At 37.9% G+C, this 60,948-nt stretch overlaps 7 protein-coding genes, 1 long non-coding RNA gene, 1 other non-coding gene and 1 pseudogene across 15 annotated transcripts in view; 1 reads left to right on the top strand and 9 right to left on the bottom strand.

The window, feature by feature from the left end:
- Window positions 1-482: 482 nt before the first annotated feature.
- Window positions 483-3,572, bottom strand: AT-HSFA5 (winged-helix DNA-binding transcription factor family protein). 2 transcript variants are annotated; one of them, XM_086661902.1, is made up of 3 exons: window positions 3,330-3,572; window positions 2,974-3,234; window positions 483-1,983 (listed from the first exon to the last, which is right to left on the bottom strand). In XM_086661902.1, exons 2-3 carry the CDS (start codon window positions 3,217-3,219, stop codon window positions 763-765), a joined length of 1,467 nt encoding a protein of 488 aa, XP_086518028.1. In that variant the 5' UTR covers window positions 3,220-3,234; window positions 3,330-3,572; the 3' UTR covers window positions 483-762. The 2 variants fall into 2 exon arrangements, with proteins under 2 accessions (XP_086518028.1, XP_086518029.1); XM_086661903.1 differs by having other exon boundaries at window positions 2,974-3,340.
- A 4,297-nt stretch (window positions 3,573-7,869) lies between these two features.
- LOC147559941 (uncharacterized) lies at window positions 7,870-8,782 on the top strand. The gene is made up of 3 exons (XR_015234686.1): window positions 7,870-8,010; window positions 8,155-8,229; window positions 8,568-8,782. It is a non-coding gene; the product is annotated as an uncharacterized LOC147559941 (long non-coding RNA).
- Window positions 8,783-12,700: 3,918 nt separating this feature from the next.
- TRNAT-AGU (transfer RNA threonine (anticodon AGU)) lies at window positions 12,701-12,774 on the bottom strand. Its single transcript has one exon. It is a non-coding gene; the product is annotated as a tRNA-Thr (tRNA).
- Window positions 12,775-13,010: 236 nt separating this feature from the next.
- LOC147559939 (Pentatricopeptide repeat (PPR) superfamily protein) lies at window positions 13,011-15,690 on the bottom strand. The gene has a single exon (XM_086661901.1). It carries the CDS (start codon window positions 15,245-15,247, stop codon window positions 13,403-13,405), a length of 1,845 nt encoding a protein of 614 aa, XP_086518027.1. The 5' UTR covers window positions 15,248-15,690; the 3' UTR covers window positions 13,011-13,402.
- Window positions 15,691-16,226: 536 nt separating this feature from the next.
- LOC147559938 (AP-4 complex subunit epsilon-like) lies at window positions 16,227-25,801 on the bottom strand. Its single transcript, XM_086661900.1, has 11 exons — window positions 24,591-25,801; window positions 23,566-23,751; window positions 22,394-22,609; window positions 22,133-22,243; window positions 21,024-21,221; window positions 20,779-20,910; window positions 19,563-19,619; window positions 19,329-19,445; window positions 18,266-18,343; window positions 17,828-17,971; window positions 16,227-17,706 (listed from the first exon to the last, which is right to left on the bottom strand). The coding sequence occupies exons 1-11, from the start codon at window positions 25,194-25,196 to the stop codon at window positions 16,627-16,629; spliced, it is 2,925 nt and encodes a 974-aa protein (XP_086518026.1). The 5' UTR covers window positions 25,197-25,801; the 3' UTR covers window positions 16,227-16,626.
- A 2,608-nt stretch (window positions 25,802-28,409) lies between these two features.
- LOC147559937 (receptor-like kinase TMK4) lies at window positions 28,410-32,226 on the bottom strand. The gene is made up of 2 exons (XM_086661894.1): window positions 29,696-32,226; window positions 28,410-29,132 (listed from the first exon to the last, which is right to left on the bottom strand). The coding sequence occupies exons 1-2, from the start codon at window positions 31,980-31,982 to the stop codon at window positions 28,600-28,602; spliced, it is 2,820 nt and encodes a 939-aa protein (XP_086518020.1). The 5' UTR covers window positions 31,983-32,226; the 3' UTR covers window positions 28,410-28,599.
- Window positions 32,227-34,351: 2,125 nt separating this feature from the next.
- Window positions 34,352-37,520, bottom strand: LOC147559936 (uncharacterized). Of its 5 annotated transcripts, none has more exons than XM_086661895.1 (4): window positions 36,911-37,520; window positions 35,947-36,009; window positions 34,687-35,322; window positions 34,352-34,592 (listed from the first exon to the last, which is right to left on the bottom strand). In XM_086661895.1, exons 1-4 carry the CDS (start codon window positions 37,049-37,051, stop codon window positions 34,587-34,589), a joined length of 846 nt encoding a protein of 281 aa, XP_086518021.1. In that variant the 5' UTR covers window positions 37,052-37,520; the 3' UTR covers window positions 34,352-34,586. The 5 variants fall into 5 exon arrangements, with proteins under 5 accessions (XP_086518021.1, XP_086518024.1, XP_086518022.1 ...); XM_086661898.1 differs by lacking the exon at window positions 35,947-36,009 and adding an exon at window positions 36,369-36,424 and having other exon boundaries at window positions 36,911-36,969; XM_086661896.1 differs by lacking the exon at window positions 35,947-36,009 and having other exon boundaries at window positions 36,911-37,413.
- A 588-nt stretch (window positions 37,521-38,108) lies between these two features.
- Window positions 38,109-39,966, bottom strand: LOC147559935 (phloretin 4'-O-glucosyltransferase pseudogene; annotated as a pseudogene). The gene has a single exon (XR_015234685.1). The product of XR_015234685.1 is annotated as a phloretin 4'-O-glucosyltransferase pseudogene (transcript).
- Window positions 39,967-58,914: 18,948 nt separating this feature from the next.
- LOC147559934 (uncharacterized) lies at window positions 58,915-59,406 on the bottom strand. Its single transcript, XM_086659234.1, has one exon. It carries the CDS (start codon window positions 59,404-59,406, stop codon window positions 58,915-58,917), a length of 492 nt encoding a protein of 163 aa, XP_086515360.1.
- A 1,083-nt stretch (window positions 59,407-60,489) lies between these two features.
- Window positions 60,490-60,948, bottom strand: part of LOC147559933 (phloretin 4'-O-glucosyltransferase-like) — a 2,165-nt gene continuing 1,706 nt past the window's right edge. The window contains exon 1 of the mRNA XM_086661887.1: window positions 60,490-60,948. This exon is cut by the window's right edge and continues 1,706 nt beyond it. Within this exon, the coding sequence (XP_086518013.1) occupies window positions 60,743-60,948 (206 nt within the window). The 3' untranslated portion in view covers window positions 60,490-60,742.

The raw sequence follows: 60,948 nt of genomic DNA, 5'->3' as shown, positions 1-60,948 counted from the left end.
AGTTACTCAGAGTAAATCGGGGTTTGGCCCATGTCCGATAGCGAGCCAATCCCACACCTAACTGCTAAGTCACTTATCAATAACTAGTTTAGCACTCCAAAGAAAGCCTAAAGTCCTCGACTTTAGTCTACTTTGCGTGAAACAAGTACTTTACCTATATCATCAAGAGCCAAGTTAGCCAACTGTAGAAGTGCAGGCTCCATGGTGAAAACATTTTAGGTGACATCCATTTTAATTTTCTTATCATTTTTAGTACAGGAGAATAGAGAAAGTTTATTCTTTTATACAAGTATTTGGACGTAAGCATTTCTACATCTTACCTAAGGTTCTGCATCAACAAAAATCTGCTACGTTCTCTTAGAAGGACTCTGTTGAGGTCTACTGTTCCCATTTCTGGACTAAAACAACGTAAATTGGAAGCTTAAACGAGTAAATGAGCATATCAAAACTACAAAATCAGAAAAAATATGACAAAGAAGATCTAAAAAGAATATGAATAGTGAAACGGAAAAGTACATTCTAAGAAAACAAAGTTATATTCTGACATCTGACTGAAAATCCACAAATGCTATGTGTTTTCAACACTCTACAGATGAGTTACCAGTTTTTCATTAGAATGGGCACTAGAATAGATATTAGGATATATTCACATAAGAAGGCAAGGAACTAGATTATATTCTAACGGATATTACAGCTCTTTAGATGTTGAATCTTACTTGTGGTTGATGATAGATGGCCAAAAGAGAAGGCTTCATAGATTGCTCAGAGAGAGAGCTGCCCCATGTCTTTCTTGTTTTTGCATGACTTTCCATCCCCTGAACTTTTCACCTCTTGCTCATCTTTTGAGTTTGCTCTATAACTTGAGCTTGCCTCCTCAGTATCTGACGAGCCTGGTCTTTCGGTTAGAAACTGTTCCCAAAAGACATCATTAACTCGACCGTGAGATGGTCCAGGCTCATGATTATTAACTGGGGTTTCCTGTGATAATGATATGTTTGGATCATCATGCTGAAACTTTCCGTTGGTTGGAGTAACCCTAAGTTCAGCTTCTTTGTCGCTGCCGCTATATCTCACTTCTGTAGAAGTAACAATTTCTTGACCTAATTGGGTATATCTAGCTGGATAATGACTGTTATTGTTTTGCAAGGAAGATGATGAGGCAAGTGTTAGATTTAAATGGCAGGACATAAGGTCATCAGCTTTCTCGATAGAAGTAAAATCATCTCCTCTCAGTTGTTTTGACAATGTATCATCATCCTTTCTTAAAGTCAACTTGACACCCATATCTAAAGGCTCTAATAATTCAGTTTCAGAAGAAAGACCTTCCATCTTTTTACTCGCATAATTTGAATCGCCCTCAGATGTTCGTTTCTGTGGACTTCTTCCATCTTCAGTGGAGCTCTGTGTACTGAAGGAAACCATATTGCAGTCCGATATAGCCGGTGACAGCTCAAGATTCAACCTATTAGAGAAATCTTGGTTGAAAAATTGTCCAGAATCCGGCTTAGTATTATTACTATTATTATCTACAAAACTAATTTCTGCAACTTCCTGCACATTATCAGATCCGGGTAACCGTCTTTTCTTGTAAAGGAACGATAAATCCAGATCGGAACTAGCCAGTTTAATGAGTTGATCCATAAAAGTAGAGTTCTCAGCTGCCTTTACCAAGAAAGTCCTCATCCTTGATTGCCTTTGCTCCATTTCTTGTATTTTGTTTGTTAACTCCTCCAACTGAAGCCTTGCTCTGGATTTCTCCTGCTCAGATTTCAAAAGTTTGGCCTGAAGAGCAGCTTTTTCTTGTGTATGCCTCTCAATTTCTTCTTCGAATGCCGCTCTCTCTTTATCACCTAATGACCCCTGATTCTGGGTGTGGCTATGGACAGGTTTCCTCCTGTAAATGTTCTTAAGTAGATGCTTTTGATCCTTTACAAAATCCTCATTAGCAAACTCCCATCTCTCTGGATCAACCTTCCGAAATCCCTAATTGCGTAACACCATAAGATTTGTCAGTTCCTTTCCAGATCAAAATATTTCCACCCATAAAATATAACTACTAATGCCGCAAAAACTAGCAAAACTAAAATAGGTTCAAAGGGTTACTCTCCCAAGTTACCCTTTCCACTTGCATCTTTTGACAGTAAGTCCAAATGGTTAACAATCTTAAGCCTGGGGCAAGAGTGTCAAATTGAAAGGGTTAGCTATTAAATTTCAATGCCCCAAGTACTTATCTAGTCATAGTACTTCACAACGTACTTAAGCATCCACAATTAAGTATCTCTTCAATCTACGTGAAAAGTCAGGATTTTCCATATTACGTTCATTTAACTACTTACATTTCAACCTAATATTGAGAATGATCATACGAACCGTTAGAATACCATATTTAAAGGTCATGCTAAATTCATCCCACGTGGGTTCAACGGTAGCCTAAATGATACGTGAGAAGAATCTAGGAATTCACAAGGAAAGAGCGAAAGAGTCAAAAGGACAACAAAAGAGTTCATATCTTATTGTCGTTTAGCAGATCTTTTTTCCGTTACTTAAGATTGTCATTCTCATTCGATTTGGGAGAACACATGCACGTTTTCCTTCTCACTCATGCTGAGCAATTAAGAGTATGGGTAGGTATCGAAATTATACACAAACAAAGACACTCACAGGCACACAAATATTTGATCCATACTAGCTTAGCTATCATAAATTCTTGGTTCTGCCTCCGATTAGCATCCCTAATCTAAAAAGCCCCAATTTGAGTAAGCAATCAAGTAAGACAACATAATTAGAAATCAATATCATATCAAATGTACACTAATAACTAACTAAATTACTACAGAGAGACATCAAAGGTAACTAAATTACTCCTTGAAACAACAAAATTGCAGATTAAAAACCCTAATTAAGAAGAAATCAAACCCTAATTCTTGTATTTAGAATGAAATCAATAAACTATAAAGGAAATTTTTTGCTTACATAGGTATTGAGCTGGCGAATAAAGCTGGAAAAATTATTGTGTTTGAAGTAAGCAGGTAAGAGAAGACGAGAAAATTCAGGTGAATTCCAAACAATAAAGCTTTTATTATTTGAACTCCATGAAACAATATAATCTGTCGATGAATCATCTATCATTTCATAAGTTTTTAGAAGAAACGGAGCTGGTCCTCCTCCTCCTCCTCCACCTCCGCCGCCGCCAGCAGCAGCACCACCAGAACCATCCATTTTGAGATTTTCACTCTGTAATAACAAAATCCTAGTTTAGATTTTTCTACAAATGGGTATCTTACTTAGAAAACCCTAAAAAAGATGCGTGTTTTTAGAAAAGAAGATACCAGAGAAATAGAGAGAGAGAGAGAGAGAGAGAGAGAGAGAAGAGTCAAATTGGAGAAGGCATCTTGAACGCGATTCCGCCTCTCTTTCTCTCTCTAGAAAAAATGGTTCGGAGGGAGGGAGGAAAGTCAGAGGAGGAAGGTTGAACAAGGGGGGGGGGGGGCCAATGAGTGGTGGTTGAGATAAAATCAACGAGTGACAGTTGCTCTCATGCCAACTCCTTATTTTTTGCTATAATGCGCCATATGTGCTTTCCTTATTGAGTACTACCAAATAGTGTTGCTCATCCGACCCGGACTGAATAGTGTCGGGCCGGCCCAGCAATGGCCTAAACCACACTCCAAATGACAACTCTGTCTGTCGCACAAGACTCTAAATTTTGGGGGGTAAATGAGAGCCCAATCCATTTTTGGCCAAAAATGTGAAGCAGGTCCAAATGTCAGAAAACAGTACTATTTCCTAGTTTTATTTTTTTTCCTCTCCTTCTTGCCCTTGGACGGGATATTTTCCAGTTTTCTGACACTCTGACGCGAGACAGCGAATTAATTAGTTTCCCGTACATGACGTCACAACAGAAAGACATTCAGATTTTTCGAAATTTCAAAAATGGCGCCATTTTTTACGAAATTTCGGCAATTTCTTTTTTATCCCGCCCATTGTATTCTGTTTCAATTCCTTCTTTGTTCCTATTTATACATCCAAAAATCTTCTTCATCATTCTTATTTTGCTTCACATTTTATCTTCTCCATCTTTTTTAATCTCTAAAAACATCAAAGTTTTCAGTTCTTTCTCTCTCTAAAAGTTTTATGTTCTTATTTATCTCCTCCATCTCTTTCAATCGATTTATTTATTTCTTCATCACTTTCAATCTCTAAAAACATCAAAGTTTTCAGTTCTTTCTCTCTTTAAGTTTTATCTTCTTCATCTCTTTCAATCGATTTATTTATTTCTTCATCTGTATTTTTTTTTTAATTTATTTTGTTTCCAGATCTTTCCAGATTTATACATCCAAGATCTTCTTCATCATTCTTATTTTGTTTCACATTTTGGAAATATTTGGTTTAAAGTTGACCAGTACATCCAAGATCTTCTTCATCATTCTTATTTTGTTTCACGTTTTGGAAAGATTTGTTTCACATTCTTATTTTGTTTCACATTTTGGAAAGATTTGGTTACAAGAAAAAGATTTTGGTTTAAAGTTGACCAGTACACAGAACAATTCCCGGTACACAAGAAAATTTCCACTACAAAAATGTCTAGTACAGAACCAAATTTCCAGTAAACAAAACAATTTCCAGTACACAAGAAAATTCCCTAGTATAAAAATGTCTAGTACATAACCAGATTCCCAGTAAACTGAACAATTTCCGGTACATAAGGCAATTTCCAGAAAACAAGAAAATTTCCCAGTACAAAAATGTCTAGTACATAACCAAATTCCGAGTACACAGAACAATACCTGGTACACAAGACAATTTCCATAAAACAAGAAAATTTTCCAGTACAAAAATGTCTAGTACATAACCAAATTTCCAGTAAACAAAACAATTTCCAGTAAACAAAACAATTTTCAGTACACAAGAAAATTTCCTAGTATAAAAATGTCTATTACATAACCAGATTCCCAGTAAACTGAACAATTTCCGGTACACTAGACAATTTCTAGAAAACAAGAAAATTTCCCAGTACAAAAATGTCTAGTGCATAACCAAATTCCGAGTACACAGAATATATGAAAACAAATCAATGAAAAACTATCAAAAATGAGGAAAATTTAATTTTAAAGAGATAAGAAATAAATCTGGAAAAAAGAAGGAAATTTGTTGAGATTGGAGAGAGAAATATGTGTGGGAGAAAATAAAAAAAGAAATAAATCTGAAAAAAAAAAACGAAAATGGCAAGTTGGTAACTTTGTAATGGCAATTATGTAATTTTGTGGGAAAGTATAAAGTTTGATGTCAGTGCGTCAGACTATTTTTCAAAAAACTTCGTGTTTTCCGGAAATTTTTCGGGGGCAATGTTGTAAATATGTGGGGAGTACTGTCTGACAGCCTGGTGTGTCAGCTAGTTTTTCAGAAATTTTCGCTTTTCTGGGAAACTTTTTTATGGCAATTTCGTAAATTTCGAAAAGAATAAGGACTTTCCGGACATTTCATCTCTTGGTCTGACGCATTGGACCTGCTTTACAATTTTGTCCGAGTTTGGGTTGGGCTCTTATTTTGGGCTCAATTTTGGATCTTTCATCCATTCCCTCAAAAAAAAAAAAAGATAACAAATATGTTACAAACTTACCAAAAAATTATGGAAATATAAATTACATACTTACCAAAAAAAATTATGAGATATAATCTACATTCCTTAATCCCTTAGAATTTTATGAAAAAAGAATATCTTATGGAATAAATTGTATTACTTAATCCTGATTAGGAACAACAACAAATGAAACAAGTAGGAGACTAGGCCAGACTGGCTTGCCGGGCTTAGATTGAAGTGCGGACTGGGCCTGCGATAAAACTCTGGTTGGGCCAGACCGGCCGGTAAGCATTACTACTATCAAATAAGTGTCAAAGGAGTATTTAAAATGAGGAGTTTTAAAAGTGCCCCTCTAAGTATTACAAGCGCCCCCTCTACAGACAAATTTGAAGGTAATTTTGTGGAAGAAGGTGACTTTAACACTTACGAGGACCACCTTTAAAATTTCCCTGTAAAATTGGTTGGCTCCGTGAGGAAACAAGAAAAAATTTCAGAGTACGCAATTTTCAAGAGAAATTGTTGATTTTGTCAAACTTTCTGGGGTATAAAATTTTTAAGGAAGTTTTAAGTTTAGTCAAATTTTCAGAAACAACAAGACTTCTTCCTCATCTCCGACCGCACATCTCTCGTTACCACCTCCGACCATCACCACCGTTTCTATCTTCCATGTCTCTCCTCATCCTTCTCTCTCTCATACTCCCTCTTTAGTTATTCTAAACCAAACCGGAATTCTGACATAAGGCCCCCTTTAGCTTGAACAAATAGAAAAAAAAAGGGAAAGAAAAAGAGAAAAACGATGGTGGTGACATGTGGTGTTAGCAGTAGATAAAAGAGAACGGATAAAGGTTACAAGAAATGGTTGTTTACCCCAACTGTGACACTCATTATCAGATTGGAGAAGGAATGTTTGTGGGATTACTGGAAACAAAAAAGAAAAGAGTTAATTCCTATTTGGCCCCCTATTTTCATGTAAATGGCGTAAATACCCTTCCTAATTTTAAAATAAAATATTAAAAAACATAATTATTTCCACCTCACCTCTCTCTCTCTCTCTCCACCTCATCCCTCTTTCTCTCCACCTCACCTCTCTCTCTCCACCTCACTCTGTCTTCTCCGATGAAGGTCGCCGGCCGGAAATTTTTCCGGTTCAATAGATTCCGGCGAAAGGTAACCCCTTCGCCGAAATATTTGGAGAGAAAGACAGGTGAGAGTTTTTCTTTTTGAAGGTCGCTGACTGGAAAATTTTCCGGCCGGCGACCTTCATCGGAGAAGACAGAGTGAGGTGGAGAGAGAGGTTAGGTGGAGAGAGAGAAAGAGGTAAGTGGAGAGAGAGAGAGAGAGATGAGGTGGAGAGAGAGGTGAGGTGGAAATAATTATGTTTTTTAATATTTTATTTTGAAATTAGGAAGGATATTTACGTCTATTTACATGAGAATAGGGGGCTAAATTTGAATTTATGAAAAATAGGGGGCCAAAAAGAAAGCTGGTCACAAAGTAGGACCAAATAGGAATTAACTCAAAAGAAAAAAAAAACCTAAAAGAATTTCACTCCAACTTAAATTTTGTGGAAGAATGGTGGTGGTCTGAGGTGGTGATGGGAGGAGAGAAATAAGAAGAACTGAATTTTATTTATAAGGATTGGCGGGTCGAGAAGGAGTGTTAGGTGTGGCTGGCCTTTTGTTATTGATAACTAGATTTACCAATCCAACCTTCACGAATTAGTTAAGAAATTTCTTACGGGGCCAAACCATATTTTTCTAATGTGGAATTAACCCTTCTTTCTCTTCTCTTTCATTTTCTTTAAGTTCTCCCATTATATAAATCTTGAGAAGTTTTAACAGCGCCCCATCTATTATATTAAAACAGCTCAGTCAGTTATCCAGGGGATAAGTCTGACCGTCCATTCTTTATGTAGATTTTACATCTGACGATCGAAAACATCTCAAAATTTATCCATTTTAAATGTTTGAGTAATTAGATACCCTATTCTAGGCTAAATTAGTCATTTACCCAACAAATCCTCCTACTTTTTCTCTCTTCTTCCCGAGTCAATATCGTGTCTCTCTCTCCCTCTACACGACTATTACTTCCACTTTCTCTCAACAGTTTTGGCAACTCCTTAAATTCAGTTTTGCTTTTTATCCATCCACCTCCATCTAAATCTGATTCAATATCCATCAACGCCTCCATCCAAATTTGCTCTCTCTAGCTCCATCCACATCTGATTTCAGTTACTAATTTCTATATTGTAGGAAGCCAGTTCTGTGATATGTTTCTTCTCCGTCTCTCTCTGTTATCTACCTTTCTGAAACTAAATTTTCTATTTTGATATTGTGGAAAGGCAGTTCTGTGACATACTTCTTCTTCTCCCATCTCTTTCTATTATCTACAGGTCTGAAACTCAATTTTCTTTGAGATCATAACCCAAAGTAAGTAGCAAAGTTTTTTTTTATCCTCTCAGAAACAACTAAGTTGTTTGAAAATCATAAACTGGAATCTAAAGAAAATTAATCAGAAGTTGTTCTAAACTAACAACTTGGATACTTACTTTTTTGTGTGGGTTGTTATTGCAGGGAGGTATTTGAAGAAATGCTTGAAGTTTTGTGGAATTTTGCTCAGAAAGTGTTTGAAGAAATGCTTCACTAAGTGTGAGTAATTAGATACCCTACTTCAACTTGGTCTCTATCTTCTTTTCCTGTTTTGAGTTTCATTGTCATTTTTGGACACTTAGTCTGTTTATCAAAATTTCTGATTATTTTTTTTCTTCAATTATATCTCTTATCCCATTGGTTTTAATTAGGAAATCCCTGTTTAACACTTAGTCAGTTCTCTTCAAAAGCCTCTTCAAAGTCTATGTTAAACATCTTCGCTGATTTAATGTTTGGTGATTTAATGTGTAACATCTTTGCTCTCCCTAAAATTAGTTTATCAACACACTTCTTTGACTGTAAATTCTCAACATCTTTGGTGATTTAATGTTAAACAGGGAAGACGTTGTTCGCGGTTTTGCTAGGAACGTAGCAGTGAATTTTTTTTGATGTTATCCCGAGGGAGCAAAAGGGACAAAATCACACGATTTTGCTAGGAACTTAGAATCTATGTTTCTTCTGTGTCTTCTAATTTTCCCTCAATATAATGGACATTGAATGTTAATTTAAATCTTTTTGCATTGAAATTCATTTTCCATCCATTGTATTTCAATTGTCTTCTTTTTGTTTGTAGATAGTATTTTCTCTTATCTTCTGTCTCCCTCCTCCTTATCAAGCTTTTTATTGATGTGTAGGTATCATTCTAATTAGATGTAGAAGTGTGTTGATAAATTTGATTCTTTTTACTTCAACGTACGTTTTAGTTATCACAAAACAGTAATGAATATGGTTTTCTTTATTTCTTAGGAAAAGCTTTGTTTTGTTCAGTTTTGGATTATCACAAATCTGTCAAGTAGCGGTATAAACTGTGAAAATGAGTTGAAGTTGGTTATTGTCATATGTTAATATTGTGGTTGTTAGTGTTATCTCTTTGGCTAATGCTAGGTGTTTAAAGAAATCAGTAATTGACTGACTTGGTTAATGTTATTTTGATTATTTTAGTTCAACTTTTGTGTTATTTGATGGTTATTTAATGGTCTTTTGAATTGCAGGCAGGTATTTTTTTGTGGTCTACTTCCTCTTCTTCCCTATTCCTTCCACTTTCATCTTTTGATTTAGAGTAAAATTCTTCTTCTCCTGTTAACTTTTCTTCTTCTTCTCCGCCTCATTTGATTTGATTTTGATGGTCTTTTGAATGGCAGGAAAGTATTAGTAGAAATACTTGAAGTTTTGGGGTCTACTTCTTCTCCTGTTCCTTCCATTTTAAATCAAGTTGGTCTTCTTCAATGCTGTCTAAAGTAGTGAAAATTTTCCAAATAGTGTGTAAATGATGTAATAGCATGTGATGGTAATGGACAGAGTCCAAAGGTATCCAAATAGTTGGGATCTGTTGAAAGATCTCTGCTTTCAGGTTTGTAAGGTTTATCTTATGATTTTGAGGCGTTCGATTGAGTTTTTTTTTTTTTTCTGTTTCTTTTGTATTAGTGGTTAGTTGAAATCTGCTTAAAAATCTTTGCTTTCATGTTTGTAAAGTCTAATGGTGAAATATTTTGTGTAAATTATGTGTATTCTTGATATCATGTTTATATTTTGGCCGAGAAGTCTAAATATCTATGTAGTTTTAATCACTGGTACGCGTAACAATGATACATTTTCGATTATGGGCCACTTAAATACTACTATACCATGGACTGTTTCAACAAATGCGTGAACTCTTGCCTTTTTGGTGGTTTTTGAAACATAAACTTCATCATTTAGACCATTTACGAGGATTGTTTTAGTTGAATTTTGCTACTGTGTCCATAGAGTTGAAGTTTTGAGGTGACATTTTTTTTGTGGTTGGTAGGTATAACTTTAGTTCTCCCTTTGTTGTGGTTGGTAGGTAAAACTTTTATTCTTTTTACGGTTAAATACTTGAAAACTACATTTCCACCGTGAAATACATGAAAACTAGGTTCCCACCGCGCCCTACGGGCGCGGTAGATCCCTTTTGGCTAACGCCGTTGTGGTTGATTACGTTTCCATTTTACGAGTAAAGTGCTTTCGAGCATTCTCCGACTTTGCGTGTATCGTGGGATCTATGATCACGCCGTTGACATCACATTGGGTCGAGCTTGCCCAAGAATTGCATCCACAATGATGCCATTTTCACACAATGTGGGGTCACGCGAGTACCTGTCATCCGAAATCATGTACTGATTTCGAATGAAATCACGTACTGATTTCGGATGACAGGTAAACGCATGACACCAAAAGGTGTGAAAATGGCATCACTGTGCATGCACTTCTTGGGTAAGCTCGACCCAATGTGATGTCAACGGCGTGATCATAGATCCCACGATACACGCAAAGTCGGAGAATGCTCGAAAGCACTTTACTCGTAAAATGGAAACGTAATCAACCACAACGGCGTTAGCCAAAAGGGATCTAGTGGGAACCTAGTTATTGGTAAAGACGTCTCCTTCACTCACAAATTTTCTCTCAAATTATGTTTTGAAGGAGGTGCATATAACACTCACAGGAGACTTCTTTAAAAGTTTCTTAATTTTCATCTTTACTCTATTTTCTCTACATCATAATCTTGTTTCTCTCTTTGTTTTATCCGAATTATTTTCTCTTTCTTTTACATTGAGAACCTCCGTCATGGGAAGAAGAAGGTAATAGTTCGGAGGATAAAACATAGCAACGATGAAGAGAGATGTGCCAAAATTTTGTCTTTTTTTTTATCGATTGATTATGTTTCAGAACTAGCTTGATTGGTCTACGTCCACTAGGTACAACTACACCCGGGCCAACTGAGATATAAAACTCTATACGAAAATCCATCAAGGTGCAGTGCCAAAAGCGGCCAAAAATTGACTCCACTTATTAGTTATTTTAAGCATTTGCATCCAATTAACTCCCTAATTATAGTGGGCATGCCACTAAGACAACTTTTAAATTGATGTGGTTGGCAAGTAAATGAAGTTTCTTTTTTTCATAAATAGTCATATAAAACCAATCTCTTATTAGCAATAAATAAAATATATTATTATATCTTTATATTCAATTCATATATTATATATTAGGTAGCTATTGTTCAAAATTGAATATTAGCAATAAAATATATTATTACATATTTGTATCCAATTCATATATTATATATTAGGTAGCTATTATTCACAATTGGAAAGGTCATGATCTGTTGTAACAATTGCTCAATTATCTCCTAAATTAGTGTTGTAAATTAGTTTAAATACCCATTGAGGTTAATGAGAACATTGCCTTTCAATCAATTAGTTTTGTATCTTCATATCTCTAACCTCAGCCAATATACTTTATAATTTGTAGCTTTTGAGTATATATATATATTATCACATACTTATATTTACATTTGGGACATATACATAATACATTTATGACTTGGAAGCTAACCATTTTGTGGTAACGACTAACACGATGTTGTTTTTCTTTTTCGGGTTTGGTGGTGGCAAGTTCTTCATTACACAATAAACACTTCATTTTCGAATTCTGGATCCGCCACACACATTATCAGTTGGAATTTCTCATAACATATATTGGAATCATTACCCCATTGATATTCTAACAATAGGATTTGTACATGAATTTTGTACTACCCAAGCAATCAAAGTTACAATTTTTATATAGAAAAAATAAAGTGAATACAAAGTGGGTTTGCCACTAAAACAACTTGATAAAATATTGAAGCTAGGCAAGAAATTGAGGTTCTATTTATAAGCGAATGTTTGAAAGAAAGGCAGACAGACAGACAGACAGACAGAGAGAGAGAGAGAGAGAGAGAGATTTAATAGATGGATTTGAAGAGATGGAAATTGAGCAAAAGTATCTTATTCTTCCTATTTCTTGTCCATCTAGTTGTATGGATTGGACATGAAACCCATGCAAAAGTACAAATGATTAGTGTTGAAAATGAAAAATCATGCAAGATTAATGGAAGCATAGGAGAATGCATGGAAGAGAGAGAAGAAGAGATATTGATGGAGTCAGAGATAAGTAGAAGGTTCATGGCTGAGCAAAGGGAATTCATATCAAAGAAAGTATTTTTGGCTGATGCTGCTACCTGTAGTAATGGAAATCATAAGGGTTATAACAATTGCCTTGGTAAACCTTCTAATCCTCCTTGCCCCGGAACTTACAAGCAGTGTCACAAGTCATAAATCTAGTCGTACTCGTCAATGTTTTCCAGCCATGTATCACCACTGTCGTCTTTTGTATATATTAAATAAAATAATGTATAATTGTATTATCTCTTCATGATATATCAATGTCTTGTAATGATTGTCGTAGTCAATTAAAAAAAATGAAAAGTGAATATAATGTATAGTAATTTTTTATGATTTTACAATTTCATATTTAGGAAGCTAGGAGGTAAAAGTATATCATTCTCATTCTGACGATACTTAAAAAAAAAAAAGATACATTTTTGTCGTCGAAATATTAGCGGTTTTCTCATTATAAGCTTCAAGAGACCATGCTTTTTGGGACAAAATTTGTAAAAAAAAAAAAAAAATGCTTTCAATGAGAGTTGAACTCATGACCTCCCGCTTACTAAACGGGTGCTCTAACCAACTGAGCTATGAAAGCTTTGATGCTGATTAAATTATATTTTACTTTTAAATAAGGTTGAAACAAGGGGAATTTGTTATTTATTATCATATTATCCAATTTCTCTTTTCATCTATTTCTACTGGACCTATAATCTTTCTTGCACATTTCTGCCATCTTTCATCAGGAGCTCTCTTCTCTCTCTAAATACAGGTTGTTCTATGTAACCTAAATATGGAAAATGATTATCTGTGAGCAGCATAATACTAACAAAATTTACTTCAAGTTCCTCTTATTTTAAACTATCATATAGTAATTGTTTTGAAATTTCTAAAAAAAAGTGAGTCTTAACCAAAATTTGAATCTGGTAATTGTCACAAGTTTTGGTAGATAATGCATCTTCGATCACATTCAGACGTAACAAAAAGGATGCAGTTATTGCGTACTGATTCCTCTCTTAAGAAACCATTGTTCGACTTAACCTTCAATGGTCTTTCCTATGGCTTCTCGCTTCCCTGACATCCTCATAGAATCATTCGTCGATTGAAACAAAACTCGTTTTTGTGATTAGCAGAGGGAAGTGCAACTGGGTTCTTTCTCAAACCTAAAATTCTATTCACCATACCGAGTAGTTCGGTGATCAAATTTGGAGAAAACACTCTCAATATCACCAAAAATCACCACAAGAGCATTTGCCATCTTTGAAATGGTGAAAACGAGTAGCATCGCGAACAACAATTTCTCTCTCTGTAATACTACTAATCAATTTGAGAACAGTATGACAATCTCCGCAAACACGAAGATTTTTCACAACTGTTATCGTTGATCCAGGAACAGCTTTTAGCAATCCATAAGCCACAGCTAACCTCTCGCTGTGCAAGAACAATTGATCTTCCTTCTCTTGCTTTTCCATATCATGTAAAACAAAGCTAGTATCAGGAACATAACCTCTCTTCCTCATTTCCGAATTCAAATCCTTTAGTAGCCCCAAAATCTCGTCTTTCATAGAATTTGACGCTTCCCCGGCATAGAAAACTTCATTTTCCTTGCCCAAATTGACCCAACTGTAACCGGGTTCTTTCTTAACTGCCATAACTGTCATCAACTTCCTAACTTTCGAAACTTCTCCCCACATACCAGCACTTGCATAAGTATTAGATAAGAGTATGTATATTGATGGATCTTCAATTTTTGAGTTCAGTAAATGATTTGAAATCTTGATTCCCATCTCTGTGTTACCGTGTAGTTTACAAGCACTTAATAAAGCAGCCCAAGTAGGTTCATCGGGTTCAAATGGCATCATCTTAATGAGATTATAAGCTTCATCAAGACACCCGGATCGACCTAGAAGATCCAACAAACAAGTATAGTGTTGCAGAGATGGACTAATTCTGTAATCTTCAATCATCGAGTTAAAAAGTTTACGACCTTTTTCAAGTAAACCAGCATGACTACAAGCATAAATCAATCCAACAAATGTCACTTCATTTGGTTTTAAACCTTCTAAAATCATGTCATCAAATAAAGCTAATGCTTCCTTGGCTCTTCCATGTTGAGCTTCACCAACTATAATTGTAGTCCAAGAAACTACATCTTTGTTTTCAATTTGATCGAAAATTTCTTTAGAAACTAAAATATCACTACATTTTGCATACATATCAACTAATGCATTACCAACAAAAACACTTGATTCATACCCAAGAACAATAACAAGGCAATGAATTTGTTTACCCAAATCAAGTATAGCTAAATTCGCCGAAGCTCCAACTATACAAGATATGACAAAAGGATCTTCAATTTGAATTCCTTCTCTTCTCATCTCCAAAAACAGTTTCAACCCATGAATCCCATCTCCACTCTGTACAAACCCAGATATCAAAGCTGTCCAAGAAACAAGATCTTGCACAGGCATTGCCTTTAAAAGCTCAATAGCTTCGACATTTCGATTATTTCGAGCATACCCAGATAGCATAGCAGTCCAAGAAACAGAATTCTTCAAGTAAATTGTGTCGAAAACGCGACGACCATCATCGGGTAACCCACATTTTGAGTAAAAATCAACTAAAGATGATTTAATTACATCATCATTATGGAAAGGAGATGATAAAAATCTAGCATGAAGTTGTTTCCCTTGTTTCAGAGCAGTTAAACTAGTACAAGCTTTAATGAGAGTAGCAAAGATGTAATCATCAGGTATTAAGTGATCTAGAGAGAGAAAGTTGGAAAAGAGAGAGAAGGTTTTGTGTGGGAGATTGGATTGATTATGGGCAGAAAGAATTGAAGCCCAAGAGATAGGGTCTCGTTGAGGCAAATGATCGAACAGGTTGAGAGCATCTTGGAGTAGGTTGCATTTGCCGTACATATGGATGAGGGTATTGGGTAAGGGTGGGCATTGTTGGAAACCGGTTTTAATGATGAGAGCATGGAGTTGTTTGCCGTAAAATGGTGTGAGGAATTTGGCACAAGATTGGAGTTGGCGAAGAAAGTATTGGTGTTGGTTAGTGGATTGCATTCATGAAATGAAATGAAATGATTTTGAAAGCTAATCACTCTTTTGTAATTTTGTGTTAAGTCAATTTTATATACTTTGACCCACTCACATTTCAGTTGTCTTTGGTAAATTTACTTCCATTTGTCTTTGCTAAATTTACTTTGATCAGGTCAAGCTGTACTCACACTCACCACTCCGTCGATAACGACAGACCGATTAAGATAATTCCAGTCCGTTAGATACGTGGGTGGGAATCGCGTGGGTATGGCACCCACAAACAATCTTGTTCCCAGCTTGGGCGGGTTGGGCAAATCTCCTCAATGGCTAGTAAGATACTCGTGAATAAATCAGCAGGTAAATTCAAAAACCCCATTGATCAAAGCCCGCCCATGACCCGTAACTGAGGCGGATAAACCGGGTTTTGAGTCATCCACACTATGCCAACTTTCTTTTACTGCTTCTCTTGCATACCTTTTTGGCAGCAATGTGAGGCTATAGACATACTCCAGCGTGATGGTCATCTTCCGAGGTGGAAAGTGTTTACCTCCTAACGGCACCTTTTGACAAGTGCGGATATCAAGACCTCGTCGAGTTTCATGTACTGAGTATAGGCTATCAGCCCAATCCCTGACTTCTCCACCAAGTCCTGGACATAAAGAAACTCCCCCTTGATGGTTAACACACTATTTTAGGGTGTTCCGTCCCAACTTCAATTGATTAAGAGTGATCACATATCCTCTCTCAGGCTTCACCCCTCCCCCAATTAGTTTTACCTTTTTGATTTGCAAAATTTATTAGAAGAGTTAATCTCTCAGATATGATACAGATGAAGGCTTCCTCAGAAGAGGTCAAGAAGGGGAACCGGCCTGCTCGCCTGCAAGAGTACAACCTCGGGCTGCTGAGATCAGAGGACCAAGCCTCTTGTTGTTGCGAAGATAGAAGTTCAGAATGAGACAAGAGACAGACCAGAAAAACTGGAAAATAATGTTGGTCTTCTGGGGAAATCACAAACAAGTACAACATTATTAATTATTTGTGGTGATGAAACAACAAACCAATTGTAACAGAATTCTGAAGCAGAAACTCGAAATCCTGCTGCAGTTATAACTGATGAATATCGAGAAATTATGTGTATCTATAACTCTACTGAAACGATCTGAATTCAAAAGAGCACCCATGTACACCTAACCCTATATTTTAATAGACACTAAAGTATCTTTTTGAGAAAATACAAAACCCCGATACGATTCTTTAGAGGTTGCTCGAAAAGCTCTTTGTACTGACCCAATAATGACCTCTCACAAGAACCAAGTTACTCGATTGTGGAAGCGACTATTTCATGAGACATTTTGGAATGAACTACCAAGTTCATCTAGGGACCAAATAATCCTTCATGTACTTCAGCCAAGCAAGTCTCTAAACAGGTTCGGGTTCTTACCTGACGGCGTAACTCCCATTTGCCTCGCTAGTGCATCCTTCTCCAAGGAATCTCGAGAGTTTGGTCCCTTCTTTGATGGTGCAGAGTGAGTAGCAGTAGCTGCTCCTTGTCCATTTCTAGTGGTAGAATTTGATAATGCAGCTACGAGATTGACATCGCCCATGTTTGTTGGTGATGGAGTTGAAGTTGCAGGAGTATCTGCATATAGTCCCATAAGATCTGGAAGCTTAGTAGCAGAAACCACAGCAGGATACATGTTTGGAGAGATCTCTGGTGATCCAACAAGCTCCTCTAATTGCTTAAAAGGATCTACAGACTGAGGAGTTTCACTTGATATAGTTGGTTCTCCCAAATCAAGCAAATCAGGAGGCGGCGAAGATTGAACAGGATTTTTCTTTTCTGTCAGATGTGCAGCAACTGTCTCTACTTGAGGAGGATTGCCAACTCGTGAGGTCTTATGACTGGTGGATGATGATCTCTTTTCGGTTTTGGATGATGACCCACCAAATAAAGAGGCAGCAAGTTTTTGCTTTTCAGAAGAAACTTCAGTCCGTGTCCTTGAATTGTAAGAATTATCTCGTGTTTGAGAGCTTACCCTCGGTTGTTCATCATTTTGGCTAACCCCATTTACCTGTTTCTGTGAACTAGAACTAGATGGTGTAGGAGAGGAGTAAGTAGGCTTACCCCATTTTTTTTGAACCCCATCAAGGCGGAGTCTCGACTCCATTAGCCCTGCATCAGATGATGATGATGATGATGCCATAGGTTGCTGGAATTCTTTTGCATAAGCTGGTTCAGATACTGGAACAAGATCGGTTGACGATGCCAATGGCACAGCAGGAATACTTGTAGGCACCAAAGCTTTTGGAACCTCATATGCTTCAAAGCGCAGAGCATGAGTAGAACCTTCATGGTGATCTTGGGCTCTAAAACTATTAATATTTAACATGCCTGAGCGTTCGTGCTCTGGAACATAAGGCCGAGCTCCATTTTGTAAGGACTCCTGAACATAATTGTCCAAGAAAGAGAGGTTTTTGTCTACCTGAAGGGAGGATAGGAAATAAATTAGTCAATATTCTGGCCTGGTAACTATAGCAAGGAGAGATTTCAACAACGAAAGAAAAAAACTATAGCAAGGAGTATCAATCGCAACTGAGTAATACCTCAATGTCTTCACAGCTTGCATCTAATGGCAATATACTCTCAACAGAACGAGCATCCAAGCCCAAGACTGCTTGCAGCTCATATGCACGCTGTTGTAGATCCGTTGAGTGTGATGCTGATAACTCGTCGATTAGAGATTGACACTGCAACATATGAAATAAGAATACAAGTAAGAAAATGATATGAACCGAGAGCATCAAAGAGATCACTCCAATGAAGTCATATGGTTTATTTTCAGTTATCTATTGGTAAGTATTTTAATGGAAGCGGAGTTAGTTTTGTTAATAACATGCTAAATGAAAATGCATGATGAATATATCATACATTCTTCCCTAGTCCTTACCTACTAAAATGATACGGAAAAACATAAGCAATGAACTGTAAAGTCAATGAAATTTGGATTCTAAATAATAGAAAGTGTAGTTCAGAGAACCTACCTCAGGCAACATCTCAACTTTCCTCCCTGCCGCTATCTCGAAAGCATATACCTTCATGATTGCTGTCACTGCATATGCCTTCCAGAATAGCAAAGATGCAACAATTCAATAATCTTGCAGACCATATTTCCTGTTGGACAGGGTTACAGGTGCATAATGGGTTGGGTGTGTCGACATCGATAGGTACGCCTGTGCCTAACATGTTTCTTCGAAGTGGGGGCCACTAAACAGGTCCCAAATTAGACAATGGGCCTCTCCTGCCTACGAAGAGTGGCCCACTCTTCTTTTCTCTTCCCATCAGTGTCAGATGACAACACGCTTTTGACAGACCAGTCAAGTGAGTTACACATGTGCTAATGAGTTAAGAGGGGGAATCTGTAATTTTTTTTACAAACTTTATCTCACATAAGATAGATGAGAAACATCCTAATCAACAGCTGTCTCAAACAAGAAAAGGGCTGGCTGTCCAATCGTGTGTTAACAATTGTGTCGTGTTAAGCAGGGCTGGGTGCAGGCCCTTAACATGTCGTGCTGCAAATTGATTATCGTCATGGGTTACACACTGGATATCACACCAGTATAATGTTAAATGGACTGGGCCATTATGTCTTGAAGTCTTAGTGTGATGGACTATCAGACTACGCCATTTACATGCCAACTCGTCGTGAATCACTACTCGAGGTTATAGAGGAGCAAACAACTTTTAGGAGTTTGACTATTTCAGGAGAGCCTTTCTATACAAGATAACCTGAGACACTTTCTATACAAGATCACCTCAACACCATATTTTGAAGCCAAAGCTGTACATACATGAGCCACTACATTTAACATTTTCCATACAGACTCGTAGTCATTTACCAAAATATGAAGAGATGCTTCAAGGTTTAATTTCACCTAAGACTTTATCAGTTTCATTGCTCCTCGCTGTAAAGATCAATTCCAACAATGGTCGACAAGAGATGATGAGGGCCATTTGAAATGTTTGGACCAAACTCTGACCAGAAAAATATAGAGAGAACTGAAAGACCATATATATCAAAGAACTAATAGAGATAAGAGATACCTTAACCGTGTCATCACTTGAATGGGCCTCGGCCACATCACATAATTTTCCAATTATATAGGATGAAGAGAACTTCCCATCCACAGTTCCATACTCCCCCAGGACCCAACAGATGACCTGAGAATGTGCACAGATGAGCAATATAAAGATATGATCATGTGAAGAAATGATATTGCAGCAGCGGTTGCAGGAGGAGAACAAACGGTAAATATAAATTTTGAAGAGAAGAAGTACTTGAAGAAAAACAGATGGAAGTTTGGGTTCTCCAATAATTCTTATGTACGATTTCACCTGCACAAAAATAACAGAAAATCTTTTATTTTGAATATGAGAAATTGAAAGGTGTCATAGAAAAACAAAGAACCTCGAAAGATAATATTGTGCACTGAGAATGGAAAGTTTCCTTTGCAGTAAGATGGAAAGAAATATGTAAAATAAAACAAGTGGCGTTTCAAGCCTTGTGGAACTGAATACATACAAATACAATTTATACATTGATGGTGGTGTACTTACATGTAGGCTGGTGTATATACAATATGTATACAAGTTTATATATAGTGAGCTACAAATGAAGTCAGTTGGAAACACAAACAATGGATTTTTACCATTATTATTTTTTCATATTGGCCAAGCTATCCTGCGGTGTAGAAACAAGTAATTGTGCATGTATAAACGATATGTAGATCACTATGGTTTGGCGGTTGATGATGACTTTGGGAAGCATATGATTGGGTGGGGAATATGTTTAACTTGTCTCAAGGGCAATCTTGATTTTTGAGCAGTCAGCAGAACTATTTTGGAACATCGAAGTCATGTAGTACATTATTCTAAGCAGTTCATATGACCAACCACGAGCCATTTTATAAATTGACGGTTATGGAAATCTTCACTAGTTATCATGTTTAACCTAGATACTATCTTTCGCGTTCATAGTTGGGGATTTCAGTGATTTAGGAGACCTTAAGGTTTTCAGAAATTCTGAATGATGGCATAGTATAAAGTCGATTAGTTATGCCTTCGCAGGAGTTGGTATTTTCAAGAAAATAAGAATTTGAAAATCTGTTGATCAAAAAAAGGGGTATAAGCCATGTCATAATGATTATTAAATGGAATTATAATGGCTTCTTTGTTGGGTTTTAACAGGGACCAAAATTCACGGCTTACAGGTAAATGCTTTAGGTGTTGAGTTAGGTTTCAGGTTGAAACAGATGACAGCGAAAAAACTACAAATAAAGTTTTGCTGGAGACATGGAGATGGAACTATCTGACACCTTATATTGTCATCCATGCTTTCACGTTCAAGATAAAATGTTGAATGAAACAAACAACAGATTTCTTTAAGCTTTTGTCCCATTATCAGAATCTAGAGATCTTTACCAACTATAGTCAAATCATGACCACCCCATTTCAAATAAAGAACTATAATTTACAAAATCAGCGAAATACGTACAGCAGATGATCTTAATTGACTGTCTGCACCATCATCCTCCTCTCCAAATCCCTCAGCTATTAATCGCATTAAATTGTGTGCTACTTTAACATTCACAAGATCACCTGCATGTTCAAAGACCTTATTCATGGTCTGGTATGGAGAATATGTCAGAAATTGCTAATAACTAAAGGTTCATAAACAAAAATCTATAAATTAATTTATTAGATGAGCTATCCAATATGAGTAAATTCAGGAACACATACCTGGATAAACCATTGGTTACTTGGTGCAAATTGCTCAGCAAGTTCAACACACCGAGAAGCTATTTCTGTTTTATAATGATTATCATGAATGTTTATCATGTACTCAATCATACGGTCAACTATCACTTCTACATTGGAGGACTTCGTCATTTTGTAAAGCAGTTCAAATGTCTTCCTCTTTAGAGTATCATCTGGATCCTGTAATACAACAATAATTAGTTAAATATAGAAGACAATGTTTGCAAATAAAACAAGTATTAATACGACACAACTATGTGCAATAAAGAACCAAAAGGATTATAAGATAATTAGGGAACTGCAGAGTGTCACTGACTGATACGAGACGGACCAAAAGCATAAGCACAACACTCAAATAACTACCAGTAAAAGGAAAAAAGTGAAAAATGTAGGTGTATTTATTAAATTAATTAAATTTGAACTGTAACCTCATGATGCACCAACACAGGACTTAGTTCAGCAACTATCACATGTCTTGCATCTTAAGGAAGTGCAAATGTGCAACTCGAAATATTTAGTTCCTTTAATTGAACTCAAAATCAAAGCTTGCTGCACATTTAAGCAGAGTACCTAGCATTCGATATATATAGATTCTACACAAACTCAGCAGCACGAAGTACCACCAAAGAACTGATGAAGAAAAACTTGAGGTTTAAGGAATCAGTTGTTCAACATTGTGTTAAGTCATAAATGCTATTGTGTCATGACTTCAAGTCCCGTCAGTAGCATTAGACTCAGACAAACTATGCTGGACAGCTCACAAATGCTGTGGTAAGTTTTGGATGAATGCGGCCCACCACTATGAGATTATGATGTGGCTCACCACTAATTGCTCTACAAGTTCTAGCTTTCAAAGCAAACAATTACTCTAAGGAGTCTTGCTAGAGTGAAGATGAACAACTAGCTTTGAAGGAGAGATTTGCAGTTCTAGCTTTAGAACTCTTTCCACAAGCTTGAGGTTATAGAGCAAGTTGTATATTGGAAGCCATCTGTCGTAATTTATGAGCAGAAAAGGTCAAATCAAGGATTTTTAGCTTAGGAACTGTGTGTTCCCAAGCAGACCCATTGAGTAGAGAAGGTTTAGATCTCACCTCTAAGCAATCAATCACTGCGAGCTGGTGTTCTTCAGCAATATCTGGATTTATCTTTATCAGTCTTCCAAGCGCATCGATACCCATATATTTCAGATTATGGCTTTCACTCTGCTCAGGGGATTAGAGACCACAGTATTATAGCTTTTCTCAATATCGAAATAAAAAAAACAAAAAAGATCAGCAAAGAAGTATAGAACATATAAAAGCTATATGACAACTAAACAACAGATGATCAAGAAAGCACAAAGTAACACAAACCTTTAGAAATTTGGAAGTTACTTCTGCAGCAGCACCTAATAATTTTGGGCTAGGATGTATAGATGAAACACAACATATGCACTCATATAAAATTGCATTTCCTATGTTGCTAGAAGAATCACCCTTTCGGAATATGTCACCCAGCACCATATACATGTTTTCACTAGCACGCTTATCACCGTTGCCAAGAAGTGCCAGGATTTTCAGCAATCTGATCTGGAAAATATAAATAAATGCGCCAACTTAGACCACCATTTTTTTACTGACGAAATAAGAAATCAGGCAAATTTCCGGAATATGAGAAGTACAACTGTCATGGATTATTGGCTGCTCTATAATGGAGTTATATACATAATTACATACGCCAATCATTTTAATGTTTATTTTGCTTTCTTTCAGATTATTGAGGTTTTATCTCTTGGCATATGAAAGACTGCTAGTCATAATCCTCCTAGTTGCAGATCCTGGAGTTACTGTAAAGTGAAATTTTGGTAAAGGTATGCCAGACAAAACAAGGAAGAAGCAACTTGCACGTTTGGCAGCCTCGTTTATAGAAAGTGTTCACGTATAATCCCACATGAACGATGAACTTAAATGGCTACGCTGTGCTTCCCATCAATTATTGCCACCAACTTTCTACTTCTATTGCCTTTCACGAAGCAATTCTGTTCATTTTTTTGAATAATTTGGATTACTCAATTCTGCTTTTCGTCTTGCCTACGATTAGGAGCTGTGCCCCACATTACTTAGTAATTTTTTGCCTACTTTGTTTATTTAAAAATAGATTGAACATTTAGACTTTGATGATGAACCTATAGAATATGCATGTGAGAACTGAGAACTAGCTACATAACTCCTAGTACAAAATTAAGTAGCATTTGAGTTATCATGAACTTAAAGGAAGAGTTCTTCATGAGACCTTTTTGGAATTTAGATCAAGGAGAACGGTTAGTTAATTCTTTAGAACAATAGGCAGACCGTTCATCAAATTATAGCACTTACTAATACGTGAGCAAAAGCTAAAAACATATTTACTGCCTTAAGTACAAGACCGTCTTCCAAGATAAATTCCAAATTCAAACCCTAGTTCATTCTAAGGAGAAAGAGAAACTTATCATATGCATTAAAATTCAAACAGAACTAACAGCTTAAGTATAATCATTGCTACGTACCTGAATGAAAGGAGCGGGCATTTGGTGGTAATCATAAGTCTTCGGCAATTTGCGTTCTGCTACTTGCTTGAGAATGTTTACAAAGGTGATAACTAAATCCTTGTAAGAAGTTACATCTACTAAAATAAGATCTGAAAGAGGGCAGAGTGTTGCGCCCATGACGCCAGGATCGTTATCACACAGTTTCTGAAACAAAGGAAGTCCTGAGATACAAAAAGGAATTGGAATATATTTGCTACTCGCTAGTTATGGACAAACAGGAAATGAAAGATAGGAAATTTATTTGCTTGTGAGATACTGAAATAAAGAAAATTGTGTGGAGTTCAACAAAATAAAATAACGAAACTGAACACAAAACATCTATTAGTAAAACAAATTCACTAAAACAGAACCAAAGACAACTATAAAACAAAACTACCAATCATAAAGTAAACTCTATTATTATCTGTTGCATGATGTGCTACATGAGGCGAGGCAAGGGAATGAGCCTATCGTGATTGCATTCGCTCATATCCTAGCGCAAATTTTCTTCTTTCACACCCTTCCTCTAACTATTCGTGATATTTACTTCCATGCCTGAATTCATGAATTTTACTTTCATGATTCCATCCAATAGCCTAGACTCGCCTAGCTGGACCATTTGGTTAACCCAACTGACTTGATTGGCAATGCCCTCGCGCGCCCTTGTCCAAAGTTAAAATCCAAATATATAATAAAAGATTGTGGGTTACCCTCCAATTGAGGTATCTATATTACTGACTCTATTTCCCTTGCAGTTCAATTTAGTTTAAGTACTGAAATTTCTGTTAATTGTTATAGATAATCACCATTCTTTCATAAATCTACCTCATCTTGTTTTTACGAGTTTCAAATGACATGATTGTTAAGCATTAGAATCAATCTAAAAAATGAATAGATATTCACCAACAATGTCAAATCATGAATTTAATTTGAATCAAAACTTCGGCATTACAAATTTAAACTTATTGAGTAAATTCAATAAAAGAAAAGAGTAAAAACCGTACCTTTCTAAAATGAGAGACCAAATGAGAAACAGATGAAGGTGATCTCTGATAAAACCTATGTAAAGCCATTATAGCCTTCTTCCTGACAGCTTCCTTTTGATGACCTAGAAGTTCAACCACCTGAGGTAATACAGCAGGAATTGTCTCCTCATTGATCAATTTACAAACAGCAGTTAATGCAGCACAAACAATAAGATAATTGTCTGATTTCAAATCCTTTTGAATCGTATTAACAATAAGAATAATCAGATCATGATCTTCATTAAGGAAAAGAGTAACAGCTAAGTAACCAGTTCGTTTGAGCAAAAGAGAATCATCGTGAGTCATTTTAACAGCATGAATGTAACCAAAAGAAGCATCATGACCTAACATTTCAATATAAACGAGTCTCATAATGTATTCTTTCATCTTCTTTTTAGGTATATCTGGTTCAGTGATTTTCCTTTTTAATGTTTCAATCTCGTGTATTACGATTCGATCTTCTTCAGCTTTAGATCTAGCTTCACCAATTGACTTAACAAGATCAAGAAATTCCTTTGATAATCCCCATCCACCACCTTGAGAACCTAAAGCCAGTTCTCTTCCAATTGTTTTCAACTGCTCCATTGAACAATTAGGGTTCTGGAGCAGCGAACAGAATTCGATTACGCTCAGCAGCTCCAACAATCACAGTGAGAGAGAGAGAGAGAGAAGAATATAGATCTGGAGATCAAGGTAGAGATCTAGAGAGAGAAAACGGAATCGGAATCGGGGTCGGAACCGGAATTAGGAAGGAAAAGAAGAAGGTAGTGCCTGATCGGAGATTAGTTTCGAGCCGTGAGAGATGATGAGAAGAATTTCAACACTGTTAGGAAAGATTTACCGTCGCAGTACCTCTCGTTGAGGTTAATTCCATTTTGGCTCTCTAGAAATGACCAACTCACAAATATGTCCCACTAAAGTGATTAGCTTCTATTTTGGCCCTCTTTTTTTTCCGTCTAGTCAACTTTAACAGTTAACTTTTCCTTTATTACCATTCTTATGTGAATTATTTATACCCCTATCATTTCTCTCTTTTTGTCGGAGAGTTCGCACGGCCCATCGACGACCCAACGTGGGGAATAAAATCTACTTCCTCTCTTATCCTTCCACCCTTCGCTAATCGACCTCCATTTTCTCTCTCTTTTCTTAGTCTTTTTATATTCTACTCTCTATCTCTTTAGAATATTCGAAGAAGCACCCATTTGATTTTTCTAGAGAAATATAGCGAAAGGGAGAGAATGAATGAAGCAAAGAAGAAGGCCCCATTTAATTTTTCTAGATAAATTTAGATTAATTATAATAAATTACAAATGTCTTTCAATTTTTTAAATACTATAATATATGTGACTAAACACGCTGATATGATTTAATATTCTAATTTACTACATAATAGAAATGTAAAACTTGACTTGTTTCACCTTCTGACGTATCTTCAGTCATTAGCTTGATCAGCTGTATAATTTGTTCTTCAATGATTTAACACCATCCTTATCGCTTAACGTTAACTGTTATTGTTCCCCCGTCGATGTTGTTAATAGAAACATCAATGAACCAACGCCATCCCTATCACCTAACGTTAACTACTACTGGTGCACTACTGGTGCCCCCGTCGATGCTATTAAGAGAATACTGACGCAAATTGATTCCCACTCACATTCATTCGTTCAGCCTTTTCATTTGCATATACTTCATTTCATAAGACTTAGTATCTACTGAAGGGCTGAGGGCTCCATCCCGATAGTGAGCTGCCTAGGGCCGACTTATCTGATTTTGATTTTATCAAATGATTTCCAAGGATATTCAGAAATATTATTACAACAAATCCTTAAAAGAAGGGGTTTGAAAATCCAATTAGAGATAAGCTTCCCGTGAGCATCATGGCATGGGTGAAACGAAACGAGAAGGCAAGCCCCCCATCTTCCACCTTTATTGCTCATTTGACGTGGCATGACTCACTGAACTTGCACTCGAGAATAGTGTTGCTTTGAAAAACTTGTGATTCATCAAGTGAAAGACGATCTTATAATGCGAACAAGAAATCTTTCTCAATCAACCCCTTTATCTCTCATTCGTCGAGAATCAGAAAGATCATTTTCGAGTTCGAATTTATCCATTTGGGGTTCAGGTTCTGAATGTATTTAATATCGTTATATTCCAACCCTAGCATGCTTTGAATTTGTAGTTGTATCTTAAATAGACCATTGGCATGGGGAGATCTTTTTCGTGTCACGGAACAACTACTTTTCAGTGTAAACAAGCAATACATACTATTAACTTTTGTTTTATGTTGTAATATCATTTTTTTCATCTATTCTTTTACTTTTTGTTTCTCTCATTTGCATCCGACTGCTTCTTCCTTTGTTTCTTTGTCTCATGACGAGGACAAAGCTCGTAATATAATAATAACGATAAAAATATTATGTTTATAGACATTGAGTTTTATGAACCCCATTACTTTAATACGTCAGAATTCTAGACGACCTTTGTGCCCGTCATCAGCTCCTAGAGCTCTTGAGAGGAACTAAGAAGTTATTATTATTGACAAAGTTATCGAATTTCCTTTTGCTATGTGTGGAGTTTTGTTTCTTACATTATTCCAAAAAGAATTTATACTTATACCATCTATGTTTCCTTCTTCCAAATAGATAATTAAAACTTTCTCATTCTTAAAATACTAATTGAAGAATTAGTATCATATTGTACATATCCTCTATTTGTTTAGAAATCTATTACATCAAACCTTCTTTTTCCACTTTCAAATCCTCTAAATGAATCATCCAACTCACATAATGCAGCCAGTTTATATTATACAAACAAGTGGCTTTTTAGGTTCTCTTCCTTTTGGGAACCTAAATCATCATTTGGGCTAATAAAATTAAGCCTCACAAAATGGAATGTTAGATAAAGAAAGGTTAGACAAAAAGTGTCACAAAGGACATGTGGTGTGGATGAGGATGCCTGGACCCCTCTGTGCTTTTCTAACCTGATCCCTAGACCCTAGGGTGACATGATCAAGGTAAATAGTTAGAACCTAAAAGAAGAAAACTCTTAAATAGGTTAGATATATACTAGTTGTCCCTCTTCTAGAAACAAATATCAATTTATTGGTTCTACTTAGGATTTTCAGATCATTTTGGTCTCGCAAATAATATGACACAACTCTTCCGAACCTAACATACGAGTAAAGCTCATGTTGTCTCGTAGGAAGCTTTCTTGAGTCGTAAACTCTAGCCATCATAAAGAGTATCAACCATAGCGTCAAACATAGCTAACCCATTACATCTTGCCATCTAGTCTTAAGCTTGTATCTTCTATTACATACTATCTTAGCTTTCAACCCAACTCAATCACATTAAAAACTTGTTCTCTGAATATCTCATTCCTTTCGATGGTAGAAGATCTCGCGCCTAATGTCGGGAGAGAAAAAGTGAAATAAGTGGAGATACTTGTCAAGTGACAAACTGTTTCGGCGTCAATATTTTCAAAAAGTTGTTAATTGATTATGTTCCTTGACATCATTCTTTTTCTTTTTAATTTTGCTTTATCCAATAACAAAATGCTCTCACTGGGTCTTACTACTCCCATCTGAAAAGAAGACTTTTTAACTAACAACTCAGTTTTCTTTGTACCAGCTTCTAACTAACATTCCCAACCTTCATACTTTTTTCTTTAAAAATGTTGTTGGAAAAGAAGGAACCCTTTTCTCCTTTTTCTTTAGAAGTTTGGGGAAACTTCATAAGAAGGAAAAAAGAAAATGGACTGATTAGGTGTAAAGGTATAGGAGACAACGACGTCGAATTTCTGCCAACAAATTTACATTAAAATCACCCAAACACAACTTCTCTGCTTTCAGAAACAATCTCTTAGCTAATACACAATTCAACCAAAAGTAAGATACAAATTATGCCAGACCAGAATATTGAAGAAAGAAAATTGAAAAAAACACCGGGTTTGATTACCCTGCTTGAAATCCGTATTTTATTTTATTTTATCTGCAATGCATTGAATCCAATGTTTCAGGAAACCCGGGTGGCTTGTCGGGTACACTACTTTGAGTATCCTCTAGGTTTGTACCAGTACGACTATAGAAGTCGGTACCCATTGTTGAAGTTCCTTCATTTGATTGCCATCTTTGTAAAGCTTGAGGTAAGCTCATATGAAGATCAATGCCATCTCCATCTTCTTCTTCCTGATGAGAAGGCTTCCAATGTTCTACAAGAGGACTCAAGACATTTACAGCATGACTCATTTCCGGTCTTTGAGTAGGATCACGGGCAGTGCAATGGCCTGCCAGCTCAGCTACTGAGACAATGCTCTGAAATGTTTCCTCATCAGGGTCAAGTGTTGCGTCGATAGCTTTTATGATGTTACCTTTGTTAATGAGTACTCTTCTGAACCATGTCACTAGATGAGATTGCTCGTCGGGTAAGTTCTCGTCTAGTGCTTTTCTACCCGTAAGAAGCTCCATTAAGACCACTCCATATGCATAAACATCAACCATTCTAGTCACCCTTCCAGTAGCTGTAACAATATGAGAAGCATTTGATTTAATATAGGTAAAAGTTTCCGATTTAGTTATGGAATTCAGCGCTTTAAAGACAAATTTTGAACTATAATACAAGGAAGGACATAAATGAATTGGAAACGATAAAGACGAGAAAAGAAAAACTAAGCTAATTTACCATCAATTTTTAGCAGATAAGACCAAAATTAATTTCAACCTGGTCTAATCAGATTTTATGGATAAATATATAATTCATATCAAACGTCTAAAATGGTACGTAGAAAAAGGAAGGAGAGACTACAGTCTTCTCTAATGGTAAAAAGGAGTGTAGAAAAAGCTTAATCGTTCAACAACAAAAAACTGATTTTTTGACATCGGTATATGAAAAATGAAACGGAGTATAAACCCGCTTCTTGTCGAAATCCGAAATGTCAAGATGTATCGGTTATATCGGCAAATATAAGTTTTATCATGGTAAGAGAGTTTACAGTTCAAGTATTTAATGTGAAGATAAAGATTAAACCATCTAAACATGCAAATACATAATCAAGGTAATTAGGAAATCGAAAATCGGTATTACCTGCGTACTCTGGTGCAAGATATCCAAATGTCCCTGCTAACCGCGTTTCAAGGGAGTATTTACCATCAGGGGCATTTTTAACAAGACCAAAATCTGCAACCTTAGCCCTCATATCATCTCCAAGAAGAATATTAGTTGGCTTTAAATCTCTGTGAATGAAACTTTGTTGGGCTAAACCATGTAAATATTCGACTCCTCTAGCTACATCTAAGGCAATTGAAACCCTTTGTTTCCATGTAAGAGGACTACTACCACTTCGGTTCCAATCAAACAAATGCTGACTTAAAGTCCCTTGTGGCATGTACTCGTAAACCAAAAGCCTTTCATTCCCATTAACGCAAAAGCCTAATAGAGCCACTAAATGTCTGTGTCTAACTTTCGTTAGGACTGCGATTTCCGCTTGAAATTCATCCAATCCTTTTGTACCCATCGAATTAGATTCCATCCTCTTCACTGCTATTTGCGTTCCATCATGAAGTTCACCTTTATAAACAACACCAAATCCTCCCCTACCCAAAATGTTATTTTCACTAAAATTATCGGTAACTTGTCGTATAACGTCGAATGAAATCGTAACGTCTCCTCCTTCAAAATGACGGCCACTAGTATCACCACTGCTCGGACTAGTTAAGTCAGTTGCAAACCCACCATACCCATTTTTATTACTAGAACTCACATTTTGATTCTTCCGAACTTCCTTCTTAGGACTTTCTAGGTTCCCGAAATTTTCGTTTTTCTTTTTCATGTAATATTTGTAACCAAAGAAAATTCCAAAGCCAAATAAGATCAACACAGCAATAACAACTCCAGCAATCATACCTGCTGAGACAGCTGAATGTTTAGATCCTCCTCCGGCTGGCCGTTGATCAGAAGATGGTGGTGAATTCGGACTAGTACTAACACCGGGGGGTAAATGATCAAGACCAAGATAAGGATTACCAGCTGATTTCAAACTAACTTTTGAAGAAAATTGAGGGACTTTTCCATAAAGATTATTGTTGGAAACATCAATGGTTTTAAGCTGATTTAAACTAGTCAAGCTAGAAGGGATTGTTCCAGTAAGATTATTATCATTCAAGATCAAATTCTTTAACGAAACAAGATTAGAAATAGCTGGAGAAATTGTACCAACAAAATTTTGTTTACCGAAATTGATATCTGTAACATTCTTTGTTACTGGATCACAAATAATAAAAGCCCAACCATCACATGGATTATTACCTACCCATGAATCAGCTAAACTCTGTGGATAACCTAAAGCTCCAGCAATCTCTAACAATGTCATCACTTGAGGATCACAAGGACCTGGTTTAGTATTACAAAAATGATTTGTAGTTCCAAGAACTACTTTAACTCCATTTTTAAAACCTGGGTAAGGTCCCTGCAACTTATTATTAGCTAAAGACACATTAACTAATTGAGGAAGCAAAGGTAATGAAGGTGGAATAATCCCAGTAAGTCGATTATCTCGAAGTTCAAGATCGAAAAGTGAAGTACAATTAGAAAGATCAGGAATTGGACCTGTAAACATATTCTTATGAAGCCAAACCTGTGAAAGTTGTGTCATTTTACTTAGAACATCAATTGAACCAGAAAGACCCAAGAGTTGATTATTAGCCCATAAATTTCTAATCCCAGATCCAGCTAAAGAACTTGGAAGATTACCTGTTAGGTTATTATAAGAAATACGAAGATTTTGCAAACTTACAAATGAACCAAAAAAGTCTGGAATTGGTCCCATAAGATTAACATTACTTACAGAAATTGTAACTAAAGTTCCAGATTGGGTAAGATCTTGAGGGAAAAACCAAGGTTCTAAATTTCCATTATCGCTTAAACTCAATGTTTGTAAACTGGTAAGACCATAAAAGATTGAAGGAGGAACAGAGGAGAAGTTATTTGAATCAAGAAAAATTTCTTGAAGAGATGTGAGATTAGAGAAATTGGGTAGAGGACCAGATAGTTTATTTTTTTGAAAAGAAATGGTTTTGAGTTGTGTGAGTTGATTTAGATTAGAAGGTAAAGACCCAGATATAGATTTTGAAGAAAGATCAATGGAAGTAACAAGACCAGAAGAATCACAATTTATACCTGTCCATTGTTTACATGGGTTAGAAGAACCAGACCAATCTGATGGGGTTGGAGAGATAGATTTTGAAAGTTCTGTTAGAATATCAATATCATCTGCCATTACTGAACAAGTTAAGAAGATGAAGAAGAAGATAGAGAGATGGGTAGAGAGAGAAGAATACAGAGGATGTGAAAATGGTGGTTTTGGTTTTTCCATTTGTGTAGTTGAGAGAGAGAGAGAGAGAGAAGAGATAAAGGAAGGAATGTTTCTGAGTTTAGATTTGGTTGTTTATATGAGGAGAAATCGGATGAAGAGAGGAGGAAGATGAGGGAATGCCAACGACGATTTGGTTTGGAACGAAATATATTTTATTATAAATACGTAAATATCCATTTTATGGGTTTAATTTCAATTTGGTCCCTAACTGCAGCTTGTAACCAATTTGTTAATTAGTCCCTATATTTTGACCAAGAACAAACGTTTTGGGATGTAAACGGAGTGGGTCACCTTCTCTTCAACTTGTCCTATTAATAGACCGACAACAATTAGTTTCTTAAACTCATTTGCTAATCAATAAGTTATCACGTCTCATGAAAAGAAATGAAATATGAAAAGATACTAGAAGATTTAAAGCTCATATATAAATCATTGTTAAATCAACAAAATAAAATTGTTACTTGTATAAGTAAATCTTCGTCATCTTCATCGTCACAACATGATGCATAAGAGAGATAGGAATATGTTATTCTCCTTATGAAATCTTGGAAGTGAAGTTTGAACTTTGGAAGAGATGAGCCAGAAAAGTGTTGGTTTGAGTGGGTGTTGGGTTATGGCTATTTATAAAACATAACCCCTCAAACTAAGATGCAATGGGCACAAGTAGTGGATCAATAACGCCCCTAGTAGTTGGAAATAGGGATTTTGAAAATAAACAAGTAGGGGGTGCTGGTAGAGGTTTTACATGGCTCAGCTTTGTCTCGGTCTACGGACGCGGGTAAGGATTTGGGAAATGTTAATGAGTGTATATAACAAAAATGTTGTGCATTTAACATTTACCTAAGGATTTTTCGGGTAGAGGCCAAGTCTTCCCGTAAAAATAAAATTCATCAGACGGGCAATGTATATCTCGGGCTTTGGGCTACAATATTAGCTCATTGGATGTGGGCGTTTTGGGGTGGGTTTTGGGTTCTCAGACTCAATTCCAATCCTATAAAATTTTAAGAATGCGGGCTCAATTTTTTCTTTTTCTAGAAGTGGTTAGACCATCTACGATGCGAGACAGAAATTGAAAAAATTATTAGTGCCACTTAAGATTGTTTTTGTTATTTAATCAAAAAAAAGATTGTTCTTGTTAATACACAAAATTTCTCTCTAATGCAAAATTTAATTTGGGTCTTAAGATAATGTGACATCATTTAATTCTAAGATGTTTCAAGAAGAAAGTGAATATTTGGAGTTTCTTTTTAGGATCTCAATTATTCACTCAATATGTAAAACAAAATTACCTATCTAATAAATGATATCTAAACAAATGATATCTAAATATTTTTCAAATTCTTCGAGTGTGCATTGGGGATGTATTTTGAATAAAAAAACTCAATGGTGTCATTTAGGAAAGTGAATCTGAATTGAGACTAACACATAAGACAATTAGACTCTTTTCAAATTTTCGGAGTTTTCACTGGGGATGTATTTTGAATAGAAAATCTCAATAGAGTTATCTAGGAAAGTAAATTTGAATTGAGACTTGGGGCATACAACAATTTAATTTAATTTTTTTTTTTTTTTTTTACATTGGAGAGCCCTTTTCTAGCTTGGGGCCTAATACAATCCACTCATAGCCCAGACAACCCTACTTGTTCTACCACTCTCACTCTCTCTCTCCATCCCCCTTTTCCCATGCCCCTCATGTCTTGCTCCAAGCTATGTATGATTCCAAGAGAAGAAAACCACAGGTTTTAGGATTTCATTTGCTACAAATCGTATCGAGTTCAACCGTATATTGATGAAAGAATAATCTATTAAAAGGTCGAGAGGACATGATGATGCCCATCAGCTGAAATTGGTGGTAGTGTAAGAACCATGTTTTTTAAGCGAAGGTGTACTACCGACAACATAAAAACGAGGTACTCCGCAACTCAGCCAACAACATAAAGGAAGGTGCAGCTTGTCACCCTAACGGTTGTCGATTGTAACTCTACCGGTGACTGTAGTGGTCTACTCTGAAATTCCACTCTATCGCCGACATTGCTATTCAATAAGTACCGTGGGCTACTTTGGCACCAATTTCTTTGTTTATTCTCGTGGCTTTTGCCAACGGTATAAAGGCGTAGTTATTTGCTTTGTATACATATTGGCTACAATAGTTGTATTTTTTTTTAAATCCGTTTTCCGGACCCGTTACCGCATCAAGAAACTGTAGCAACATGATGATATAATGAGCAATAACTTGTCATACATAAACTTGAACACACATTGATAACACATGAACTTTTTTTTTTTGAAAATATAACACATGAACTATACATAAATATATAAAATTCAACACAATCACAAACTATATATAACCATCAACACCAAAATCATTTGAATGTAATACATCTCCGCTCTTCAAATTTTTTATTTAAACACAATATCCATTTGACGTACTAAAAGTCATAATTGTATCTTAGTTTTCCAAATTAGTTAACATGTTCTCACGGATAACATTAAAATTGTCGCATCATATCGTCTTACATAGGAAGGATAAATGAAACATAAAGTATTACCTTGAACAAAAGTAGTTGTATCCAAACTAACCCTGTGAAGAAAGGATGACTACTAGCCCTGTTAAAACTCAAACACAAAGAAATCAATAAAATAAGTCAAATTGACGACATATCAATGCTTAAGATATATGAGAATAATAAATTAAATATACCTGTGATGATGAACCAACACCCTGTGATCGCATGCGGTTCATGAACTCTGTCAGTTCTGCAGCTTGTGCTTTCAAAGAAGATACATCTGATATGAGATTTGAAAGCTTATCTTTTAACTCAACATGCTCATCTTTTAACTCAACGTTCTTTTGCTTGGCATTTGCAAGTTCTTGCTCTAAGTTCTTGGTAGTTGTTGAAGATTGTCGAGGAAAAAGGTGTTCTGGCTTCACATGAGGAATGAGTCGAATTCGACCACCTTGCTCTGGTCTCATGGCCTGGGCAAAGAAGTCACTACGACTCGGCGGGTTGTCTACTTCTCCATCGTCGTCATCTTTCAACACTTGTTCATTTATAGCCTCAACTAATGTGTGCATACGACCATTTCTAGGTAGATCTTCTCCATGACGAAACCATGTTCCGTAGTTTCTCATCATCCCATTCCAAACCAAATGCCCCTCAACTGTTTCTCTATCGGCGTACTTAGTATTCAAACATTTGACACATGGACAACTTATTTCATTTTCTTCAGTAACTACCCCGTGAGCAAACGCATAGTCCAAGAAAAAAACTACACCATCTTGATATTTTTTTGTTCTTCTATCAGATTTCAACCAAGTCTTATCCATGAAAGCTAGCTTCATTCGCACAACACTTTGTTAGTATGACATTAATTTAGTTATGCACGAAGTTCATTATATCTTAACAACTAATTATAGTTATGTCATTCTTGCGACTTCTTAGTCATACAACTATATCAAAATTATATGTAGAAAAACAACATATGAGATAAACTTTAGTTTACATCCTAGTCACAATACATTCAGAGTCAAACAAACGAAGTAAGGCTCTTCAGACATGTTATTGACAGGAAGCTACTTCCAAACTAAGACATGTTATTGCTAATACCAAGTTCTTAAGGACATATCTACTTCATATTCTAACCTCAGTTTATATACTATTTCGATTCAGCTTGTCATTCAACAAAAAATTGTGACCGTGTCTGAAAATTTGTTTCTTAGTTTGGAACTTTAAAAGGTCATAAATGAAGTAAATACCATAAATAATAATAATAAGAAAAAAAGAAGCATGCTTCACTTAATCGACATCATTAACTACACATAACAATAGAACCAAAATGGAAAGAACATGGCAGAATACAGAGAGAACAAAAAAGAAAAGGACGCATATCTGATTTACCAAAAACCCTAATCAAATACAAGTTCGAAACGAATATCAAAGACCACCAAGCTTCAACCCACCAAACGATCAAAAGTCAAATAAGAAGCTGGTACGCAAATATATAATCTCTCAATCTCCAAAAACTGCCAAAGCAATAATTATATGTTCAATTCCTCCGAAATCCAAAAAGAGAACCCAACTTCGATCACGAATAACACGTTAAAACTAAATAATGAAGACTATATTCTTTCATATCTAACACTAATACTGTCATTCAACTTAGATAAGATGTGTTACATCAAACTCATGAATAAATTTGTATTGACTACTCAAATGATAGGAATAATGTTGGGTCCATGACTTCATAAATTTATAGACTGAGCAAAAGGAAATGCTGAGGGATAGCATAAGTGTTAGGGTCCATTACTTTACAAATTATTGGGTCCAAACTGTTTTGTTTAATATTTTCTACCCCTAACTTTCTTTGGTCTTCCATGCTCACCTTCCTTCTCTATACACTCAAAACTTTACTTTCAATCACCTTTTCAGGAATCCTACCTATTAAGCAAACAAACGACAAACATATCATATTAACAATCTAACCAACTAGATCGAAAGAATATATTTCTCTTTCTCTTGTTTTGTGAACAACCCAAACACACAATCCGAACACTCACAGAGAAAAGTGGGGAGGAGACGAGTTCGAAGATATGGGTATGCCAATTATAAAGTACTGGATTACTCAATTACCAAAAATGGGATAGTAAAACACAATAAGCATTAGGCAATAGATTCTTCAATAATACCCGATCGAGCCTGCTAGGGATTTCACTAAGAAATCTCAAATTGATTATAGAACTATTACTACTTTTAAAGGTGGTGTTAAGGAAAACAAAACTGAGTAGTCATACTTTGGCAGGCCCAATTTAAACTAATAAAACTAGGGTTTCAGATCCTTTCTGTTGGACATTGATTCTTCCTTGCTCAGTAAACTCAGCAATCTAATAGTTAGAGAAATTAGACAGAGAGAGAGAGAATCAAAACCTGGTTCTTCCTTGCCGAGGAGATTGGTTCTTCAGTTCGGAGTGCTCGCGCTGAAATTGAGAGAGAGAGAGAGAGAGAGAGAGAGAGAGAGATTGGGATATAGAGGAAGATGGAGTTCTGCCCGCGCCCAAATAAGGGCATTATAGGACATATGCCGACGACATCTCAACATCGTCGGCATAAGTCTCAAGAAAATTTCTTTTCACGACGGCGCGCGAAATTTTTCTTCCAAAAAAGTTTGCGACAACTCATCTCTGACGGAAAACGTATACCGTCGGTAGAATTCTTACTGCCTACGCGCAATTGTCGGTGGAGCGTCGCCAGTAGTAGTACACCCGACGGCAGAACAGAAAGCCATCGCTGTATTATCAGTCCGACGGTAAAGCGGATAACCGTCGGGAATTTTCATTGGTAATAGAATTGGATTTATTAGTGCAACCACCACTAACCATCACCACCCTTCAACAAAAAAAAAAAAAAAACAATCACCACCATTCCCACCTACCACTCTCATCTTATTCGCTATCTATGTATACACTCCCATCTCTCTGGATACCCTGGTTGAGGGGTTCAAAAGAAACTTTGGACGAGCCTTTCTGCCTTTGGCTACAAATGGTAGAGGGTTCCTTTTGCCATCGGTAGAAAGCAAAGAGATGAGAGAGAAAGAGAATAGAGACAAAGGAAGAGGAGAAAGATGGTTTGGTCAGAGACGGTAGTAGTGGTGGTGGTGATGATTAAGATGACAAACAGAAACTGGTCAACAACACCTCTACTAGTGGTCATTCATCGTTTCTTCTTTTCTTTTTCAAATTTGATGGGTTAAACAATTAATTTGGTTCAAGTCATTCCATCAAGTCAACTAGAGTATTTGTGTCGGGATGGATCAAGTCAAGTATACGATGAGTGTTTAAAATACCAGAAAGCCCACGAGTGAAAGAGTTATGGGAAATTTTATATACACTTATGGGTTATCACTTTTGTATCAATTAGATGTAAGGCCACAAAATTATTAAGGAAAATGAGATTTGGCTCGACAAAATGTGACCGGACAAGGCCAAATTAGTGATGTTTACGATAACATCATGCTAAGGTCGTGTACAAATTTGGCTCGGTCCACAATTAGAGCTGTTTTTTTGTCAGGCGAAGTTGCATTGTTGAATTATCAATCGAATAACGAGTGTAAGGTCATAAGTATGTCTTTTTAGCCAAGTCTACATATTGCATATATCTTTTCCAATGACCAAAAAACCCAAACAACTTCAACAAAAAAAAAAACCCAAACAACAATCAGCAAAATTATAACATTTGTTTATAAGTAGACCCTAATTATCTTCTTTACCTCCTCCAACATCACAAATCTCCTCCAAAAAAGCTCTAAGATTCCTCTCTGAAGATCCATCTTCTTTGACAGCTTCCCTTGCCAACTCTTTCCATTTCTTAGCATTCTCTCTCATCACTTCCCCTCTCTCCCCACTTCCCATTACCACTTCAACACATCTACTTACTTCTTCTCTCTCTACAATCTTTTCATTTACCCTCATCCTTACTCCTGTTTCCCAAACATCTTCAACTAACTTAGCATTTGTTCCTTGATCACTCCATTGTGGAAAACCCACTACTGGTACTCCACAAACTAAACTTTCAAGTGTTGAATTCCATCCACAGTGAGTTATAAAACAACCCACAGATGGGTGAGAAAGAACCTCAATTTGTGAACACCATGTCACTATTTTCCCTTCTTTTCCCTCTCTCTTTATCCAATTCAACATCTCAATATCTTCTTCTTTACTATCTTTATTTTCCCTAATTACCCACAGAAATGGCCTCCCACTTTTGAATAACCCGTTACCCATTTCTTCCATCTGTCTTTTTTCCAAAACTGAAATGCTTCCAAATGATACATAAATTACAGATGCTTCTTCTTTCGAATTCAACCATTCCATATAGTCATTAGAGACATTGAATAGATCCCCACCAAATGAGGTATCAGAAGGATCTTGACCGTCTAAAAAGGCCGATGGAATCAACGGTCCAACCCCAACCATCTTAATCTTATTATCCACGGCTTTGATTGATTCTAATTCCAGAGCGTCAAATGTGTTAACGAGAACCGTTGGATTAGTTTCTTTCTGAAGATTTAGGAGCTGTTTTTCCATACCCTCAAGGGCGAACGCGTAAATATCTGTAGGGAGGAAGAAAGAAGGAAGATCTTTGCAAGTGAGGGATGGCAAACCTGGTAAATTTACAGAATACGAAGGGTCATTGTTATTATTAGAAATAACATCTTTAAAACCGTTGAAGTAATAGTAGTAAATATCGAACACGGTGGCAGGTTGGATCCATAGAAAAGCTGACTGGATATTGAGCTGGCGAGCCACATCAGCAACCCAAGGAAGCAAGATGGCGTAGATTATGCAAGTAACTGGCCGACCTTCGTTAGCACTAGCCCTGACTACTTTGGCTAAGGCCTCTGAGCCGTGGGCTTGGAGCTCAGACATAAAATGGTTAAAATCAGTATCAAGTTTAACGCCATCCTCGTAACCGTCTGAGAAAGGTGCGTAGGTTAAGCCATCAATAGTGGGCGCGTTTAACATACGCTTTTGAGCAGAAACACTAGTGATGAATGTAACGTGGGAACCTACACGGATGAGACGTTTGGCGAATTGAAGTGTAGGATTAATATGACCTTGAGCAGGATAAGTGACAACAATGAAGTGATTCTTTTGTTTATCTAGGGTCATTTTTGCTCTTTCAAGAGGAAGTTGGTCTTAGTGTTTAATGATAGTTTAGACTTTAGATGAAAGGAAGTAAGGGTTATATGAATATGGTGAAGGGAGAGATGAAGTTGAATATATTGTTTGGTGGATATAGAGAGAAAAAGAGAGAGAGAGATTTAGAGAGTCTTAGAGTGTTTGTGGTTGAGAAATATGTGGCTATGAAATACTATTTGATGCTTAGAAGTTAGATCTACAAGCTGAGGTTTTAAAGGATTGGATTTGGGTCGATGATGACGTCACTGATGACATTTTTATAGTTTCACTTTTTTTGTTGTTGAAAGAAGCAAGAGTTAATGTGATTTGCAATCTCAAATATTGAAATGAAATCGACTACCGAGGAAACAATGAATACTCATAAGATTCTCAAAACTAACATGTAGAAAAAATTATACATGTTAGTGGCAAGAAATTCGGAATTTGAAACGTTTTCTCAAATTTAAATAATTTTATATTATTTTTGTTTTATAATTGTAGGAAGTTGAGTTTTCAATTTTCTGTCTGACACACTTGCTTGGTCCATATAATAGTAAGTATAATAGCACGATGGTGATATATTATATTAACATCCTTATATCACAAGGTATCTAGCCAAATTTATGTGATGTTCTTCTTTATGTCAATTAATAATCATGAAACAAGAAAAATAAGTAACTCTTGTGTTCTTTCTCAAATGAAGTTAACATTAAGGTAGTATTTTTTTTTATTTAAGTCATTGTTTTGGCCAAAAATAGCATAGGAGTTTTGCGTCAACCGTGTGCGGGCTTTCCTTAATGCGCTTGCTCGAATATAAAATAGCGGTTGGCCTGCTAGCAACTAGGTTAGCAAAATAAGGAAGCCCACCAAAAGCAAGCCCAACATGTCTCGCACGCTTGCTTAAGCCCATACTCCTAGCATGCTAATTATAGTCCACCATGTCGATTCACTCGGACTCCAGCTAGTCATACGTCCATGTGGCTAGATAATTGAAGGTTGAGTCAACCCCAATCCCCAGTTTACACTACACGTTGGACTTATGGTAGAAGACCGAGTTTCGCGATATTTCAAAAGAGAGTAGAATGTTTCTACTAAAGAAATTAACTGACTAGGGATGACATGCATCGTAGGGTTGGGTTGAGGTGTCCCTTGGGAGATCAACGAATACGAGGAAACCCTGGTAGAATCCTACTATTTTGGATCTGGTAAGCCTCTCACTCTAAGGGTAGTTACTCTCTATTAACTCCATAAAGACGAGAAACCACCCCACACAAGGAATTCCGAAACTCGCATTGGGATATTTCTTACACTTAGTCTCCAGTCACCATAACATAAGTCTTCTCTCCGATCATCTCTCACTAGCCAGCCTTACAAGATTGTTCTTTAAGTCTCCTATTCCGATCTTCTCTCATCTAGCTAGCCAAAAAAGGAGGATCCAACTAGAAAATTTCTACTCCTCTTGATTGGATCTCGCTAGAATTCATTTGTTTCCCTTATTTTTCGTTAGTCTACTCTTCCACAATCCTTCAAGTCTAAACTGGTGATCTACTCCGTTGACTCAGTAGGCTGGTATCTACAATGACGCGTTACTCCGTAGAACCGAGTTGTGATCACTCTATGAGTTGAGATCACTCTACGAGTTGTGCCACACTCTGACAAAATAATCATGGTGATATCATGAGCGATCTTATTTTTACTCTCTTTATCTTTCTTTGACTTTCTTTGTTGCTAACTTGACCGTCAGAGCTTTCTTGGTCGTCACCACCACAGTGTTCTTGGACTTCACGGTTCTGTTTTTCTTATACATGTCTACCACTACCCATTTTCTAGTCAGACATTTGCTTAACCAACTACTCAGCTAACAGGCCAATCTTTTGTCTTCTTACTAGTACACTTGGAGGCCGAAAACCTAGTTGTTGGTGTTTGCCTGACGATTTTCTAACCATGTGACTTTCTACTGTCCACAGTTATAAGAACTTAAAATCTAATTCAAGATCTCAATAAACTATGGTGAAATTTATATTGTTCGTGACGTTTGTGGTGATGTTAAGTCTCTTCCTTGTTTTTGTTTTTTTTTTCCTGAAAGTTGTCTCTTCCATCTTGTGAGGATAAAACTTAGAAAAATGCAAGTTTAAGGCCGCCCTTTTGGGCATCTTAAAAATCTCCTTGACATCTCAGGCTTGAAAATTTGGGTTGGCCCCATTACATACTACTCACTTTATGCCGCCAGAGCTGCGGGTGGATTGTTATTGCGGCGATAAACTTTTTTCCTCTTCTGCTCTTACCATTATCTCTGATCGCCACCACCACCTTCGACCACCACTACTATTTCTCTCTCTCTTTGTCTTTGCTCATACCTTTTTGTTCGTCGTTGTCGCCCTCTCGTCCTTTCTCTCTCTCTTTGTTTCAGCATAGAAGAAGGTTCTCTATGCCAGAAACAATCAACTACTTTGTGGAAAAACAAAAAAATAGAGAGAATTGTTTGTCCCCACATGGGATCATTTAAAAGATTTTTGTGTTGAAAATAATGTCTTTGAGATGAGAACTTTATCTTTGAAATGTATACTTTTATTTCTCAAAGATAATTACAAACACTTTGCTTTATAGACTTATGACTCACAACTCAAACACTTTTTTTAACTACACCCACACTCACTCTTTATATACTCTCACTTATACACAACCTCTCAAGTTGCTTGATCTTATGGTGATCAAATGAGAAGGGTTACATAGGTATTTATACTAGTTCTAGGATATTTCTAGAGTATGTAAGCTACTTTCTAGAAGCTTCTCTAGAAAGTTGTAGAACCATTATTCTAGAAGTAGTTTTCTAGAATACACTAATAAAATAATAATCTAGATACTAGATATTTTTATAGTTAAGGATAATTCTAGAGAAAGAATTCTCTAGAAAGAACCTTCTAGAAGATGAAGGGGAGTTTGATGGTGATACTTTCAACACTCCCCCTCAACATCAACTCTCCTGGCTTTGCTCAGCTCTTGAAGTCATACCCAGCTTCTTTCGAAAATCGCCAAGCTTTGCAACGCCTAGTCCTTTCGTGAATATATCTGCTACCTGGTTCTCTGTATTGATTGATCTCATCTCTATCTCACCTTGAAGTACCTTCTCTCTAATAAAGTGATAGTGTACCTCCACATATTTAGTTCTTGCATGGAATACTGGATTTTCAGCTAGGCGTACCGCTGACTGATTATCACAGTATAATGTCACTGCAGAATCTGTAATCTGATGTAAATCTCTCATTAGCTGCATCAGCCATGTGCTTTCTTGAGCTGCCATAGTTGCTGCTCTATATTCTGCCTCTGTGGTTGACAGAGATACAGTTGGTTGCCTTTTGCTGCACCAAGATATGGCTCCTGAACCAAGGCTAAATGTATATCCTGTAGTTGACCTTCGTATGTCATGATCTCCTGCATAATCTGCATCGCAATAGCCAACTACTTTACAAGCTTCACCTTTCTTGTATAAAATACCGTAGTCAATAGTACCCTTCACGTATCTCAAAATTCTTTTCACTGCTTCCAAGTGAGGCTTCTTTGGGTCCTGCATAAACCGACTTGCGACTCCGACAGAAAATGCTATATCAGGTCGTGTCAGTGTCAGGTATATTAAACTTCCTACCAATTGTCGGTACATTGTTGTGTCATTGAGGTCCTTGCCTTCTTTTGCACACAACTTAGTATTAGGCTCCAACGGTGTTGAGATAGGCTTGCAATCTTGCATTCCATACTTTTGTAGTAAATCCTTGGCGTACTTGTGTTGACAGACAAATATGCCATGGTTAGTTCGATCTACCTCAAGTCCAAGAAAGTGTTTCAATTCTCCAAGCTCCTTCATCTGAAATCTTACTGATAAGTTTTCTCTTGTTTGATGGATTTCTTCTTTGTCGTCTCCTGTGATGATTAAATCATCTACATAGACTAGTATAATTGTTAGTCTTCCTTCTCGTACTTTTATGAACAAGCTTGAATCAGCATGTGTAACCGAATATCCACTTTGAACTAAGAACTCTGCTATTTTGCCATACCAAGCTCTCGGGGCTTGTTTCAATCCATATAATGCCTTCTTCAGTTTGCAAACATAGGCTGGTTGGGCTTTGCTCTCAAATCCCCTTGGTTGCTCCATGTATATCTCTTTGTCTAATTCTCCGTGAAGGAACGCATTTTTGACGTCCATCTGCCACATCTTTCAGGACTTACTTGCTGCTAGTGCTATTAGGACTCTTATGGTTGTCATCTTAGACACTGGACTAAATGTCTCATCATAGTCTAGTCCATATTGTTGTGAGAATCCCCGAGCTACCAGTCTAGCCTTACATCTATCAATAGATCCATCAGGACGAGTTTTTACCTTATAAACCCATTTGCAAGATATTGGGTTCACATCCTTTGGCTTAGGAACTAGCTCCCAGGTTTGATTTTGGTTCAGTGCAGAAATTTCTTCTTCCATTGCTTTCTGCCACTCGACCCTTTGTGAAGCTTCTTCATAACACGTCGGTTCTATGTCCTCGGCTAAATTTGCATTATGATACTTAGGGTTAGGTTTTCTTTGCCTGGTTGACCTTCTAAGTGTTGTCTCTGCTTCTTTATTTTGTTGATTTGTTTGTCTTCCTTCTGAAGTCTCTGAGTGTACCCCAGTTTTCCGTGGACTATGTAATCTTTCTGGACTAAGTTCAGAGTCTCTGATTCCTTCTAGAGGACTTAGTTCCTCCTCTTCCTCAAGTTGTACTTCTTTTTGTTTATCTTCTCCTAACTTTTCTTGGAGCTTTTCTTCTAACCTCTCGGAGTCTGGAAGCACCACCTGTTGTGTCGTCCACCAATTTGCAGCTTCATCAAATACTACATTTCTTGATGTATGACAACGACCGGTCGTAGGATCGCAACATTTCCATCCTTTTCTTTCATTATCATATCCTACGAAGATACATCGTATTGCTTTCTTATCGAACTTGCTACGTAGATGGTCAGGTAAAAACACGTAGCACACACATCCGAAAACTCTAAAGTGACTTACTGCAGGCTTAGTTTTCCACAACTTCTGATAAGGTGATACAAACCCTAACTTTGCTTGTGGAAGTCTATTTATTATATCTGCAGTTGTTTTCATGCACTCTGCCCAAAAACGACTAGGAACATTTTTGGCATGTAACATGGTTCGACATATTTCTGCAAGATGCCTATTTTTTCTCTCAGCCACACCATTTTGTTGTGGGGTATTTGAGCAAGTCAGTTGTCTTCGAATGTGACATTCTTTAAGGTAGTTTGAGAACTCTTCGGAGGTATACTCTCCCCCATTATCTGTGCGTAAGCACTTGATTTTCTTTCCTACTTCGTTTTCAATCTTTTCTCGAAACTCCTTAAATATGCCGAAGACATCAGACTTATTTTTTAAGAAATATACCCATACATACCTTGAGTAATCGTCGATGAAGGTCACCATGTATTGTTTCCCACTGATGGATGCTTGCTTCACTTTTCCAAACACATCTGAATGAACTAGCTCCAGAGGCTCCTTAGCCCTGAACTTTGATTCTTTGTATGGTAGTTGATGTGCTTTACCATATTGGCACCCCGCACAGATGGTATCTCCTCCAATATCTAATTGTGGGAGACCTTTCAACATTGATTTTTCCATCATTATCTTCAGCTTTTGATAGCTCACATGTCCTAATCGTGCATGCCATAAGTCTGCAGTCTCATTCTTTCGTGTCTTATCTACGTATGCTGATTCTGCTGAGAATACGTAAATAGATTCTAGTCGTTGCCCCTTCATTATTGGTGTCCCTGAAATTTTAAGGTCGTGATATACCTTTACATCTTCAGGACCAAACAATACATAGTTACCTGATGATGTCATTTGTGACACTGATATTAAGTTCTTCTTCATTCCTGGAACATGGAAGACGTTTTGTAACTGCACTTGTTGAGGACTGAGACGAGAACTTACTATTGACTTTCCTACATGTGCAATTGGCAATCTTGAGTTACTGGCTGTAAGTACCACTCTGCCTCCTGTGTACTCACACATATTTGACAACTTTTTCTTGTCACCGGTCATATGATTGGAGCACCCAGAATCAATGATCCAATCTTCATCATAATTTACTCTTTTAGGGTCAGATGCTGCAACTACTGCTAGCTCTTCTTCATTTGTACTTGGATTTATCTTCTCTCCAGCACTCGATTCTTGGGCGGACCCAGTTACTGCCACAGTAGCATGGAAGTCCTATTCATCTTCACTACTATCTTTTTGAGCACTCGAAGTTACTACATTGCCTTCGAATGGTTTCTTTTTGTACCAACAATCTCTGGCAAAATGACCCTTTTTTCCGCAATTGAAACATTCATTATTGCGTCTTTGATCTCCCTTAGTAGACTGATATTTTTCCTTGGGAATTTGAGTTCTCTTTGATGTTAAACTCGTATCATGTGACTTCTCTGTCTTTCTTTCATATTTTGTAAAATTTTTCCTTTCATATTTTCCTTTACTCTTGTTGTTGAAGAGTGCCTCCTCTTCATTCCTTGTTGAGACACCAAAATCTTGTTTGGACAATGTCTCCTCTTCAGCTAATAGGTTCTCTAACTCTAGTAGAGATGGTTGAGTGTGAAGGAGTTGAAGGAGATGTCCTTCGACCAAGGTGACAATGCGAACAATTTGTCGGATAGGATAATTGATGTGGAAGATCATCAAGTCCGATTGATTTAGGGATCGTAGAGTTGTAGCTAGAGACCAACTACGATCGTCGAATTACGAAGTAATTCGCGGCTAACTTCGATCGGATCCTACAACGGGTTACACATAAGAGTGACAAATTGATCTAGGATATGACTAGTGGGAGTGAGATATAATCATGGGAGTGTCCCATAAACATATCTCATAGGCCTAAAAAGGAATTAGGCAAAGATAGTACAAAAAGGCCAAAAACAGGGTTTTTGGGCCTAGTGTCACGACACTACTTCTTCGGAAGGTGTCGTGCGGCACTTGTGCGCACACTAGGTACAAGTCAGCCTAACAAAAGTAATATTACAAGAGATGGGTACAAGTATATGGGATAGCTACAATTGAAAGCAACAAGATTGTATTGATGGTAAGTTGAAAGCTACAATTTACAACAAGCATATGACTAAGTAAGCTTCCTAAAGGCTAGGGAAGCTTCCGGCTCTTTGGTTGCCCACAATTTGGAAGGTAGGGGTCTTCCACTCAAAGCTTACCATCCACTCCCCTACATAGTGTCAAATAACCGTTTAGCCTAATTTTACAAGGAAACATCAATATTTTCACCAGGCATACTCCTTTGTTTGGCCTAAATGACATCTATGTCCCCGTGCCAAGGGTATTCTCTAAGGAAGCTACTATATACAAGAGGCACCTTCCTAAATGCATGAGACATATGCCAAGATAGCCTAAGGCATATGCTAGACATATTACAATGCATCAAAATAGCAAAAAGACACGGGCCATCGGCAATACCAACATGGCTTGACAAGATGGCCGTGACAGACTCCCCCACTTGTTATGTCGCCGTCCTCGACGACTTCGCTGCCAAATACTCCACGATCTTGTCGGCATGGTCTAGCAAGGAGCTGGCGCGTTCCCAACTGGCTTCGGCATCTGGCAGGTTCCTCCACTTCACTAAGTACTCGAGCTCTGGTGGTGCATTGTGATGAGCTTGAGCAAGACGATCAGCAACTATCTTTTCTACCTCCTTGGTTGGCTGGAGCTCCGGCCTCGGATTTGATCGTTGTTGGTTGGCACGTTGGGGATCCTCCTGATCCTGGTTGAACGGCTTTAAGTTGCTGGCATGGAATACAGGGTGATGGTGCTTCATCCATCTTGGGAGTTGTACTTTGAAAGAGACCTTCCCGACCCGAGCAATGATAGGAAAAGGACCATCGTACCGTCTCACCAAGTTTTGATGTAGCTTCTTCACGAACCTGGATGTATCCCTGTTGATCTTGACAAGCACCAAGTCACCTACTTTGAAGTTGTGTGGTCTTCGCTTGTCATCCGCGAACTTCTTCATGCGTTCAGCAGCTTTCTCCAAGTGAGCTTTGGCTATTTCTGCTGTTCGTTGCCACTCCTTAGCAAAAGTGAATGCCCGTGGGCTGGTACCTGTATAACCTGTTTCAACCGTGTGGGGAGTTAACGGTTGCTGCCCTGTTACCAGTTCAAAAGGTGTCTTGCAGGTTGAGGAACTCTCCTGCAAGTTGAAGCAGAACTGAGCTACATCCAGTAGATTCACCCAATTCTTCTGGTTGGCACGAACAAAGTGCCTAAGATATTCCTCAAGAAGAGCGTTGAAACGCTCCGTCTGGCCGTCTGACTGCGGATGATTGCTCGTTGAGAAGTTCAGCTGCGATCCTAAGAGTTTCATGAGCTCGGTCCAAAACCGCCCTGTAAATCTTGAATCACGGTCGCTGATAATAGTCTGAGGCACTCCCCAATACTTCACAACATGCTTTAAGAACAAGAAGGCCACTTCTTCCGCAGTACAGTGAGCTGGTGTCGGAATAAAGGTTGCATACTTCGAAAACCGATCAATCACCACCATGATGGAAGTATACTCCCCCACTTTTGGCAAGCCACTTATGAAATCCATGGAGACACTCTCCCACGGACGCTGCACCACCGGCAATGGCTCCAAAAGTCCCATAGGCTTCTTCCGCATCACCTTGTCCTGTTGACAAATGAGGCAAGTTTGCACATACTCTTCCACTTGATTCCTCATGCCCGGCCAGTAATAAGCTTTCTCAAGTAATGCCCAAGTACGTCGGTTGCCAGGATGGCCAGCCCAGACCGTATCATGGCACTCCCTGATAAGCTCCCGCCGCAACTCCGCAGAGCGCGGTATATATAGACGCCCACCTGTGGTATATAACAAGTCATCCTTGATTCTGAACCTTGTGGAACGCCCATTCTTCACCATATCGACCAAGATCTTGGCTTCTTTATCACTCTGCAGCCGCTCACGAACCTTGTCGATAATGGTGGTCTTCAACTGGGACATGCTCCTCTGCCCCGAAGTAACTAAGGCGGCCAACTCCGCCTTCCTGCTCAGTGCATCTGCTACATTGTTCACCCTTCCTGGCTGATACTCCATCTCAAAATCAAACTCTGCCAATGACTCTTGCCAGCGAGCCTGTTTGGAAGTAAGCTTCTTCTGAGTCATGAAGTGTGAGGCAGCAACATTATCGGTCTTCACTAGGAACTTCGACCCCAATAGATAATGCCTCCAGACCCTTAAGCAATGAACAATGGCCAATAACTCCTTCTCCTGAGCAGTATAACGCCGTTCCGCTTCGGAAAGCTTTCGGCTCTCATATGCAACTGGGTGACCATCTTGCACTAATACCCCACCAAGTGCAAAATCAGATGCATCTGTGTGAACTTCAAAAGGCTTGGATATGTCGGGCAATGCCAATACGGGATCTTTTGCAACCTGCTGCTTCAAGTCCTCGAAAGCTTCTTGACATTCCTTCAACCAAACCCAAGGCTTATCCTTCTTCAGCATATCTGTCAAAGGTGCCGCTCTGGCTGAATACTTCCTTATGAACCTGCGATAGTAATTTGCAAGTCCAAGAAACGATCTAAGCTCCGACACTGAAGTAGGCACCTTCCACTCTTGGATGGCTCTCACCTTCTCCATCTCCATTCGGATATGCCCATCGCCTATAATATGGCCCAGAAAACCGATGTGTCCTTGCGCAAACGAACACTTCTCCTCCTTCACATATAGTTGGTTTTCTTTCAAGACCCTGAACACCTGCCTCAAGTGCTCTGCATGATCTTCCAAGCTGTGGCTATACACAACAATATCATCCAGATATACCACCACGAACTTATCCAAGAACTCATGGAAGATCTGATTCATCAAAGTACAAAACGTGGCAGGCGCGTTGGTTAAGCCAAAAGGCATCACCAAGTACTCAAACGCACCATACCGCGTCACGCACGTGGTTTTGGGCTCGTCACCTTCTGCAACCCGAACTTGATAGTATCCGGAACGCAAGTCCAACTTCGAAAAGTACCTTGCCGAACCAAGCTGATCAAACAAGTCCGCTATAAGTGGGATTGGGTATTTGTTTTTCACGGTCACCTTATTCAATGCCCTATAATCCACACATAGCCGCAAACTACCATCGTGCTTCTTCTGGAATAGCACAGGAGCACCATAAGGAGCTTTCGAAGGACGGATGAATCCCGCCTCCAATAACTCATCGAGTTGCTTTCTCAATTCAGCCAACTCTGGGGGAGCCATCCTGTAGGGAGCTCTAGCAGGTGGCTTAGCTCCTGGAACTATCTCGATTTGGTGATCAACAGCACGCCGTGGGGGTAACGCCTTTGGGAGCTTTGCTGGCATCACATCCTTGAACTCCTTCAGGATGCTTTTGATCTTGGCAGGTACAGGCTCTGCATCTACTCCTGTTGTCTCCATCTTCAAAGCTGCCAAATATGTCATCTCTCCCTTCTTTAGGCCCTTCTCCAACTGCATAGCTGAGATCATCTTGTCGCCTCGACTCTTCTCGGCAACGATCGGCACCATACATGGTTTATCTCCAAGAAAACATATGCTTCCCAAGTACGGCATCGGCACCATCTTGTGCTCCACCATGAAGTCTAGACCAATGATGACCTGAAAATCATCCAAAGGCACACAAGTAAAATTAGTCCTTCCTGACCACTTGCCAATCTCCATGGGCACATCTCGGGCTACTCCATTCACTGGCTTTGGCGCCGAATTAACGGCCTTCATGCGACTTGGGTCCTTATGGAGCTTTAGACCCAATCGCTTCGCCTCCTCTGCGTCTACAAAGTTGTTGCTTGCTCCAGTGTCTACCATCACCTTGGTAGCTTTGCCATTCACTTTGCATTCAATGTACATCAACACCCTTGAAGCTTTTGGTTTGTCACTTGTTTGGCCTGCAAGAGCATTGAGCACCTGGAGCGCACCCATCTTTGCATCCTCTTCTTCACTATCCACATCCTCCTGTGGATCATGCATACTTTCTTTGTCCTCCTTGCCACTAAAAGTCACCTTCAATGCATTGAGTGCGGCTCTGGACGGACAATCTCGTATGCGATGAGGGCCACCACATAGGAAACACTTCATAGCAGCTTTAGTTCCGGATGTGGCGCCTGTCTTTGACCCTGTGCCATCCCGGTTGGGGTAAGGTCTCCTATCCCCACCATGGCCTTTCCCCCTTCCGGGATTGGGCTTTCCTCCAGCACCAGCAGGCTTCCTTCTCTCTTGGTCATTCGTAGCAAAATCTGTGAGTCTTTCGGCTGCGGCCTGCGCTGAGGCCAAGTCTTGCACCCTCTGCCTTTGGAGCTCTGCTTGAGCCCATGGCTTTAGGCCTTCCAAGAAACAAAAGAGCTTGTCCTTCTCCGACATGTCTTTTATATCGAGCATCAACGCCGAGAACTGCTTCACATATTCCCGAATAGTGCCTGTGTGCTGGAGCTTCCGAAGCTTCTTCCTTGCCATATACTCTACATTCTCTGGAAGAAACTGAGTCTTGAGCTCTCTCTTCAAGTCCTCCCAGGAGTCTATGATGGCGCGTCCGGCCTGTATCTCTTCGTACCGTGTGCGCCACCATAGTTTGGCATCCCCCGTCAAGTACATTGTTGCCATCGAGACCTTGGTGTCTTCGTCTTCGGGTCGCACCGCACGAAAGTATTGCTCCATGTCAAACAAGAAGTTCTCCAACTCCTTGCCATCTCTGGCTCCACCATAGGATCTTGGATCCGGCACCCGCACACGAGGAGGATGCGCCTCTGCTGCTCCGGCTCGATCCTGGGTACCTACAATCCGCATCAATACGTTCACCTGCGCACGCAACTCGTCGATCATATTACCTTGCTCTTCTCGAAGGTCATTTATTTGCACTTGCATATCTTCAAGGTTTGCTCCCATAGCTTCCACCGTCATGTCCACACCATTGTGGCGACCTTCCAATCCATCAAGCTTCTCTCGGAGCACCGGGACACCTACGATCACTTCCTCCAAGTGCGCAGCCCGTTCCTCCAATGCATCCAACCGTTCCTTCGTCCCTCTTTGAGCCGCCATCCTATGCTCTGATACCAATTGTCACGACACTACTTCTTCGGAAGGTGTCGTGCGGCACTTGTGCGCACACTAGGTACAAGTCAGCCTAACAAAAGTAATATTACAAGAGATGGGTACAAGTATATGGGATAGCTACAATTGAAAGCAACAAGATTGTATTGATGGTAAGTTGAAAGCTACAATTTACAACAAGCATATGACTAAGTAAGCTTCCTAAAGGCTAGGGAAGCTTCCGGCTCTTTGGTTGCCCACAATTTGGAAGGTAGGGGTCTTCCACTCAAAGCTTACCATCCACTCCCCTACATAGTGTCAAATAACCGTTTAGCCTAATTTTACAAGGAAACATCAATATTTTCACCAGGCATACTCCTTTGTTTGGCCTAAATGACATCTATGTCCCCGTGCCAAGGGTATTCTCTAAGGAAGCTACTATATACAAGAGGCACCTTCCTAAATGCATGAGACATATGCCAAGATAGCCTAAGGCATATGCTAGACATATTACAATGCATCAAAATAGCAAAAAGACACGGGCCATCGGCAATACCAACATGGCTTGACAAGATGGCCGTGACACTAGGCCGATTCGGGCACTTTTAGGGCTCGGATTGGGCTGATTTTTGGAGGGACGTTTCCTTATGTTATGAAAATTAAATATGCCAATTTTTGCTGGGTTTGGACGTCATCTCCTTAGGGAATTGAGAAAATAACAATAGTTGCTATTTTCGACTATTTCCCTAAATCTTATTCTAAAGGGTGTTTTAGGAAACCTAAAAGGAGGTGGATTCTTATTAGGGTTCTATATAAACACTCTTAGGGCAGAGAATAAGGTGTGGAATTTCTCTCTAAGCTTTCTTACTCTACCACATTAAGTAGAGAGGAGAAAGTGAGCTAATTCCCAAGCTATCTTCTAGTCAAGCAAGAAGAAGGTCTTCTTATTATCCAACCACCATTGGTGTGCTAGCTATAAAACAAGGTGGGAGATCAAATTGATTGCTCGTGTCCCAAGTAGAGGAGCTACACTTGAAGCTCTTGGTCTTCTTCAATCAATTCAACTAGTTCGAGGGAAAAGCGATTAAGGTAATCTACTATCTTCATTAGATTAATTACTAGTTTTGCATGTGATCCTGGGGATACTAGTGTAGACATTAGATGTCTTATTTCCGCTATAAACACTAGTATAAGGGTATAAAACCCTACAGTGGCGTCAGAGCCTCTTGCAATTAACTAGTTTTTGCTAAGAATCGAACTAGTTCATATTAGATATGATTAATAGTTGATAAATTGAGTTTATAAAAGTGTTTTAAAATTATTTAAACTCACAATTTGATATTATTGAATGGGATTCAATGAATTTCAAATTGAGAATCAAATTGACGATTAAGTGTTTTAAAAGACTCAATTTGATTGAATTTCAAACTAATTTATGCTTGATTAAGTTGATAGTTATGCTTAAAAGGTTTTAAAACATAAAATTTGATTAATTTTGAATTGGATTCAAAGATTCTTCAAATTGATTTCAAAATTGTTCTTTGAAAAGTTTCAAAAACCTAGATTTTGATCCAAAATTGGTTTGATTAAGAGTTGTTTTTAAGTTTTGGAAACTTTTGAAAAACAAAAATTTGGAATTTTAGAAGTGTTCTAAAAAGAGTAGTTTTGAGTTTAGGAAACTCCCAAAACAAATTTGGAAAAATTTAAAAGTTTCTAAAAGTTTTGAAAAATTTTAGAAGTGTTCTAAAAGGAATTTCAAAATTTTGAGGAAAATTTTAAAATTGGAAAATAGCAACTTAGAGCATAAGAAAAAAAAAAAAAAAATTTTTTTTTGGAAACTAGGGTTTTGAAAAACCCTAGTGTCCGGCCAGGAAGCTTCCTGGCCGGACCAGAAGCTCCTGGATGCATCCTCTGGACGCGTCCAGAGCAGCTGCTGAGACGCGTCTAGGACGCGACCAGCAGCTGCGACAGAAGCTTCTGGACGCGTCTTGAAGACGCGTCCAGAGCAGCTGTTGGGACGCGTCTTGGAGACGCGACCAACAGCTGCGGAGGGAGCTTCCTGGACGCGTCTAGGACGCGTCCAGAGCACTCGACCAGACGCGTCTTGGAGACGCGTCTGGGAGGTTCTGGGTGTCTCGGACTAGTCCGAGACACCTAGTGTTGGTCCGGTCCAGCACCAGACACGTCTAGGACGCGTCTGGTACATGGACTAGCGTCCTGGCTCCGGCCAGGACGAGACCAGGCCTTGATAGGCCTCGGCCAGGACATGCCGGCCCTATGGGCCGTGCTATGTCCGGACCTTGTCCGAGCCCTTTTTGGGCTTGGGCCGGGACTTGTCCCGGGCTTTTTCGAGGCTTTTCGGACCACGAAAAGGGACCATCATTCGAGTGGGAGTTTTTGCCAAAATTTCTTCCGATTCCAACCAAATAATTCCAAAATCAATCCGGGCCATCCAAGGGCCCAAAACGGATTTCTCTTTAAATTGATTTATGAAATCATTAAGAATCGAACCAATATTTTTTCCGAAATTGACCCGGGCTTTCTCAAGCCCAAAACGGAATTTTTCTTAAAGTTGATTTTAGAAATCATAAGAGATAAAACGAGAACGCACCATTAGTCGAATTCTTCGAATTTAGACTTAAGGTAGGTCATGTGACATGTGATGTCAACAAAAGTATCTCCCAAGATAATCATGCATATATAATTCTTAGCCTTGATATATTATATGATTGCATGTGTTGTGAATGCGGGAAACTAGTATGGCCATAGATTTATATCTTTATTCTTGTTTTAAGCACGGATGGGTGCATGCTTTGTAATTAATTTTAATTTCAAGTTTATACGATCTGCGAATCGTTAGAGTCTTGTAATTAGAGTTTAGGGTCAATGAGTCCATTGAAGAAAACTCAAGGATGGAATCCAAAGGCGAGTGGGAGAAATCAATGGAGGTTCAAAGATGGCGATCTAAGACGAACCAAAAGGCGAAACAAGAAGAAAACCAAAGGAGATTAGATCTTCTAGGTTAGGGCCATACTAGGATCCATGTCTGCTTGATTTACTTTCTCGCGCGCATTTACTTACTTTTTACGCTTTATGTCATGGATGTTAGTTAGGCTAAATAGTTCACTATAACAAACGCCAGACTAGCGTAAAAGTCCCCAAAACGTAATCTTGAGTAATCGCCTATCCAGATTAAGACACTCGTTGCGCCCTAGTTCGAGGAAGGTGGGTCGGCCTTCGCAGAGTACCTCCTCTACCTTGGGACAATGCGGGTAGGTCTATAGAAGAGGCCTACACGTCTAAATGGTTCTACTCAACGAGATCAGCAAGAGAGTCTTGGATACTCGAGGCAAAAGGATAGATTAGTCATTCATTAATGAAATCTATCAACCAAGAGTCATAAGGTATGATCAGTAAAGTAGTTCACTCACCCGGAACGACGGAGTCAAAGGGTAGGGCCTTCGTCCGCTTTACTCCGAAGAACTGGGGTCTTGAATCACTTATTCAATCGGGGACGATTTTATTGAATAATGTGGGAAAACTAATGTTTTTCAAAACGATAACGAGTTTTAAAACTTTGTCATTTCTTTATGTAGTTTTTAAGATGACACGTAGAAACGGTTTCAACATTGAATCACACCTATGGGAGGTGTTGATCCACTTCCTAGAATGGAAGAATGAATCCGAGAATAGTTCTCAGATTCAAAAGGAAGGTCACTAGAATACCCAATCCCAATGTTGACTCATACAAGAGAAGGTCAAAAGCCTTTTGCAAGCAATCGTATAACATTCTCTTTGGAAGAGTAATGGATGCTAGCATAACCATTAAGACAAACTAAGGAAGAAATTCCTACAGAAGTCATAAATGGAGAGGTACGAGACCTCCAAGGCAATCTGAAAATCATCCTAAAGGAAGACAACAGAATACATCTATCACCAATTCAATATCGATTGAACAAAGATAGATAAAACCTTAGATGAGTCACTCAGGTTGTTACGAACAAACTGAGCAGAACATACGGGAATATCCAATCTAAGAAAGGTTCTTGAGATTTGGTACAAAAATCTAAGAAAGAGCTCTTAAGATTCAAAAGGGCAAAGGGTCAGTCAAGTGAGACAAACATTTGATCGAAGAAAAAGGCAAACAGTTACCGAGTACATGATCAAGAGTATTTCTCATTACTGTGAATGTTTCCAAACAATGGCTAGACCATTCAAGAGGAAACTACCCTTAGCACCTGGAGGACATAAGGAATGGAATTACGAATTCCGATTCCAACATCCTTGTTAACAAAGTTAAAAACAAGTATCGTAAAATTTCTTCATCAGGTATTTTATACCGGATGTACGGCTCGGTAAAGCTTAAGGGAATTACATACTTGACTAAAAGAAGTAAAGATCCAAGAGGGAGCATAAGCAGTAATGCTAGGGATGCTGAAAGGGATCAAAGTCTTCTTTTAGACACTGATCTAGCTTAGAACTTAATAGTGATTATTTTGTTCTTCTAGAAACATATGATGTTTTAAACCAGTGGTAAAATTAACTGAAGGTTAACATTGGTAATGGCTAAAATCAAGAGATTCAAACTCATTAAACTTCAGCATTGTCAATTAGGTCTTAAGGACTGAATTGACAAAGTCACCTTTTTCAAAAGGCATAGAGACTGGTAATCTATTAGGACTCATACAGTGTTATGCAGACCTATAAATTTACTTGCAGAAGCTAACGAGAGAAACTTCAAATACGTACTCTGACAACTTCATGAAGTATGGAAACGTACAAATCATAAAGTATAAGTCGGAATGTTTGAAAGGTTCAAACAAAGTACAAACCGAAGTAAAAGAATCATTTTGACAAGAGAGTTTAAGTCATCCGATTAGATTGGAGTGATAAAAACTTGAGTCAAATACTAAAAAACCATCAAATGAGTTGAGAAAACGTTTCCCAACTCGCTCCATGGAACACATCTGAGGGATGGTGGATTCAGTGGGAATAATCGAACATTGCTATGCATAATTCGATCAAAGATGGGTTTAAGCCAGTCTTCCGAATATTTTGGGACATATTCTATAAACAATTGTTTTCACACTTACAAAATTCCGTCTAAAGCTAAATCTGTAAAAGCGTTACAAAACTAGCTAATATCTGACGCAATTTCTTTTGAAAGAAATTTGGGCTTCTTCCATAACCAATCAAGAGAACAAAGTGTTTGTTGCTCATGATAGTATTCTTCTAATAATTAGCACTAATTATTACAAGAATAAGTGGGAGAAAAGTACAAGTCGATTTAATTCGATCATGAGAAAAATCATGAAGAGTCATGAAGAACAATCATGAAAACTTGTACAAGACGATTAAATTCGACCAAGAGCAACAAACTGCGGCTCCTCGGAAAAGGAAAGGTTAAAGATATGATCTTGTAAACCCACCGCACAAAAGCGAATGTCATTCGCAGGAGAACTCTCAAAGCGAGTGAAAGTGTCTCTAAAGGAATATCTCAAAGTAGTTGAGAAAATTCCAAATTGTTGTTCAAAAGCCCTGAAAGGTCAAAATAAAATCTTAAAGACTCAGAAAATAAAGGTTATTTCTGAAGAGATAAAAGACCTGCGCAGAAACGGAAACTGACTCTAGATTCTGGCTAGAAGCCAAAATCATCGTGGAATCCATATCTCGTCAAGACATGAAGCTTGATAATTTAAGTCAACAGAAGACCTAAATTGGTTTTCCAAAGTAGAAAACTGAGAAGGATGGAAACATTCATGTTTCCCGAAACGAGACAAGAAGAATAAAGATTCTTCCAATCAAGTTATGTCCACATGCATGCTTCAAAAATCTATCAACGGATTAAAAGCACGCAAGAGTTAGAATCTTCGATTCAAAAGGCAATCAAAGAAGTTTGATTCCTGAGGAATGGACATGCATGTGGATAGACATGAAGTTAAGTGGGAGTGCAAGAATGGATTGTGTCACCCTAATCACATTAGGTACAAAGTGTCTCAAGGCCACTTGATGAGTAGCAACTGAAAATGCGTGGTCGCGCTCAAACGGATTAAAAGTTAATCGTTTGTCTTTTACAGTTGTACTCGGATATCAAGAAAGTCTGAATGACGTGACGTATCAGATGGGATACTAAATTGACACGGGAATCGAGGCATTGTACTTGTTCTAAGTCCAAGTGGGAGTCTGAAGGAGTTGAAGGAGATGTCCTTCGACCAAGGTGACAATGCGAACAATTTGTCGGATAGGATAATTGATGTGGAAGATCATCAAGTCCGATTGATTTAGGGATCGTAGAGTTGTAGCTAGAGACCAACTACGATCGTCGAATTACGAAGTAATTCGCGGCTAACTTCGATCGGATCCTACAACGGGTTACACATAAGAGTGACAAATTGATCTAGGATATGACTAGTGGGAGTGAGATATAATCATGGGAGTGTCCCATAAACATATCTCATAGGCCTAAAAAGGAATTAGGCAAAGATAGTACAAAAAGGCCAAAAACAGGGTTTTTGGGCCTAGGCCGATTCGGGCACTTTTAGGGCTCGGATTGGGCTGATTTTTGGAGGGACGTTTCCTTATGTTATGAAAATTAAATATGCCAATTTTGGCTGGGTTTGGACGTCATCTCCTTAGGGAATTGAGAAAATAACAATAGTTGCTATTTTCGACTATTTCCCTAAATCTTATTCTAAAGGGTGTTTTAGGAAACCTAAAAGGAGGTGGATTCTTATTAGGGTTCTATATAAACACTCTTAGGGCAGAGAATAAGGTGTGGAATTTCTCTCTAAGCTTTCTTACTCTACCACATCAAGTAGAGAGGAGAAAGTGAGCTAATTCCCAAGCTATCTTCTAGTCAAGCAAGAAGAAGGTCTTCTTATTATCCAACCACCATTGGTGTGCTAGCTATACAACAAGGTGGGAGATCAAATTGATTGCTCGTGTCCCAAGTAGAGGAACTACACTTGAAGCTCTTGGTCTTCTTCAATCAATTCAACTAGTTCGAGGGAAAAGCGATTAAGGTAATCTACTATCTCCATTAGATTAATTACTAGTTTTGCATGTGATCCTGGGGATACTAGTGTAGACATTAGATGTCTTATTTCCGCTATAAACACTAGTATAAGGGTATAAAACCCTACAGAGTGGCCCAGCCACGAACTGCTGTGATTGTTTACTTGTATTCAGGTTTCAAACCCCGAACAATTAATCTTTTCATCCGATCTTCGTCGATTTTTGCCTTTGGATCTAACTCATTAATCTCTCGACAAATATTTTTTATTTTAAGAAAATATTGATTGATCGACATTTTGCCTTGCGTGGTACTCATCAACTCATTTTCTAAGAGTTGGAGACGAGCTAAGTTAGTTTTAGAGAAAAGGGATGCAAACCTGTCCCATGCTGCCTTAGGTGTATCCGCGTCTTCAATATGCTCAAGTAGTTCATCCTCGATTGTAGTCTTCAGCATATATAATGCTTTTCCAGCTTTGATTCGCCATTTTCTAAGTTCATTAATATTATCTTTTGATGGAGTAGTTTCGATACCACCAACCACCTCCCACAAGTCTTGTCCTTCCAAGTAAGACTTGATACGTGTCTGCCAATATCTGTAGTTACTGTTGTTGAGTTTAGTGAGTCCACCAGTTGAGCTAGCAAGATCCGCCATTGCTTTGATGATGTAAAATTACCAAACTTGATCCCAGACCAATTTTCTTCACAGTCCCAGACTGTTCTCTAAATGTTGAATAACACTTAGCGAGCCTTAACGGATAAAGAACGATCCTTGATCGTCTAGCTCTGATACCAGATTGTTGAAAATAATGTCTTTGGGATGAGAACTTTATCTTTGAAATGTATACTTTTATTTCTCAAAGATAATTACAAACACTTTGCTTTATAGACTTATGACTCACAACTCAAACACTCTTTTTAACTACACCCACACTCACTCTTTATATACTCTCACTTATACACAACCTCTCAAGTTGCTTGATCTTATGGTGATCAAATGAGAAGGGTTACATAGGTATTTATACTAGTTCTAGGATATTTCTAGAGTATGTAAGATACTTTCTAGAAACTTCTCTAGAAAGTTGTAGAACCATTATTCTAGAAGTAGTTTTCTAGAATACACTAATAAAATAATAATCTAGATACTAGATATTTTTATAGTTAAGGATAATTCTAGAGAAAGAATTCTCTAGAAAGAACCTTCTAGAAGATGAAGGAGAGTTTGATGGTGATACTTTCAACATTTCGTGTTTAATTTGCTTGGTTCTTTGAGTTCGGTCAGACCAATCATCCAAACTCAATCGAGAAAAACTGAATCTGTTTGAACTTACTCGCTTTTGATCGGTTGGACTTCGATTCATGGGCCAAACCACAATTGATTAGTTATGTGTAGGCTCGATCTAAAAGTGCCGGCAACCGACACTACTCGCCCTTCAAAGGCCTTTGATGTGTTTTATAAAAAGAACGAGATTCTTCGTGATCTTACTCCATCATAAATAAAAGCTAAATGGAGTAGCGAAGAATAAAACCGCATCATTTTAAATGTGTCAAGAAGCATGCTGAAATAAAAGAACTTGCCAAGAGAATATTGAAGAGATGTCGTGGCATGTTTTTTATACTTGTTGAATAGATGTTCACTAAAAGTGTATAAATGAAGATGTTGGATTCATTTCAAGACAGATATAGCTCATAAAAAATACTTAGATGAATTACTTATGAAAATTTACAAGAAGCAAGATGATAGAACAAAGTTTGATCATAAAAGGTGAGTTTTTTTTTTTTATCTTTGTTACAGTCCGGAAATAAATGTTACAAGTTGTTTAATCTAATTACCAATAAAAAATTTAGTAACAGAGATGTTGTACTTCAAAAGAAATGACGTACGAATTGAGTGGAAAGAAACTACTCATGCTGTAATTAAACACTATGAGGAAGTAAGTCGGATATAAACTGCATGAATAGAAATTACAACATTTGTTGTAACATAGACCCTAATTATCTTCTTTACCTCCTCCAACATCATAAATCTCCTCCAAAAAAGCTCTAAGATTCCTCTCTGAAGATCCACCTTCTTTGACAGCTTCCCTTGCCAACTCCTTCCATTTCTTAGCATTCTTTCTCATCTCTTCCCCTCTCTCATCACTTCCCATTACCACTTCCACGCATCTACTCACTTCTTCTCTCTCCACAATCTTTT

This window comes from Eschscholzia californica, unplaced genomic scaffold (genome assembly GCF_041429995.1).
Source record: "Eschscholzia californica isolate CP2 unplaced genomic scaffold, dmEscCali1.0.p SCAF_2, whole genome shotgun sequence".
In the NCBI taxonomy this organism is placed as follows: Eukaryota; Viridiplantae; Streptophyta; class Magnoliopsida; order Ranunculales; family Papaveraceae; genus Eschscholzia; species Eschscholzia californica.
Note: the sequence above shows the minus strand (reverse complement) of the source record. Positions and strands in the feature narration are given on the sequence as shown.

Excerpts from the sequence above, each read along its gene's own strand:
- AT-HSFA5 (XM_086661902.1), bottom strand. The coding sequence starts at position 3,219 with ATGGATGGTTCTGGTGGTGCTGCTGCTGGCGGCGGCGGAGGTGGAGGA. Across the intron at positions 1,984-2,973 it reads TTCGCCAGCTCAATACCTAT|GGATTTCGGAAGGTTGATCC; the intron begins GTAAGCAAAAAA and ends TTACGCAATTAG.
- LOC147559939 (XM_086661901.1), bottom strand. The coding sequence starts at position 15,247 with ATGCAATCCACTAACCAACACCAATACTTTCTTCGCCAACTCCAATCT.
- LOC147559938 (XM_086661900.1), bottom strand. The coding sequence starts at position 25,196 with ATGGAGCAGTTGAAAACAATTGGAAGAGAACTGGCTTTAGGTTCTCAA. Across the intron at positions 19,620-20,778 it reads GTCAATTAAGATCATCTGCT|GTGAAATCGTACATAAGAAT; the intron begins GTACGTATTTCG and ends ATTTTTGTGCAG. Across the intron at positions 17,972-18,265 it reads AAGTTGAGATGTTGCCTGAG|TGTCAATCTCTAATCGACGA; the intron begins GTAGGTTCTCTG and ends CATATGTTGCAG.
- LOC147559937 (XM_086661894.1), bottom strand. The coding sequence starts at position 31,982 with ATGGAAAAACCAAAACCACCATTTTCACATCCTCTGTATTCTTCTCTC. Across the intron at positions 29,133-29,695 it reads TCTTGCACCAGAGTACGCAG|CTACTGGAAGGGTGACTAGA; the intron begins GTAATACCGATT and ends ATATTGTTACAG.
- LOC147559936 (XM_086661895.1), bottom strand. The coding sequence starts at position 37,051 with ATGCCCTTATTTGGGCGCGGGCAGAACTCCATCTTCCTCTATATCCCA. Across the intron at positions 36,010-36,910 it reads CCTCGGCAAGGAAGAACCAG|TTTTTGGAGATTGAGAGATT; the intron begins GTTTTGATTCTC and ends TTGCTTTGGCAG. Across the intron at positions 35,323-35,946 it reads ATTTGACTTTTGATCGTTTG|CTAGCTTTCATGGATAAGAC; the intron begins GTGGGTTGAAGC and ends GTGCGAATGAAG.
- LOC147559934 (XM_086659234.1), bottom strand. The coding sequence starts at position 59,406 with ATGGCGGATCTTGCTAGCTCAACTGGTGGACTCACTAAACTCAACAAC.